This window comes from Acartia tonsa, chromosome 15 (genome assembly GCF_053477335.1).
Source record: "Acartia tonsa isolate MP-2025a chromosome 15, ASM5347733v1, whole genome shotgun sequence".
NCBI lineage: Eukaryota > Metazoa > Arthropoda > Copepoda > Calanoida > Acartiidae > Acartia > Acartia tonsa.
This window is the reverse complement of record NC_137274.1, coordinates 26,551,196-26,623,284: the sequence shown is the minus strand read 5'-3', so window position 1 is coordinate 26,623,284 and position 72,089 is coordinate 26,551,196. Positions and strand designations below refer to the sequence as shown.

The 72,089-nt window shown below is 31.5% G+C and overlaps 1 protein-coding gene and 2 long non-coding RNA genes across 3 annotated transcripts; 2 read left to right on the top strand and 1 right to left on the bottom strand.

The window, feature by feature from the left end:
• Positions 1-28,406: 28,406 nt before the first annotated feature.
• Positions 28,407-32,867, top strand: LOC145307046 (uncharacterized). The gene is made up of 7 exons (XM_080149386.1): positions 28,407-28,729; positions 29,760-29,950; positions 30,270-30,312; positions 30,566-30,597; positions 30,858-30,999; positions 32,070-32,120; positions 32,843-32,867. The coding sequence occupies exons 1-7, from the start codon at positions 28,407-28,409 to the stop codon at positions 32,865-32,867; spliced, it is 807 nt and encodes a 268-aa protein (XP_080005512.1).
• A 9,947-nt stretch (positions 32,868-42,814) lies between these two features.
• LOC145307431 (uncharacterized) lies at positions 42,815-44,841 on the top strand. Its single transcript, XR_013875465.1, has 3 exons — positions 42,815-42,883; positions 43,829-43,870; positions 44,773-44,841. It is a non-coding gene; the product is annotated as an uncharacterized LOC145307431 (long non-coding RNA).
• Positions 44,842-62,277: 17,436 nt separating this feature from the next.
• Positions 62,278-62,575, bottom strand: LOC145307318 (uncharacterized). Its single transcript, XR_013875393.1, has 2 exons — positions 62,508-62,575; positions 62,278-62,310 (listed from the first exon to the last, which is right to left on the bottom strand). It is a non-coding gene; the product is annotated as an uncharacterized LOC145307318 (long non-coding RNA).
• Between the last annotated feature and the right edge of the window lie 9,514 nt (positions 62,576-72,089).

The window sequence follows — 72,089 nt, the reverse complement described above, 5'->3', positions numbered from 1 at the left end:
TCTGGTAGAATTTTGTGCCTTAAGGTTGGTTTTCAAAAATTTATTCACTTGAAAACAACATCTTAAAGAAAGCCTGCAAGAAATACCACGCTTTAACTGCTGAAAGACTGCCACAAGTAGACCCAATACCCCAAATTTGAAGCCTTCAGCTTCTATAACAAAAAAGTTCTAGGCATTTCAAAATGACATTTTATATACTGTACTGTAGCCAATCAGAAGGCTGAATCAGCTTAGCAACCAATCACAGCTGAGCTTGTTTTAGTTTTTAACTTTGTTTCCACTATGATTTTCGTTCACAAATGCAATTTAAATCGAATTTTTTTCATAGATTTTGACTATGAAATGTGGTGTTTTTATTGTAAATATGTAATCAGTTACCGGCAATCTAAATTTCTGACAAAGATAAGGTTATAATTTTATGTCTAGGCAACGTAATTTAATATTGTTTTTTCTTTTATGAGCATTGTAAATCTTTCAAAATTTTCATTGTACATGAAATGCTATTTTGAAATGCCTAGAACTTTTTTGTTATTGAAGCTGAAGGTTTTAAATTTGGGGTATTGGGTCTACTTGTGGCAGTCTTTCAGTAGTTAAAGCGTGGTATTTCTTGCAGGCGTCCTTTAATACGGCCAATACAATTTTCTACCAATTACACTAAAATTTCATTTAAAATTCCCTCACTGAAAACAAATATTCAGTTTTTCTTTTTGTTTACTTAAGAAACATGACCTTAAAAATTGCTCATGTTCGTAAATCCCCACCCCTTATTTATTCCTATTATCCTTTAATTTGATTGACAGGTTAAGATATCAACTCATGACTTATCCATAATTTGTAATTAAATGCTTTAATAAAAAAAATTCAAACTTCAATAACTTTTTTGTCTTTAGAGATTTTTTAGTCAAATAAAAAAGAGTTTTTTTTATTTTTACTATAACCTACATTATTAAAGAAGATTCTTTTACTGCATCACAATCAAGAAATGTGAAAAAATGACAAATTGCAGTTTCTTAAAAATGCTTTTGTGAGGAGCTAAAAAGAATTTCACCTTTAAAACTCATTAAGGTACTTTTCTTATACCTTTTTCTAAATTAATATTGAAATTCTACGATTTTTTTATACATAATAGAAGAGTTATTTTAATTTTTCTTGCACAACATTTTTCACATAAAGCATTTTTGGAAACTATGTACCTATCATAGAGGCCGTATTTTTAGAGATAATGAAAAACACCTGTTATAAATTTGATGTACTTTTTTTACAGAGAATAAGGACATATAATCGTTTTTTCTGAATTCCTTCTGGTTGTGTCAGAAAAACGGAAAACGCAGTTTTTTCTGAAACACCGTGTATAATTCACTTTATATTGATACAATAAAAAAACATTACTCTGTTCAACGGAAATATTTTTTTTTCTAAAACAATTAATTTCATTGAAAAATCTAACATATACAATAAAACATATAATTCTGTAGTCTGAACCAATAACAAGTCTTCTTCCATTTCAATTCTTTACATTTTAAAAAGGAGTGTTTTCACAAAGTGACTTATTTCCAATGTAGTTAAATAATTTTTATTTAATTAAAATGAAAAGAATAAAAACCATACACATAAAAGATACATACTTTTAAAAGATATTTAAAAAAATAAGTTTGAATAATCTTATATTATATCATATTTGTATATGTGACAAAAATAAATTTGTTATATTGCATAAACATTTGTTGTCATCTTACAGCATCTTACACAATTTTAACCCTTTACAGCCAATTTTTATGTGTTTTAAATAAGTGATAGAAAACAAACATGATAATGTTAATTCATTGATATGTTGTAAAGAATTAACTTTTTAATGAATTAATTTAGATGAAATCAAAAGGCCTAATTTTACTCTATACCAGAATACAATATTTAGGAAACAAAACACTCTAAAAGCTATGAATTTTAACCAAATAAAAAAAGAACTTTTGCTCTGATCAAAAAGGACCCCAGCAACAGTAAAAATTATTTTTTAAATCCCCCCAAAAAAGTTTATTGGGGACTTAATTCAAATTTAGGCTCTGCAGTTTGATTCTACTGGTGTCATAGTATATTTTTTATACAGTATGACCCTCGAAAAAGTATTTTTTAGCATATGCATGGAGATGCGATCCTCAATTTTCAAATTCTTTGAACGTACATATAAGACTTTTACAGAAATGCTTCGCATCCACAACTATCTATCTATGCTTGATATAAAGTCAACACTTTATAGAGCAGATTATGAATATTTGATTGACGCGTGCCCTGCAATTATCTAGTAACAATCAGGGGCAAGACACAATTACTTTAGCTAGGCCCAAGGCATTATTTGTATCAATTTATGCATTCATAGGCCTATCTCTACCTATATGACACCATATATGGGTAACGCTAGCCTATTCATGGTAATCTGTATGTGATTTGCTAATAGTATATGTTTATTAAAGATATTATGTTTATTGTTAAAGTAATCATATAAATAATCAGTACAAATATGTATGCCTACAACCATGCCTGATTTACGTCACATATTAACACACAGACATTTAATTGTACAGACAAACACTAAAATCCTGGTCCAGAGCTAATGTTATAGCATGTACCTCTTAAATTTATTCAGTTATTTATTGACTCCCCTACCATCAACTTCTCTTTCTGGCTTTAAAAGGTAATGACTTAGTTGTTTGGCATGCATTGTAGTTTAAATTTAGGCCCCTTAGTACTTAGCATGAATTGAGCTTAGGCCTTGTGTTAGAACTCTAACACTTAGCACAATTCACTGCTTGGGACTTAGGGCACATTTTCTGTCCTACTCTACTTATAATTTTAACACTTATCCTGTACATATTTTCATACTTAACTTATGCACTTGTAATATAAATACACTTTATAAAAACATTTTCCTTCCTTAATTTTTAATATACTTATATAATTCTGATCGAATACCAAAACCAACCATTTATTCTTAGGTTAGAGCAACATAATACTTCGCGTGGGTCTTTTGTTGAGCTTCCACCAGCTCAACCAAATTCGTATTATACTTGTGGGAATAGAGGGTTAAGCATTCTAAACAAACGAACCGACGATGAGAATGTCTATGTGTATTGCAGTAAAAGTAGGTTTTTAGTAGTACTCATAGAAGAGCGGTCTCCATACCTAAATTTGGACAAACGCCCCATTCGCACACACAATGGTGCAACTTACCGGTTGTATCTTGAAAAAAAAAATTTTACTCCATAAATTTTTTTTTCTTTTTTTTTCCTTACCGTACCCGAACCGCCTAAGGCAGGTATTTTTACCAAAATCGAATAATTGTAGTTATGGCAAAATCGGACTTTCCAAAACCTGTGAAACTATTTGAGAGCAAGGTTAGGACTATGAGGCGTTTGAAGAGATAGGGACTGAAAGGCACGACACAAATGCAATTGAGAGCCTCGTGTACGAGCAGTTGCACTAGCTGACACTCTAGAGGCCCTAGAGAATGCTAGCATATTTGTGGCCATTGGTCGCCGCCCTATAAGGACACTCGCACTGGTTGACACTCTAGAGGCCCTAGAGAATACCAGCACACCGGCACCTCCATGTCCGCCTCTCTTTAGTAAAACGCTTGAGTTGGAATAATCTATGATCGAGCCATGTGCAAAATTTTGATTTTTGGACTTAGTCAGAATTTTGAAATCTAGGAGTTGTGCTAGGTGGCGGAGTATATATATAAATCTTCGGACTTAGTATGATTTTTACTTATTCGGAAATTCTCTAAGTGTTGAAATACTTGAATCTTTGATACTTAAACCAGAACTTATTAAGAATCAAGCATGGAGTAACTTTTCATTTATAAGCTATCAAAATACTATTTGTAAAGGACCATTTTGAACTGTCTTATTAAATGAAAACTTAGGAGCAAATCTTATAGAACACGGGAAACGCTGTTAGTTGGGATACATATTGTCTTTGGAGCCATGTTTCTGAAACAATATGCCGAAAGCAGTTAGTACTCTTGAGTCGTAGTAAAGGGCCAAAAGATTATTACAAACTTGTAGCATTTATACTCAAGTTAAACTGTACTAATACTTTGGTACCGTTAGAACCGATTTTCTGAGATTTGCACTTACTTATACATGCCTAGGCCTTATATTCCTAATGTAATTCTGATTTATATGCGGATGTATCAAAATAACTATTTCCTCCAAAATTTTGAGTTAAACAAAATATTTCAAAGTCTCAAAGATATTCTCAACATCGATCGGTTGGAATGATATAAGTGTAAACAAATTACTTTATGCAATCAGCGATAATTCCAAAGATTTCCTGATGCTCTGAGCAAAATATTCCACTTTTTGGACTTAGCACCGTTCTATTTCTTTTGTTACAGAGAGAATTTTGAATCTCTGGACTTATAGTAATTTTTATGAAATTGTGAACTTGGTTGGAAATTTACCAAAATTTGGACTTGTAATAATTGCAAATTTTCCAACTAGATTAACAAATTTCATTTTCCACACTTAAGAGATAATTTTGTTTTAGAGTAATTTTGTCTTAGCCAAAATATTCCAATTATGGACTTAGAGAGATTCTATTTCTTTTGGTGAAGGATAATTCTAACACTCTAATACTTTATGACTTTAAAATCCTTAACTTAGCGAGATTTGCACTTAATCAAAATACTCCAATAGTGGACTTAGAGTGATTCTATTTCTTTTGACTTAAGGGCAACCTCTAAAGTAGTTTTGTGAATGAACTGTTAGGAAATTTCATCTTGGACAAAATATTCCACGTCTGGACTTAGAGTGATTCTATTTCTTTTGTCCCAGGATAAATTCACTAATTTTGTACTTAGTATAATTTCATTGAAATAAAAAAAATTTTTGGACTGAGTCAAAATTCACTAATTTTGTACTTAGCATAATTTCATTGAAAAAAGAATTTTTTTTTTACTTAGTCAAAATTTACTAATTTTGCACTTAGGATAATTTCATTGAAAAGTTTTTGGACTTAGTCAAAATTCACTAATTTTGTACTTAGCATAATTTCATTGAAAACTTTTTGGACTTAGTCAAAATTCACTAATTTTGTACTTAGCATAATTTCATTGAAAAAGAATTTTTTTTGGACTTAGTCAAAACTTATTAATTTTGCACTTAAGATATTTTCATAAATTTTTCCCTTAGCCAAAATTTATTGATTTTGTACTTAGAATAATTTCATTAGAAACTTTTTGGACTTAGTCAAAATTTTCCAACTTTGGACTTAGAGTAATTCTATTTTATTTTGACTTAGAAAGTTTTTAATTCAATCTTAACTTATAAAATCTTTTTGTATGTTCCCTACAAACACATACATAAATGCAATAAACAGTTCACTCAACAATAAGTAGGACATGAAAACTAAATTTTTACTTACTTTGTTAATGCTAACATTTCTATTTCATGTACCACCAGGATTCAGCAGTGAAAGTGAAGACAAGTTAATTACTAGTGATAGTGACCATTAGTGATATAAAAGTATAGTCAACAATATAGGCCCTATATGTATTGAATAGCACGCTTTAAGAGACAAAGTTCTATAAACCAAACGCAGCAGGAGGTTGCAGCAGCCTACCTTGGGAGAGTAGGACGTCTCTAAAAGAAGTAGCAGAAGTACTACGGAAAGTACCCTACTGTCTTTAAATATCCGGAATCATAAAAATTTTTTTTACATATCGAGAAACGTATGTTTACTTAGGCTTACTAGCACATAGACTATAACCAAGTAACATAAAAGTGTGTCTACATATAGCCCAGAGTTTTTATAACCTAACAGATTACCTTTAGATAAATTAGAAAGAAGTGCACTAAAACCAGTTAGATTAGTTTTCAAAAGTATAAGTATCGTTTAATTCAAAGTTGATAGGCTCCTTTGAAGTTTGATTGACAACCTCCACATTATAGGTTGGCCACCTAGTGTAGAGTCTCACACTTCCTCAGAGTAAACTTGCACTTGAATATTGTATTACTACTAATTATAATTAGATTACATCCGGTTAGATAATTTTGAAAACAATCTTTACATATATAAATATAGGTGTATCTAAATTGTATATCTTACTACAGTTATAAGAATTGAAGTCATAAGTGAAGCCCCAATTTTGCGCAAATTACTTTATAGGATTGGAAGGAAAACCCCTAATACAACTATAAGTAAGAGGTGGCGAGATCTTTGACATTCAGGCAAAATTGTTGCAATATTATTAGAATATAGACGATCCTTTGGGAGTGAACCTTAGTAAGTTATATTCATAATAGCCTTACAGGAATAAGTAGATCGTAGGCTATAAACACATATCCTTAGAGTGAAGTAAGAATTCAACAAGGATTATAAATTGCTGTTTCTTTTTCTCGACAACCACAATTTGCTAGGAAAGTCGACTCCTGGGCAAACTAAAGTTAATTTGTGATAGTATATAAGCATACCCAAATTAGCTCCGCTGCAAACATTACTTAACTTGATAACTAATTTGAATAGCTAACTAGCTCAAATTGACTCCATAAATAAACCTATATAAAAGTTAAGTAGGGGTGTTTCTACAGTTGAGCTTAATTAAGGATAAGGGTGCATTAGCGCACATTTTAGAATATCAATCAAAGCTCACACGCAAGTATATACGACGTAGAAACAACTATAGGTGAAGTAGATACCACACCCATCTATAGCTAAGCAAATTTTAAAGCAAAGAATTGTTAATTTAAACAGATTCTTGACCGTTTTAGACTACACCCATTATTTGTACTCCTCTCGAACTTTCGCTATTTTTATCTTAAAAATAGTACAACATCTCACAGGCATTTAAAGAACTTACAAATAGTTCTAAGGCTTTATAACAACTATCATGTCATCTTCCCGCAAGCAAGGCCAGAAGGAGGATGAAGCTGATAAGGAAACCACTCCTTGTCGGGGACGCTCGACAACACCTGGTATAAAAACCCCTTCAGCTAATACAGACACTAGAGACTCTGATGCTTATGAGGAAATACAAATATCCAATCTAGAAGAACCAGAACAAATTGGTGAGAGGAATATGAGCCCTGAATTGCATGCGATATCTCTGGACTCGCTATCAACTCAAGCTAACTTACCAGACTCGTGGAAAACTGTTTCCCGTATGCGGACAAAAGTAGCAGAGCCAGCAGAAGAACTTCTACTCTCACAGAAACTGAACACAATACAACTTGGTAGACCTACCACGAGTGGTTCACTTGAAGTTGGGAGGAATCTCTGCACAAACTGTACAAAGAGTGTAGAGCACAAGAGAACCAACAACACCAACACTTCGAAATCTAAAAGAGAAAAGAGCTAACTACAGAGACAGACAAATTGCCAAAATAGAGGCCATCTCAAATTATCATAAAAGAAAATCCACTGTTAGAGAAACGGCTACAAAATCACCCAATCCCAAACCTTATCACAGGGATAACAGGGACAGGCATTTTCAAAGGAATACCAAGCGGAATTATCAGGCTTCCTATAGATTATCACCTGGACGCTACTGTGTAGCATGTGGACAATATTCTCACAACATATCTGATGGATGTAGATTATTATGTGATGATACAGGAAGGTTATACCCAACTGTATTGACATCAGCTTTCTGCACAAACTGTTATAAGATATATGGTAAAGAGTTATACCATTCTCGACACCTATGTCCTGGAAGGCCAGCCATGATGGAATTGTACCATAGTGGTAAGGTGAAACCTAGTGGTGTCTTCAGACAAACATATGAAGATTGGGCTAAAGCCAATGCTAAGGAATCATCTAAAGATTGTAACCTCAGTGGAATCAAAGCTGCTACAGCGGAAATAATTCCCAATGAGCCTAACGATCAAGTAGGAGACAACATTACACCAGCAAAGGAGGAAGAAAGGAAATTGTACCTTTATTGCTCTGGTTGTATGCCAGAAGAAATAGATTGTAAATATGACTATGACGTACGCATGACAGCCTTACTTGACTCAGCAACAGATAAAAACATCATATCAGCCAGGTACTATAGCAAGTTGTTTGGCATAGTAATGAACGATGATAAAAATCAGCTGGATGAAAGTCATGAGCTGCCAGTCACATGTGCAGATCACAAGATCCCCGAGCCCAGAGAAGTAACTCTCATGATTCGTCCCACATCATTTTCAAGCTGTCATTACCCAATTCTCTTTTCAATTGTAGCTGAAGACCATGAGGATGTCGCACCTATGATAATTGGACTGAATGGTATTAGAAGCCTACAGCTAACATGGACTCCTGTCACAGACAAGTACCGGTTAGCGCCGTGTTTGTATTCTGTACTTCACCCTGAAGGACCACTGAGCAGTATCTTCTGTTCTGAACTCGAGCTCCAGCTCTGTACAGAAGTAGTTAAAAAGATCAAAGCTAAAGAAACCCAAGTGATAGTAATGAATATCAACCACTTTTTCAACCTGGCACCTGGAACACAAGTGATCCTCAGCGACGATCATATTTCAAACGAAAACGCAGGAATTAAGATCTTACCTGGACAAACACAACTCATTATCAATGATGATGGACAACTCAGTGGCAGAGCTCTAATAATCAACAACTCCAATCACACTATCACCAACACAGTTATCACTGGTTACATAGAGTCCAGCGACCAATCTATTGTCAGAGAGGTAGTCGTTGATTTCGATTTCACAGGATCATTCATATATGGACTACCTATGCTACCAGAAATAGACGAATCTGATGACGAATTGGATCAACTTGCCATAGCCCGAAACACACCAGCTATTAATTAGATCACTCTAGTTACTAGTAACCAACCCAATAATACTCTTATACCAATCTGAAACACAAAATCAATAATCACATTGATTAACTTATCAAGCTGATAGATACACTTTAAATCATACAGCTATCAAACAGGGCACTCACATATCATGAGTGATCTTAATCTGATTATCATCTTAATGCTAATAAAATTTCTAGTCTCATCTATTCCTGAATACAGTAAATTCGTTGAAAACAGAGATGATGTTGTAGAGTTTAGGTTAAGGTGTATGGTCAAGATTGAAATCTCACACACTAATATTTCAAATCAATATACAAAAAAAAAAAAACTTGAATAGTAATAAAGCTAATGCTTTATGGTATAGTTCTAGAATCTTCATACATTCACAAGTAAACAGAAAAGTCCTGGACAATCAACTGTGCCAAAATAACTCTGGGACTTTGCCTAAAGACTGTTATTACTTGTGAAGCAAATCTTACACTAAAATCCAACCTATGACAGACAAGACAAAATTGTATAAAAAAAAATATATAGGACATGACCTAGATAGTACACTCCTCCACCCCAGGAGCCCAGTATACTTAGGGAATATCATTAAATTGATTGAACTATCTAAGACCGAAATCTGAATCGTTGAGCATACATTTTAAATATTCTGAGAAATACGCACATAAAAGAGAGAAAACTAGTTTAAGAAAATTTCACTTGCTTAGAAAAGTTGTGACTTTTCCTTGGTTCTAAGTTTACACGCCTATCACAGTATAAATTGAAAGCGAGCATAGAAGTTTTCAAGAGATATCTGGACTTACAGATTATACTGAAATAAGACTTTTTATGAGCATATTCACAACAGTATGCGTAAACGAACCAATAGCATATTCGAGCTCACTCATATTCTCAAGTTAAATAAAACTTTTGTCTCAATACTAGCACAAAGGTGAAACTTAGAGGACATTAAGAGAGTTTGGCAGCTGGACCAATTTTGGTAGATTAACTAGCATATTGACATGTAAAATAACCTGTCAAATGAAGCTGGCACCACCTCTAGCTTTTATGCAATAGTTTTATTATAAATTGCATTGCCAGAACTCACAAACCACTTTTATCACCTGATCTAATCCTTACATGATCATACAATACTATATCGTTCCTGGTGATAAGATACCAAACTTATCGTTGCATTTGCAAGCTAAGGAAAACAGTATTGGACCACCTGAATTTAAGATTTTTGTTAGCATAAAAACCCTATGAATTATAATTCTTAGGTAACCTTGCAGTTAACATTAGGTCTAAGAAACACATTTCGGATACTTAACCTATCAGCCTATAATAATGCCTGAAATATATGCCCAAAACCATATTGCGACAAAAGTATATCTAATTTGTATATAATAGTGATAAAGACAAAACTATCGATTAAGATCTGTACGAACAAAACTATACTTTTCATGCTTTTATTATGAGAACACAGCAACAGTATATATTGTGATATGCCACAATTGCACCCATCAATGATTTTATTTTAAAGATCTAGTAATTAGGCAAGAAGCCACTGCCTACCCTCAAGGAAAATTATTTCAGTCAAAATAAAATTAAGTTTTTCTTGCATATCATACTTAGACATCGTTGAAAACTTAAAAATTTTATGCGAAAATCCGTTCAGACCTCTAATAAGACTCAAACACTAATGCATCTTGGCATCGAATGAATAACAGACATATTACATTTCTAACCAAATATAATTAGTATCGATGAATATACCAAAGAATCAAGTTATTACTTGTTTAACCCTAAGACTAAAAACATCAATGTCCTTCCTAAGAAGAAAGGACAAGTATTAATTCTTAACAGAGACACATAAAAACTAGGTTAACAAGCCTGAAAATAATGCAATAACAAATACTCATCAAAACTGACGTTAAAAACACTAGTCCCAATATAAAAGCTTGAACTATTATAACAACAAACACACTGAATAAAAATGCCATAAAATATTTAAGTCGTTAACGCATATGAACTATATTATATTTCAGTCTATAAAAAAAAGAACTTTTACTATTCTTTCCTTAAGCGATATTATATGCTGTACGCAATTTCTGATAAACAGGGATATTTAAAAGTTTAAATAATAAAATTCCCCTAGCTCTACTTTAAAAGATACCAAAACATATCAAAACCTGCTTTAGTTGCTAATTAAAGATACAATTACAACTAAAACACATAAAAATATAAGGTAAACTTACAAAAGGCTCATGGAATTAATTAAAGCAATACTTTCCACATAAGACCAATCCTAAACATCACACATATCCTCTCACAGTATATAGTAAATTGCAAGTTTTCAAAATAAACATGGTTGAAAGGAGATCTGATATAAATACAGACAAGTTAAATACCCTTTCAAAATCAAAGAATTTCAAACCAATTGACTAATATTTTGACACTTTCATAGAGGATACAAAAGAGTAATTATAAAGTCTTACAATAAACTCATGGACTAAAAGATAATTAACTAAACGAATACGTTTCCGCTTATAATTCCGGCTAAAGCAAAATCTGCGACCAGAAATATGTGCACAGTCATCTCTTTATGCACAAATAAGCAGCGGAATGATTACCATTATAACAAAAATGCAAATTTAAATAATACAAAACCTATAATTCTGGACACGTACAGAATTCATATCTATAAAAACATTGAACATAAATTATAAATATCAGATTTCAAGAGATATAAGTTCATTCCAATAACAATTACTTGCATTTCCGTTTACCCTGTAAACTCGGGAACAATATAATAGTATGTTATTCTAATCTGATAACAGAGATATCATAATTTATGTAGAATTTTCCCACTCAAGGTTATATATCCAGTGGTAAAATTTACGTCTTCTCTATTGACAGGGGGAGACCAACCATATACAATACACGTCGACTAAATAAGTCGATCCCTTCAAAAATATTTATACACAAAAATATATAAAAGGAAAATTGTATATGTATAAGTTTTGAACCTGTATAGTCTAAACAGAGTCAAACGAGTAATACAAACTGTACAAATATACGCTAGTACTACATAACCAATATATACAGAATTGAGTTAAAATACCTAATATGAACCATGTAAATTACACAGACATAACAATATTATTAGACAACCTATATATATATGCCTTGAACTGAGATGAACTTGATTAGTTATTAAGCCTATAACCAATCTACATACAAAAAATATGTCAAAACTTTAATTATAGTTAGAAACCGGAAACGCCCACTCAGGATCTAGCAGTAGCGAAAGTGGGATAATAAATAGATTTTGGAAAAATAAGTTAGTTTATCATAGAACTCCAAGCAGTGAAGACCTTATTTATTAGTGTAAGTGTATCAGTCAGAAAAGTAACTTTTGATTGTGGATATAAGCATCTATTAAATAAACTTAGCTGTTTAACAATGTATCCTAAGATAATATTAATAATACTAAGTATGTACTACTATAGTACAACAGCAAACACAATGACAGACTTGATACCCACTCACTATCAAAGTGGAGAGTATATAGGCTACACAGCTGTAGCAATTCAATCCATTCAAGTTGATATATCTGTAGGCAATACAGCGCCTGAAATAGCAATCTATGATGGCCTGAAGACTCAATTAGACATTAGCTACGATGGACGCACATTCACTTCAGCTCAAACTAAACTCATAGGCAAGTTATATACCAAAAAGATTAAGGACTTGCTTATTGATGTAATGAAACTTATCCGCACAATCAAGGAAGCTATTGAAACAGTAACTCCCTTAATAAGTTCTAACCGCATTGAAGTGACTAATAACGTAAATAAACTTTCTTATAAGCTAGATCATGATAAGTTTGATTTTACACAGTTATTGCTTGCGGAGATAGTACCACAAATCGTAAGTGGTATAACTCTTCATGCCAAAGCAGCTAACTTTGTGCAAACAGCAGAATACTCTTATGTTGATAGCCTGAGCAACTTAGCCATCACAAACTTAGAAGAGCTTAAAGCAGACTTAAACTTCAGACTTACTCTAATTCAAGATCTTGCAAAGACGGATATCACAGACACTATTAAAACTTTTGTAAGGCAAGAGCTTAACCTGGACTATACCCATAATCTCGGATTGGAAGTCCAAAGCCGTTTAAGTGGTGGTACAACATCATTCACCACTATACTATCCATGGAATTAAGTTCTGAGCCAATAAAAATCTACAGATATGCACCAATTCCTTTTGATGAATGTTACATCGATTCCATTTATTATTTGGATAAAACCAAAAGAGTATACAGACAATCTTATTATAACGCTTATCTACCGGTTGAAGCTGACCAGTGCCTTAAGGGACTACTTAGCGTTAATGAAACATTGATAACCAAGCACTGTCCTTTGGCGAAACAGACTTATCCCTATGCTTATGTGCAAGATGGAATTGTCTTTACTAGCTTGAGTGAGAATACTAATCACAGTTTAGAGAATGCATCAATAACTATTACATCCACTCCTTTTATTATAACAGGAGGATCATATAATCTCACATTGGGAGATACGATCACACAATTCGCACTAGGCTATGACCGACAGACCACGGCACGAACTTTACCATTTGCATCGGAATCACTGTGCCCACCTAAACCTAAAGAACCATTGACCATTAGAACCATCTTCGCTCATATAGAAGAAATAGCTATATACGTGTCGATAACAATTATCATGGTTATAATATTGGACAGGGTCACTACATTCCTAGTCAGACTCTTGAAAAGAATGTTAAGAGTTTTTCAGAGGAGTTTGCGTATATGCGGTAGAACGCTTATCCCTCAACGACCAGATGCACATCATCATAACCTAACGGTAATCTACGGCAGGAGAGGTCACCCCGCCGCAACTACCGCTAGTTATCGACCTAGAAACTCAAATAGAATAGTCAGATAAACATACAAGTTAACCTGATTCTTATGACTTGATTTCTAATGTATCCAGATGGAAAGACTTACGGACATTCCCAATGATATAAAAGACTTTGCCAAACGGAAAATATAATACTCTCGTACTTACCTATACAATATTGTACTTATATTCTTGTACGTTCTTATAAAAATCTCTACGTTATTATTATATGATTTATCTAAAAAAGGTAGTGATAGAAACGGTAAGAAAATAAACCGCATATATAGTAACTATGATACCAAAAGAACATAGCAGGTAATGTTATTACTCATTTAATCGTTATAAAATAAGCGAATTTTAAAACTAGGCTAAACGCTTCATAAAGGTAACAATTTAATTTAATTATTATCACTACTAACGTGACAAACGAACAAGCAACGCTTATAGAGTAGCTACGTAAATGGGAATTTTACACAACATATAGTAAACCAGTAATTAACAAGTATATGTGTTACTTAAAAATCTCTATATTTATTTTAACAAAAGTAGATAATCTTTAGAAAAAGGTATAATAATTTGACAAATACTTCTCTTTGGTGAAAATTACAAAGTTAAAACGATTTCGAAAACAGAATATAAACTTTCATTTAACAAATCTTTGGAAACAAAATTGCGATAATAAGAAAGATTTCTGACAAGTTTTAACAAATTTAGTTAATATTTTTTTGGACTTAAGCTGTATACTGGCACATAGGAAAAAAAAAAAAATTCCGAGATCATTAAAAATAATTGAGCAATAAATGCAAAAACATATATATATATATAGGCACATAGCCTATCAATGACTCTACTCGAATCAGGAGAATTCTATTTGGTGGAAATAAAACTTAGATTTAGCTTTAATGACAGACCTAAGAAAATTTTACCCCGAAATTTAAGTTTTACGGCTGCTGTAGTAAGAATTAAAGGGATGTTAAGTTCAATAGTTTCGAAGAAAAGTGATATTTACCCTAAACCCTACTAATTTTAAACATTTCTTCCTTAATGAGATTACCCGATCAATGATACTACTTTATTTGCTCAAATACTAAAATTACAAATAGTTTTACATGAGATCTCTTAAAGGTACTTGAATAAGCGTATTTAAATAGCTTTGTCTAACGTCAGTCTCTCAGTCTACTTAGATATTGGTTACAAAAAAAAATATATATGCTATTTACAAGTCCTCTATATATATCACAGCACAATTAAAATTCACGATTAATGCACAGGGATGGATATATATGAAAGATTAGAGAAAAGGTACTGAGGCGCAAGTTCGACTAAATATCTCTATATACATAACCCTTAAAAGCTAACAAGAATGAATAAATTGTGATATAAGGCTGAAATTAAAGTTGTTAATATACTATTGAGAAAAGAAATTTAGTTCACTTATGAAGAAAGTAATTGAGACTACCCGAAGTTTTAAATTATGGGTAAAAGAAAATACAACCTTACATCATTATTTCCTTACTTACTAAGTTCCTTACAAGCTAACATGTATATACATAACAAAATTACAACGGTGTAAATTATTTGGTCTTGTACAGTATAAAAGTCATAACGTCTAATATTTTACTAAATAGTGATCACTATTTGACTAGTTACATAGATTAAGAATTTTGTCACACAGGTCTGAACAGTTTTTGTCTAATAAAATTACAATGTCTACGACCAAGCTAACAATCGCCACTTCAACGCGTACGCTTAGGGCCGGCAGAACCCTGTCGCCGAGGGACACCCTCAGCATCGGACTCCTCCCTGCTATTATCTGACGAACGCGCAACTGAAGTCAGGCTAGCCGTCTCTGAGGCAGTCTCTGGCGGAAGAGATGGGGTTGGGGTCTCAACTGTAAGACGCAGCCGTTCTAAACCTCCAACAATTCTCTCCGGCAATGGGAACCGAATCTCACTACCCATAGAACCGAACTGGCTGGATGGGATATCGATCTCGAAAACGTCCACCAGAGGAATTGTACTTTCCGCTTCCTAAAATAGGGAAGTAAAAATTAGTTAAACAGAAAGTCTTAACAAATATCAGGGAGAAATATAATAATGTTTACCCATATAGATAATTGAGCAATCCTGATACTTTTAGAAAAAAATTATTATATAAATCCTCCAAGGTCATAATGCTAACCATTGGAAAGGGATAAAAACTATAGTTAAAATAACTTATTGTATATAAGCATAGCTAAACTCATCAAATCCTTTACCTTAAGTCACGTAATTTTGGCGAATAATAATATTAAAAGAATTTAGCAAACCTACCGCTGAAAGGTCTGCTGCAGACGGAGAATCAATGCGACTAAGGCATAGAGATGAACTATAGCTGGATCTCTCCGCGGACCCTCCAGTACTGGGCGGGCTAAACCTTAGCATGGTTGTATAATGCTGCTCCAGGTTAACTGAATTCGTCGCCTAAAATATAATAGATTTTATTAGTTTAATCGCAACACTAAAATAGAATCCAGGAAAATCAGGAAATGAGAATGCCTAAAATCCTGTAAAGCTATATGATTAGGTAACGACTCAACCCACTTTATAATAGAATTAAAATCTTAAAACGGTTCAAAAATGCTTACGCAACCATACATTTTAAGGTTAATATTCTACCAATAAAAGAATTTTAGTTGCAAACACCTCTAGATACGTGTACAAAGATACAGCCTCTTTCTGAAAATTAATATAGAAAAACTAAAGTATCAATACTTACATGAAGACGCTCTGATTGATCAAATATCAAGGGACGGAAGCCAGGACTTCCCGACGGGGTGTCCAATCCCGCAGGCACATTACTTCCAGTAACTCGATCCTCAGTGGCAGACAGGCGGTGTACAGCAAACAGCCCAACTCTGGATCTCACCTCAGCTGGAGTTGATGGACTAGCAGAGGGAGCCTAAAACAAAAAGAAAATATTAAAGTCTTGAAATAACATTCAAAACCCCAATGAGAAGCGTGTGGCACGAGCAGATTCTCAACCTTCCCAGAGGGAAATAATATTAGTTTGCTAATTAAGATTATAGTAAATGTTAACTGGTATCTCAATTTGATTGCGGTAACCGAGCGGATTTCTCTGGTGACATAAAACGACGACAAACGGTGAGCGATACATATGGAAGAGCCGAAAGTCAACGTTGAGGAAGTGAGAATAGGACAGAACAATCCTGCAACAACATGATGCTTTACTAGACAAAACGGGTGGCTATACAAAAAAAAAAAAAAGAATACAAAACAGAAAAAATTATACAAAAGAAGAAAAGCTCACCTGTGTATCTGACAGAATATCATCCATCACAGAGGACGCGGCTTCATAGATGCCTGTATCCGACGGCTCCACAGTTGGCGACGTAACTCCAGATCTAGTCCTGTTACCGCAGTGAAGAAGCTCAATGGTCCGGACGCCTATATCACGGAGGCGCGTACATACATCTCTTATCCAGCGAGCCAGCGACCTGTCTGAGGTGTTATCTAAACGAGTTAGAGTCTCAAGCCCTACAGCGCCGAAGAAGACAACTAAGAGAGCACAAGAAAATAAGCCTAAACCCAACAACATGTTGAACAAACCATCCATGTTGAGTGCGTCCAGACTCGTCTTCTGGTCTCTCCTTGACTCGGCAGACCCAGAATCACCTCCGGCAACATCGTCACCAATGTCACCGCAGGAATTCCGCATCACCGAATTGAGGAGAGACCAGATGATTTGTATCGTTCTACTAAGCATCAATGAGAGATGCTCGTTGCCAAACATCTCCCCTTGATCCCTTTCGGACTCTACAGTATCAAAAGTACTCCCATAGTCATCAACGTCAGCAAGGCTTGGCATCCCAGACGTGTCGCTGTACACTGAACTCGAGTCGTCTAAGGAGGTTTCGAGAAGCGAGGCGTTGGCGAGAGTGGCCGCAGCCGCTCTCATCGACTCCTCGAATCTCTCCTTAATATTCTGATGCGCGTCCAGGCTGTCCGGAATATACATAATGAGCGGATGTAAATTTAAAATAGAGGACTAGTGATTCTGAAAGGCAATATAGTAAAATTAATTTTATGAAAAAGACTGTACGCACGAATATTTTTTTTCAGTATTTTAAGCAACTATGGTTGAGCTACCTAACCATTAAAACTTTGATTTATCATTTAAAAGTAAATTTACTTAAGTTAAAGAATGTGTAATTAATCTTACATAATTCAACGCTTAAAAATAGCTATCGTTAAGCTATTCAAACATTAAAACTTTGTTTTATTATTTAAAAGTAGATTCAATTAAGTTAAAGAATGTGTAATTAATTTTACATGATTCAACGTTTAAAAATAGCTATCGCTGAGCTATCAAAACATTTTCATTATGATGTAGCAAGCAACTAAAACTTATGTGCTAGCTAAATCTGAATATTTTCAATGATGTTTTAAAAGTACCTACGAAAAAGCTAGCTAAATATAATTTTTGTAAGCGACCACTTTAAAATAAATATGGTTGAGTTACTTGTAACATAAATAACCTATTAATTAAAACGTCATTATAACTGAACTAAGTAAAACGAAAATCTTATTTTAAAATCTATAGCAAAATTGTTTTAGAAGATTTAAGTCAATATTCAATAAATTTTGATTACAAAAAGGGACGCTGTAATCAAATGTTAAAACGAGTAAAAAGATGGAACATATCTATATCAATATAAGTTTTGCTTACGATGAACAAATTTAACCTTTGCAGACGGAAAACGTAAACAAAACAAGGTACGTCAATTTACCTGATGATTCAGATATGTCCTATCAAAACTACAAATATTATATAAAACAAAAATGTCGTAAATTGAAGATATACCCATATTGTTTCTAACCCACTTTTGATCAAAAACATAGCAATAAAGGCCTTATCGACGAAGAAAATGAGATTCCTGAGTCTTAAATAGAGGCTAACGAATGCAATAAGGGGCATATCAACAATCTATAACATAAAAACATTTATATAAAACAAACGAGTTACTATATTTTATCACTTTTATATAAATTCTCTTGGAATTAGCGGTAAAATTAAACACTCGAACGCAAGCTCCGCTCGCAAAGACAACTGTTGATAAAATGAGCATAATTATTGGGCCGCCAGCTTTTTATAACCTCGCTCAAATCCAACCCCTATCACTTTTGACCGCCCAAACATAAACAAAGGGTTGACAACTTATTGTTACGTAAATTTTAATTACGGACGTCGAACGAGATATTTCAAATACATTGAGTCTAAAAAGATATACTTGACAGCAATGTAACATAAGATATTAATCTTCAAATTGATTAAAATTTATTCATGTTAAAAATAAAATGAAATACAGCTAATACCAATAAGGGTATAAGCCATATGCACATATACAAAATATACAAACAAGGGTTACCAACTATTGTTAGTAAAACCTTATACTTATACATATATACGAGTAATGTAACCAAAGAAATTAATACGATATGTAAATATTAATTGTACTTATAAATTTTTATATAAAATATTGTTTAAATTCAGGAAACAGTTATATTTAACAGAAATAGAGATAACTAATCAATCCATTATAGGTCTATCTGTAACGAAAAGAATTTCTATAATATCCCAGGGATAAAATGATTAATAAAAGATTATTAAAAGTTCTTTTGTTTAGATTACCATAGCCAGGATACCCCAAGGAACCGGTTGGAGCACGCGCACTAACTCTTTTTAGGATCTACCATGGACCAGCCTGGAGATAACCTAGATGATCATGGAGTATTGGAGCCCTACCACCACCCTACCTTGGACGGATTGCGGTTGTGTTCCTGTCAACACCTTGACGCTATAGACGAGAACAACAACATTATCACCACACCAGAGTACGATGGATTCTCAGAGAACCTGTCCATCACCATCAGGAATTTCTTGTTAAATACAGCCCTGAATACCAGAGAAGAGAGTAGAGTGGAGACCGATAGTGACATTAGCTCCAGCAGCACACTATCCCTCTCTACCGATGACCTCAACCAACTCTACTATGACCTGGAAAATCACTCAATCACCTTGGACGAGAATGGCAACGAGGTAGCACAAGTGGACGCCCTTAGCTACATATCTACCTCACCCCCAACCTCAGTCTACACTTCGAAAGAGAGCATTTCACCACCTAGTTCATCATCAGAAGAAGCTGAACTATCCAGAATAACCAACGCAAAAACATTTATTGATGTGACAATGTTAGATAAAACTAAACCCCTCAAGAAAAGAATGTATTCTATTTGGGAGGTTTATCATCTTGTATACCCTGCCATGAAAATACGCAAAGCTTACTTTCTTAATGGAAAGCGTATTTAACTTAGCTTGGAATACATTTATAGTTCATTATATATGCCTATACCGGGACTACTAAACTTTTTCTTTTTCTCTTTTTTCTTTTTTAACAACTTACCCCCATTGGAGATGCGATCCTCAATTTTCAAATTCTTTGAACGTACATATAAGACTTTTACAGAAATGCTTCGCATCCACAACTATCTATCTATGCTTGATATAAAGTCAACACTTTATAGAGCAGATTATGAATATTTGATTGACGCGTGCCCTGCAATTATCTAGTAACAATCAGGGGCAAGACACAATTACTTTAGCTAGGCCCAAGGCATTATTTGTATCAATTTATGCATTCATAGGCCTATCTCTACCTATATGACACCATATATGGGTAACGCTAGCCTATTCATGGTAATCTGTATGTGATTTGCTAATAGTATATGTTTATTAAAGATATTATGTTTATTGTTAAAGTAATCATATAAATAATCAGTACAAATATGTATGCCTACAACCATGCCTGATTTACGTCACATATTAACACACAGACATTTAATTGTACAGACAAACACTAAAATCCTGGTCCAGAGCTAATGTTATAGCATGTACCTCTTAAATTTATTCAGTTATTTATTGACTCCCCTACCATCAACTTCTCTTTCTGGCTTTAAAAGGTAATGACTTAGTTGTTTGGCATGCATTGTAGTTTTAATTTAGGCCCCTTAGTACTTAGCATGAATTGAGCTTAGGCCTTGTGTTAGAACTCTAACACTTAGCACAATTCACTGCTTGGGACTTAGGGCACATTTTCTGTCCTACTCTACTTATAATTTTAACACTTATCCTGTACATATTTTCATACTTAACTTATGCACTTGTAATATAAATACACTTTATAAAAACATTTTCCTTCCTTAATTTTTAATATACTTATATAATTCTGATCGAATACCAATACCAACCATTTATTCTTAGGTTAGAGCAACATAATACTTCGCGTGGGTCTTTTGTTGAGCTTCCACCAGCTCAACCAAATTCGTATTATACTTGTGGGAATAGAGGGTTAAGCATTCTAAACAAACGAACCGACGATGAGAATGTCTATGTGTATTGCAGTAAAAGTAGGTTTTTAGTAGTACTCATAGAAGAGCGGTCTCCATACCTAAATTTGGACAAACGCCCCATTCGCACACACATGCAGCCCTTATTTCTCAATGAATCATTAAAAAATGTATATGTCCTTGTTCTCTATAGATTTCCACATAAGTAAATATACAAATTTTAATTCTACCTCCATTAACACCGGAGATTTTTATAGCCAAAGTTTTGAAAAAGTGACTGAGAAAAAGAATTTTTTTTGTTTCTCATAATTATTGGATGGTTATATTATGTTTTTCTGACAACCGAATAATGATACTCAAAGAAAAACAAGTTAACTAATTATTTCTTTTTTATTACTCCAAAAAATATCAATTTTTAATGGCAAAAAATACTACTAAATGAATTGATTATTTGCAAATTTTAGGTTATTTATTTACCCTTATTTATAAAAAGGGTTAATTATGACAGTTGCTCCGACATCTCAATCATTTATAGGGGGTTGACTAAGCTTTTAATACTAAAAAATCATTATGTTGAAATTTTATTTTCTTTATAACTTTTTTGTTATTAAAGTTAGGATTATGAAACAAAAACAATTTTCCTGCTTTATTCATAAAGATTTGCTTGTTTTTTTAATTTAAAACAATTTTGCCTAATAAGTAAGTTTTTCAAAATATCATTAAACTAAAAAGACTCAAAAAATATGTGTAAAAAATGCTTTTTTCTCAAAAACTAAATTTTTTATTTCGTTTTTGTATAAAGTTTTTGCTAGTAACAAAAATAAAAGGATTTCTACCTTAATTTTGCTAAAAAAGTCGTTTCATCTTAAAAGTTACTTTTTCCTCAGTCAATTTTTCAAAACTTTAGCTCTAAAAATCTCCGGTGTTAATGGAGGTAAAAAAATATTTTTATATCTACTTATGTGGAAATCTATAGAGAACAAGGACATATACATTTTATGATAATTCATTGAGAAATAAGGGCTGCAGATGCTAAAAAATACTTTTTCGAGGGTCATACTGTATATGTTTTAAAAATAGGTTAAAAGCAGTTTAAAGGAACTTATAACATTTTTACAAAAAAAAGCACTATTCTTTATAGTCAAAACCATTAAAAAAAATTCAGTTTAATTTGCGTTGTATTGAGAGTACTGTAGCGTTAGAATACCAGCCTCTAGGATTTCCAGCCAATCAGAAGCCTGAGTGCGCGTAAAGTCTGCTGAACAACCAATAACAGCTGAGCATCTGTATTTCTTACAAAATTTAATATTGAAATTTTCTTTTAGTACAATGAAAATCTTTCAAAATTTTCATTGTACTAAAAGAATCATTTTGAAATGTCTGTAACTTTTTTGTTATTGAAGCTGGAGGCTACAAACTTTGGGTATTGGGTCTACTCACAACTATTAATTTTGACCCCCTATCTTTGAATTTGCACCCGGTATGCCTGAGTTTAGACCCCCTATGTATTGTTTATTACCTTTTGCTTGTTTTATCCTTTCAAAATGAAAAAAAATATTTGAAATTAGTCCATAAACAAAAAAATTAGGTTTTTAGGGAGGTTGGGGGTCCCTCCCCCCCCTCCACAACTATTAATTTTGACCCCCTTTCTTTAAATTTGCACCCGGTATGCTTGAGTTTAGACCCCCTATGTATTGTTTATTACCTTTTGCTTGTTTTATCCTTTCAAAAGGAAAAAAAAATTTGAAATTAGTCCATAAACACAAAGTTAGGTTTTAAGGGTAATTGGGTGTCCCTACCCCCCATTACAACTATTAATTTTGACCCCCTATCTTTAAATTTGCACCCGGTATGCTTGAGTTTAGACCCCCTATGTATTGTTTATTACCTTTTGCTTGTTTTATCCTTTCAAAAGGAAAAAAAATATTTGAAATTAGTCCATAAACAAAAAAGTTAGGTTTTTAGGGAGGTTAGGGGTCCCTCCCCCCCCTCACAACTATTCATTTTGACCCCCAATCTTTGAATTTGCACCCAGTATGCCTGAGTTTAGACCCCCTATGGATTGTTTATTACCTTTTGCTTATTTTATCCTTTAAAAAGGAAAAAGAAATTTTGAAATTAGTCCATAATAAAGTTAGGTTTTTAGGGAGGTTGGGGGTCCCTTCCCCCCCCCCCCCCCCACCCGACCTCACAACTATTGCTTTGACCCCCTATCTTTAAGATTGTTGCATACCGGGGGGGGGGGGGTATATGTTTGACCCTTTATCTTTTTACCCCCTATCTTTAATTTTGTACCCTGTATGCTTTATATTGGACCCACTATGTATTGTTCATTACCCATTTGTCTATTTTAAGCCAAAAAAATTGGGGTGACCAAATTGATACATACAGGGTCCAAATTGATGCATACCGGGTGTCAAAATAGATGTATACCGGGGGGGAGGGGGGTATTTGTTTGACCATCTATCTTAAAGTGTTCACAAAGCTGGGAAAAAGTTGATATATGTCATTGATTAATGTTTTTTAAGAGTACTATTTTTAGAATTAAGTCTTAAATACTTTAAAATTAAAAACTTTAAAAATAAATCAAACTTTAAAAAAACGAATTGATTCCCTTGAAAACATCATTGTATTTTGAGTTTTATTATACATATCTTAAAACCTATCAAAATCGACAAATAACAATCTTTTTGTTGAAGTTTACTTGCAAATTTAGAGTAGAATAAATTCTTTTGTTACATACATATTAAACTAACCAAAAAAGTTTGTAATTTCTTTTTACGGGGAGATTAAACGATTTCTACCGATAATCGCAAAGATATTACCAAATATGGGTATAAGGTCAGCTGATTTATAGTTGTTGATTGTGAACATAGTACCCTCATCCCTTCTCAATATTTACTACTTGCTAAAAAAGCTTCATCATACTGCAGAGCTAAAAATACGATTAGGCCCCCACATAATTGGGGGATTTTAAAGTTTTTACTATATATTGAGAAAGTTTTTAGATATTATGGTTTTTTTTATTTTGGGGTAAAATTCTTGCTTAGATTATATTTGATTAATTAACTAAAATCTATAAAAGATATTTAAAAGAAACAATCTTTAAAACATGAATTAATTAAAGGTTTTTGCTATAAGCGTTTTCTGAGTACAGCCAGGTTGAATCAAATACACACACACACACACACACAAACACTCCACAGAACTTGATTGTTTAATACTTCAAAACATGGAATAAGATAAAGAGCACACAAATTATATTCTTTTAATATTAATCTGTTATTTATGGATGTACATTAATTAAAGCAAGGCTTTTATCTTAATCCTAAACACAATGTAAAGATGGTTCCTGAGGTAATAAATCAAGTCAGTTAGCAATAAACCTATACAAAAAATGAAATAAAATAACATGTTTTTTCAGTTATGGGTATAAAATTATTTACTTTTTATAGCTATTGAAATTTTCCTGTACTGGTCCAAACTTACAACTTAAAATACACTGAAGGGACTGCGACTTTTACAATATTCAGTAATGTTTGGTTTCTATACTTCAACTTAACAAAATCTGTTGGTACCATTTGTACCAACAAAAAATAAGGAAGGGGGAACGGAGAATGGAAGAGGGAAACATGAATGGCCAATGTAAGTGAGTGAGTGTGTGTGTGTGTGAGTTAGGCTGCGGGCATATGTGGGCATATAATGACAGTATTTAAATAAAATCGACACATTACAAGGATTATTTTACGATGATAAAATGCTTATTTTTATGTAAATAATATAGAAAGACTGCTATATTTTATGCTGAATATGTGCAGCAAATAATATTTGTTTATTCTATTTAAACATTTAAATTCTTAAATATCAGTCTTTCTACAGATTTAAACAACTTTTCTTTTGTCTTCATAGCAACGCTTACATATCGGAATTTAGTTAATCATTTTATAAAATGTAAGGAATTTTGGCATTAAGTTTTAAAGAAAGTTTGAAGAAAAATATTATTAGAGGTTTATTACCAAAATATAAGTATTGCTTTTTTTGTTTTTATCTGTAAGCGAAGAAATGGCTTATTTTCTTATAGTTTAATTTTTGCTCAAACTTTAACATTGATTTCATGCGGAATTGATATTGGCATTTTAAACTGATTTTTTTCTAACTTAGTTGAACTTTTAAGGCATTACTCTATGAAAGTTACTTAAAAAATAGGAAAAGATAAACCAAAATTTGCAATCACTTTAATTTTGTTGGTGTCTAATTTGATGCATACCGGGTGTCCAAATTGATGCATACGGGGTGTCAAAATTGTTGCATACCGGGGGGGGGGGGGGGGAGGGGGGGGGGGTTTATATGTTTGACCCTTTATCTTTTTACCCCCTATCTTTAATTTTGTACCCTGTATGGTTTATTTTTGACCCACTAGGTATATAACGTTTTTGTACTATTATTAGTTTTTGAGCTATCCTCTAAAGTATACTCAAGTTCTAAAAATGCAGTTTTTTCATGAATTTTAAGTTTGATACTAGTTACACAAACCTTTTTAAAATTATATTGCTTAGCAATTAGGAGTTATATAATTATTTTATAAAGGTACAGGTACATTTGTATATTTTAAGTAATTTCAATTTTAGCTTAATTAAAAATTGTCTTTGAAATGCATATAGTTTGTAGTAAGAACCAAGGAGGGAGGGCGGAGTTTATACACTTATAGGAAATGAAATGCAGTATAAAATTAGTAGAAAAAGTGGTAGAAAAATGCTACGCATACCATTGGAAAGCTCATAACCTCTAGTTTTTATAAAGGTATATAACGTTTTTGTACTACTATTAGTTTTTGAGCTATCCTCTGAAGTATACACAAGTTTTAAAAATGCAGTTTTTTCTTGAATTTTAAGTTTGATACTTCTTACACAAAACTTTTAAAAACTATATTGCTTAGCACCTAGGAGTTATATATATTATTTTATATAGGTATATTTGTATATTTTAGGTACTTTCAATTTAAGCTTTGAAATGTGTATAGTTTTTAGTAAGAACCAAGAAGAGAGGGGGGAGTTTTTACACTAGTAAATGAAATGCAGTATAAAATTTTGCCCTGGTTGTTTTTGTTATAGTTATTGACCGGATTCTTTTTGTAAAATCTTTTATATGATTAAATTCACCAGTAAAACTCTAAAATTTAATTTTGGCACTTTCCTTCTAGGGGCTAATGGGGTAAAACAGCCCCCAAGACACTGAAATTATAAGATATGAGATTATTTTCAAAAACATTAAGTTAATTTTTTTAATGTTAACATTTTTGGACATTATTAATGTCAAGCTAATTTTTTTAATGTAAATTTTTTTTGACATATTTTAGCAAAGTAGTCACAAAAGATTTCATTTTGGCACTTTCATTCTTGGGGCTCCAAAACACTAAAATTTAAAGTTATGAGCCTATTTTTAAAGATATCAAGATAATTTTTTTAACTTAAAATTTATTCTCATAATTTAAATATGTAGCCATATGTTGCACTTTCCTTCTTGGGGCTTCCTAAAACATATTAAAATTATAAGTCAGTATCAGATTTTGCCCTGGCTGTTTTGGACTTGTTGTTATAGTTATTTTTTTTAAGTTGGTTCTACGATGTGATTGGTTATAAGATATGAGATTATTTTTGAAGACATTAAGCTTATTTTTTTTAATGTAAACATTTTTCACATAATTGAACTAAGGAGTTATTACAGATTTCATTTTGGCACTTTCCTTCTAGAGTCTATTGGGGTAAAACACCTTTAACTAAAATACAAAAATTATGAGTTTTTCAAAGATTTCATGTTGAACTTTAATAAAAACTTATTTCAAATCATAGAAAAAAATAATTTAGTCCTTGAAAGAGGTGCCTAATTGAAATCTATAGTGATTATTTAGTTAAGTTATTTGAAGAAAAAAAGTTTTCATTAACAAAATCAGCCCAGTATTTTTAAAAATAAGCCCAGAACTTAAACTTTTAGTAGTTTTGGGGGAAGTTTTACCCACTAGCCACTAGAAGGAAAGTGTCAAACTTAATGTTTATTGATAAATAATTATATAAGATTACAAAAATAATCAGGTTAATAACTATACCAACTAGCCCAAACATCCAGAGCAAAATTTTATACTAAATTTCATTTCCTAAAAGTGTATAAACTCCCCCCCCCCCTTTCCTGTATTTTATAACTTAACAATTTGGGGTTGTTTTTTACCCCACTAGCCCCGAGAAAGAAAGTGTTAAAATGAAATCTTTAGTTGCAACATAGCTCAATTATGTGATAAAATTAACATTAAAAAATCAGCTTAATATCTCTAAAAAAACCTCAAGTCTTAAATTTTAGTGTTTTGGAGGATGAAATACCCCACTAGCCCCAAAAAGGAAAGTGCCAAAATGAAATCTTTAGTGGCTACCTAGCTAAATTATGCAAAAAAGGTTTACATTAAAAAAATAAGGTTTATAACTATAACAACAAGCCCAAAAACATCCAGGGCAAAATTTTATACTGCATTTCATTTCCTATAAGTGTATAAACTCTGCCCTCCCTCCTTGGTTCTTACTACAAACTATACGCATTTCAAAGACAATTTTTAATTAAGCTAAAATTGAAATTACCCAAAATATACAAATGTACCTTTATAAAATAGTTATATAACTCCTAAGTGCTAAGCAATAAAATTTTAAAAAGGTTTGTTTAACTAGTATCAAACTTAAAATTCATGAAAAAACTGCATTTTTAGAACTTGAGTATACTTTAGAGGATAGCTCAAAAACTAATAATAGTGCAAAAACGTTATATACCTTTATGAAAACTAGAGGTTATGACCTTCCAATGGTATGCCTAGCATTTTTCTACCACTTCTAGGTGCTTAGCAATGACATTTTTAAAATGTCTTTATATTTTTCGCATGCTTGCCCATGTGAATTTTAGGTTAAAAATAGCTAAACATTTTTTCCCGGATTTTCTCCCAAGAAGGAACGCTTTTGATTTCGTTTTTTGCATTTTTCATTAGTCTATATATGTATAAATCAGAATCTGTAATAATCTCAGATAGCCCCTTTCAAAAAACTGCTTTTTCCTTCCGGCGACCAGTGCAAATTAATATATACCGGGTCAAAATTGATGCATACCAGGTGTCAAAATAGATGCATACCCCCGGGGGGGTTTAATTTTTATGATACCGGGTATCTCCACTCCTAAACTAGGATGCTGCCTGATTCTTTATGTTTAACAATTTGAAAATTGTTTATATTTGTTATTTTTATAGGATTGCTATAATGATCAGCATTATAGTTTTCAGCCTTAGTTGGAGATATGGAGTTCTCATTGCAACTACTTCCATGTGCTTGATTGTGTTCATCATTCCTACACTGGCCACAATGTACAATGGTATACAATGCTGTAGTCACAAAACTTCTCTTGCTGACCATTCAACTCTGTTCATACCTGTACTATCATTTCAACCAGACGATGCTGATGAGAAAATCCAGAAGTCCAGAATGAAAAACAAAGGAATTGTGTCCATTCTCATTGTATTGATGTTGTCACTGCAATTTCTGATTACCCAAGAAGTCATTCCATTTATTCCACCAGACATGTGGTAAGATTATAACTTTTTTGCCAAATGGTCTCATTATTAGTAGAAAAGCTGCTTTATAATTCTAAATGTCTGTCTGTTAGACACAAAGTGGAGGAAAGATGAATTTCCTGGCCCCCTTGCCTAAAACCTAACCTAAACTAAATGTAAAAAATAATGTTGTTTTTAGGGGGGGGGGGGATATAAAAAATTTAAAAATCAAAACAAAATATTTCTAAGAGGATAATTGCTTTTTTTGGTCCTATTTTCAAAATTTGGCATATCCTCTAAGAAATATTTTTTTCAATTTGAAAATATTTCCCTATGTCTTTGGTTGTTTTTAGTCCAGTTTTTAAAGTTTGAGTGGGTAACACAGGGTGTTTCAAGAGAAATGTCTTTTTTAAAAACTTAATTATGCAGAGAAAAGAAAAATTGTAAAAATTGCTTTATATATTTGGAAAACCTGTTCTAGGGCACTTATGTTTTGAATAATAAAAAATGATTATTTTAATAAATTTAATGATTAAAAACTGCTTCTTTCAAAGTTCATATTTTGGAAGATTTATGGATTTAAAGTTTGTGCAAAAAAATTGCAATTCAAATTTTGCAGCTTGTCTTCACAGTAGAAAAATTATGCATACCATTAGAATCATCAAAAACTTTAATTTTTGGAAATACAAACATCATTTTTGTACTATTTGTAGTTTAGGAGTACGTTGGCAAATTTGTGAGAAAAAGTTTTTAGTAAGTTGGATCATTTAACCATGTAGCTCCTATATATAGGGCAGAATTTTTTTTCTCTTGGGAAGGTGTTGGTACCCTCTACTAAAATAGCTATAAACCTTCCTGGAACCTATGAGAAGCTACCCTGTTAAGGAGAACTTGATTGGTTCTGCAGTTAGTGAGATCCTTTGGTACAAACAGACAAACAAATAGACAAACAAACAGACAAACATACTTTTACTTTATACAAATATTAAAATATACTTTTGTTTTTAGATCCTTTTATTAAGTGTGTTGTTCTCAATTTAGAATAAATTGTTTTTGTTGTTAGGTGGAACTGTGCAGAGAGAGCCAGAAAGTTACTGTCTTTTCAGAAGATGGTATGGATGACAGTGGCCACATGTCTTGTGATATCTAGTATTGAATTTATTCAATACAAGAAGTTCAAGACATGCTGGATTAATTTCTTGTTTCTTGAAAAAAATGAGAACACCCCACAAGAACCAGTTGAAAACACTTCAGGTAAGTCAGGATAATAAGCTGCTTTTAATTAAAATCATCTGCATAGTTGGCCACAGAAACAAATTCCAGATTTTTTTCTGAAGACAATTTATTCATTGGTGGGGATGATGGGTTAAAGGTCTGGGAAAACATGGTCCTAACATTTCATTGCTACTATAGTATATAGCCATACTTACCTAACTTTACAAAGGTTGTTGTTACTTTTTACCCCTCTGTTCTTTTTCTTTTTTCTTAAAATAAACCAAAAAAATAAGGACTTCCCAAGATCCCTTATTTCTTCAAATATAAACATTCATATAATATTCACTGCTTTGTTTAGATGAAAATGTTGGTGATACTACAAGCTGTAAAAATCTGAGAAGGTAAATATTTGTTTTAACGCACATTAACACTTTATATCACAACAATATTTAAAAGAGATTATTTTGTTTAAAAACTACCCACAGAGCACACAAAAAAACATTCTGTTTTTATAAGTTTAATTGAAGAAAACATAACAATACAAGCAGTTTGACCCAGATTATGTTGCAATTTGAACTAAGTTGAAGTTATTTGCGAACATATGTTATCATTATCAAATATTATGTCTAAACTTTAAAGAATTATTTATTTTAGAATTCTTGTAAAAAGAGCAGACATTGTTACAGGTAATATTGAAATTGTTAACATCATAGAGAAAAATGCTCTGGTGACAATTGAAATAGTATTTAATTATAAATTTATGCCAGCAATCAATTGTAAGATTGTATATTATATCAGCAGCATTTGTTAAAGTGTCAGGTTGCCATTCAACTCTAGCGTAATATGGCGCAACTAGATATTGCAATAGCTTTCCAGCCTGTAGTTTTAACTTGCTTAAAGGTAGCACATATCTGGAATATTGGTATAAAACTAAATTAATATTCAGGTCTTCTACTTTTTGGTTTCATAATTTTGGTGTTTATCCTGTCTCTGCGAGCAACTAATAAAGAAACTGGATTTGTCCAAGGAAACATGAATACAACAGAAATTACCAAATTAATTCAAAACATTGAAGCATCAATTGCCAGGTAATTCAACATAAAACTTATATTACTATTATATTATTTTCTGCATTATTCACAATATTTGAGAAATTGTCAACAAAAAACTTATATTACTAGAGCTACCAAAAAATTTTCTGTATAATTTCTGTTTAAAATATTTTTTTGTGTTTATTATTTGTCCATTTCATTTATATTTGATGTCTGATTTTAAAATTCTTATAATCATAGCTTTCTCTAAAATATTTAATTTTATGTTTCACCTTTTTGCTGTGTAAAAGATGATTTTACAGCAATACTTTGAAATAAGACATCTCAAAAAGTATTAGAGCTAGAAAAATGTTAGAGACCTTGTTAGATAGCTCCAATATATGTCAATTCAACTGTAATGTCAACGAATTTGCATAATGACCATGAAAGACAAAATAACACAATAAAGGAGGTTAGGTGAAATACTCTAGAAATAAAAGTAAAATTTGATCACCAATAGTAATTTAAAAATTTTCTACTATGGGAAGGTACTAATTCAATTTAGGGAAAGCATGTTCTGAACTCACCATAAGGTCCCAGTACATCCTGCATGTGTAAACCATTTCCATATTTTTTTTCTAATCCAACAAGTATAGTAAAGTATAAAAATTTAGGCAAATCTTATTTTTATAATATTAAGATGGCTCCATTTTTAATGTGAATTTAAGGTTTAAATAGTGCAATATATCAAAAAAATAGCAAGAAACATGTTTTATTTTGCATATTTGTCATACTTTAAATTGCTTGAATCATCTGAATTTTTATTTATAAAAAAAATATATATATATTTGTCCCTCATTTTGGTTAGCAAGATAAACTATAGTTAAACATCTTTTATTGAATTTAACCAACATAAACACATATGCGCCCCACCCTGAGAGCGCTTGAGAGGTCTCCAATCTCCCATTGTTTTCACAGAAAATAACAAAGTTTTGGGTTCCAGATGTTTTTCTTTGAACATATCTTAACTTTTAAAAATTTAGGTTAAAGTCAGTCTGGCTATTTACAGGATCTTCTGGGATATACACAAAAAACACATATAAATATAAATTTAATTTATTATTTAGAAATGACAGTGTATGTAATCTTTTGGAAAACAAACCAGAGTCACTAGGAAAGTATTCTTATTTACAGCAAAAAAATATTATGTTATCAGAATGTTTCATTTGGAAACTATTCCCTGATATAAATTAAAATAGAAATTTACCACACAAAATGTTTGCATCCTTTAGGAGATTTTATGAGGCAAAATTAAAAATTATTAAATGGATTTTTTTGCCATATCATTTATAGTTTATTGTAATTTATATTATATTTATGGTGAAAACTACAAGGTGTTTTAAAAAAAAAACCTGCATTTTTCAGTTTTGGGAAACAACCAGTAGGAGTATGAAAAAAATGATTGTACAGGGTGCGCCATATATAACCAAACTTTTTCTAAATTGCAAACAAATGAACATTAAATCGTCATTTTTAAAGATTTTATTAAATTTTAAAAACTGGGAAGCAAAATAGGTATATGACTATTAGATCATTGAATAAAATCGCCTACCCGCCTCCTCAACTGCCGGCAGGCCCAGGTCAAAATTTACCTGCCCAAGCTGACAAAGTTCTCCTTGATAGTGGCAATGAGGGAGGTCTTTGTGGCATGGTGCATGCTTCAAAGTAGCCCCAGGCCCAAAAGTCCATTGAATGAAGATCAGCTGCCGGGAGGCCCCATTTCCTTAGAAACATGAGTAACCGCAGGATCAAAATTCACCCAACTTTCAAGCTACCCTTTGACACGGAGGCCTTTATTTGGACCACAGTTGGGCTAAAACGATGTTTTATACCTTTTTAGAAATGGCATGAAGATTCAGCCTTGATTTCAGTCCATAGTCTATAGTCTAAAATGAGTTTTTAAGTTCCATATGGGTCTCTTACGTTGAGAAACAAGAAATTTTCATGATTTTTGACGTTTTTGACATCTCTAAATCTGTCACGCTTCACTTTGCCAGAGTACTACAGCCAAGCCACAGATTTAAGATCAGGCATTTTAACCATACATTTACCTTTCACCACGGCCGCATTTTTAGAGATATCTAAAAAAAAATGGTATTTACATTTTTACAGAGAATATGGAGCTATAATTATTTTTTTCATGCTCCTTCTGGTTCATTTCAAAATCTGGAAAACGCAGTTTATTGAAACACCTTGTAGATTTGAGGGAAAACACCTTGTATCGATTTAAAATTTATGTGTGCAAACAGGGGAATTCCAAGATTTATACAGTTAGGGAGTTGAATCCATTTTTATAGAAGCAGAAGTATAATCTATGATTATGGTTTGGACCCTCTAAAACTGTAATCTACCCTTCCACTTTCCCCTCTCTTGGTGAAGATATCTTCAACGGCGATACGATTTTTGAAATATAAGATTCCACTTTTGTCTCTCTTGTTGAAGATATCTTCACCAAGAGAGGCAAAAGTGGAATCTTAAATTTCAAAAATCGTATCGGCGTCGAAGATATCTTCCCCAAGAGAGGGGAAAGTAGAATCTTACATTTCAAAAATCGTATCGGCGTTGAAGATATCTTCACCAAGAGAAGGGAAAGTGGAAAGGTAGATTACAGTTTTAGAGGGTCCAAACCATAATCATAGATTATATTTCTGCTTCTATAAAAATGGATTCAACTCCCTAACTGTTATATATTTGACTAGCTGCTCTGTATGATATCCTAAAATATAAATCTATCTTGACTTTGTAAACTAACATTAGCCAAATATAAAGCTTGGAAATGTAAAATTTTATTACAAAAAAGCTTTTCCATTTTACGTCTACAAAAATACTCATATTATTAGTTGTATCTACTCTCCATGAAATTATCATCAGTGCCAGCACCAATTTTAGGAAACCAGATAACAAATTTGAATGGGCAGAGAAAATTATTTCAAGATGTAGACCAAAACACAAAATGTGGACAAAAACAGGGCAAGTTTATATTTTTTATTGGCAAAACTACTCAATCTTTCATTTTGTCCATCTGAATTTTCTAAACTCCCATTTAATGTATAAAGCTTAAATGTTTAATGATGTTTCCTTTGAAATGAACATCCAATTTAATCATTATTTGTTCCATTTGTTTGTCGGTAAAGAAAGGAGAGTCATTTTACAGGGAAAATATGAAAATATGATTTACACAGCTACTTCTATGTATTAAAACAAGGCTATCAGTTATTGTAAAGGAAATAAATTAAAAATTACAAAAAAACTTTAAATCATTATAAAATTATTTAGGAATGATGTGAAAATTTTGACAGCTTTTCATACAACAATTGATGTGTGCAGATCACTTAGAAATTGTAATCATATAAATTCTTATTTTCGAGGTAATAGTTGATTTAAACTTGCTACATTGTGGATTTGTTACCTAGATGCTTCCCTCATAGTTAATGGGAAGTCCAACTCCTATAAATATAGAATCGATCTTAAAGCCCAGTTCTACCTTTTTTTCCACATGTCAACCTAAACATGTACAATAACAAGTACATTTATAAAATTGGTTGACCTCAAGCTTCTAAAGATCACCAAAGTCTTTTGTGAAATAGGTATTTGAGATTTTATCTAAACATTTATCTAAAATTTCTCAAATTCGCCCCATAGTGATGTAATTAATTGTTCTTGTATACAAGAAAATAGCTTAAAATCACTACAGGACCAATAAGTAAAGTCAATGTAGAGTAGAACCCACTCAGCTCAGTGGTTACCAAGATACCAAGCTTCTGATTAACAGCTATTGTTCTATTATGTATTATAGAATATTAGATGCGCTTTTAGATTCTATGCAGGAAATGGCTTAAAACACTCCCATGAATTAACTCTAAAACCATCACAACTGTGATTTGTTTTTGAGCAGATATAGCCTTTTGATTAACTGAATTCTAACAGAAGTAAGAGCGGTGTATTTCTTGCAGCCTCACTTTAAGTAACATTCATTAGACAATAAACCCTCAACTAATTATTAATGTCATTCAGTTGACAAATCAGCGGTATGTACCATTTTCATGTATCTTTATAACCCCTTTTACTCATCCAGGATAAGATTAGGTTACCAGTGCATCACAATGTAGAAAACTTTCTTTAATTAATCAATAGAAAAATCGCCCTTAGAACTTTGTCATCCCTTCCCCTATAGTATTATCTGCCACCTAGATTCAAGTTAACAGATTAGGGTCCTTATATTGTTTATTACATAAATATCACAGTAGAGTTTCAATACATGAAATGATATTTTCTTGGAAAAAATATTTTTAGAACCAGCCATAATAATTTTATTAGACATAAATAATTTTGTCTGCTAGAAATTGTGTTTATTATTTTTATAGATTTTTGTCTGCTAGGATCATAACAATTTCGGTATTAAATGCAAAAGTATTCAAAGTCTCCAAAATCTTGCTAAATCTTTCATGATCACTTTCAACTGGCCCCTTTATTTGATCCATTGTAGCCGCCCTTACTACCTGGAAAAATGCACTAATAAATATAGGAAGGTTGGCCAACCAAATGATGCAGATTACAACATTTAAGCATGCTTAACCCTTACAGATCGGGCCCCAATTTCCACCTTAATAGATCAGGGGGGGGGGTCATATTTACCCCCCCCTCTATCTCGGCTTTTGTTACAGATAGAGACGTAAATTTTTTTTTCTGGTGGTTCATGTGTATTTTTAGAGAAAATTACTTTTTCTAGTCATAACGGTCAGGTCGCTCCTTAGCCGCCAGCTGCTAAATTTTAGAACAGCTGTACATTTTGTAGCTAGGATGACCAAATTTTAGGACGAACTTTAATTTTTCATAACAAAAAAATTACTTTTTCTGATCATCGCCGAAAAATGGCAAATAACGGAAACCGACATTTTCGGCGGTTACGGCAGTAAAACGGTGGTTGACGGCGCCAATTAATATTTTATCTGTTTATTGTTGCTTAAGGATTTACCAAAAAAATTTATAGGTCTCTAGCTGTAATAGAAGCCACGATATTCATGATATATGTCTGTAGGAAAAGCCGGACAAAAATCGGTCATAAAGTCGGTCAGGGTGTGGTCAAATGGTCATAACACCACTTTTCTCATTAGATCATTGATATCTCAGTATTCACCAAAAAAAAATTTAGGTTTCTACCTTATTCACAAAAGTCATAATGTATAAATCAAGATTTATTTAGAATTTTTTAAAATTTTGGTGCTACCCAACTGACTTTGACCGGACACCACGGCCAACACAGACCAGATATCCTAATAAAAACAACTCTTGCCAACGTATAATTACTAAACTTAAAAAGTCATGAAGTCACAACTCTCTATCTTAACTACAAAAAAAAATGACATTGAAAAAACTAGAGGAGGGGGGGGTCAATATTACCCCCCCCCCCCTCCCCGATCTGTAAGGGTTAAAATGTAAAAACTATAAAATTTTCTATAATATATTTCAGATGATTGTAGAAAGTATCTTTCCCAATGTATCAACTTATTTGATACTGTGGTAATGGTTTACAAAGAAGATATAAACATACAAGATGAAGAAGGTGAAATTTATTAATACAATAAATGATTTTATATACATTTTAAATTTGTTAAAAATCACAAGATTCATTATTAAAATAAAATGTTTATAATCAGGAAGAACACCTCTTGTAAAGGCTGGTGGTGATCCTCATTTTGTGTTGAAAATTAAACAGGATGGTGGTGATTTTGGACAAAGTCAATGTGGAGGTATAACTATTTTTATAAAAATATTTTATTTGTGTTAGTTTTAAAGCACACACATACACTGCGTTTTCCAGTTTTGGGAATCACCGAAGGAGCATGAAAAAAATAATTATAGGTCCATATTCTGTGTAAAAATGTACATAACTTTTACCTTAGGTTTTTTTTCGATATCTCTAAAAATGCGGCTGTGCTGATAGGTACATGTAGGGTAAAAATGCCTGATGATAAAACTATGATAACAATTATAATCAAATAACACATTTATTTTGCAACAAATCGGTTGTAAATTACAATATCAAAGAAATAAAAGGTTAAATCAATGTCCCCATTTTAGGTTTTTTACATATTTCTTTTTTTGCTACATGCAGAGAGCTTTTTAGGTTCTTCAGAATTTAGTTTTTCTATTTCTCTATGGCAAAGTCATTTTTAGTAGGGAATCTCTTACAATACTGTGCGCATTGAAGAATAAAACAAAAAACTTTTTATTTCATATCAATATCTTTAAAAATAACTAAGTTATCTTGATTCAAAATTGTCGTTAAAAGGCTTTTTCTTTAATTACTCGTTATGTGAGTTAATATGTCATACATCAATCAAAGGGGATTAAGAGATTAAAGGGGGAGGAGTGAGGAACGAACATGGGTTTTATTTTAATACTAGCAAATTGAATCATAATTAAAGCAAGAATAAAGTTAATAATTTGTTCTGTAAAAATAAGCATTTTTAAATTAAATTTTAAATGTAATTATTAGAATATTTCGTTGAGCATGCTATAATATGGTTTTCAAGTCAAAAGAAGAATTTAGTTGAACGTTATAGCCCTAAGTTCTACAAGAATAAAGTAACACATATACATTTTGAATTCTTTAAGCTCTAAAAAAAGTGTTATTGTTTTAAGAGATATTAAAAAACACCTTTTATTAAATTAATCCATACTTTTATAGAGAATAAGAATATATAATTATTTTTTCATACTCCTACTGGTTATTTCCCAAAACCGGAAAACGCAGTTTTATTTGAACCACCATTTTGAAGCAAAATGAAATAATTAATTATTTATTTTTTAGCATCTGAAGTAAGCTACAAGACAGGAGGTAAATGTACAATAATACAACTTTAATAAATAAGTTTTTTCTAAAACAAATTTGGACTGAAAATAAAAATGAACCAGGATACAACAAATGAACATTGGCATATTTCAAGTAACAATGCAATTAACAATCAACAATATCTAGAATTCTAAACAAGTAAATCTGTTCCAATTCCTCTTTCAATTATAAGATTCTATTGCACTAAAGTCTGATGAAACTTTAAAGAAATCATTCCTTATTACAGCCTGGCTATTAATATAATACTTTTTTTACAGCTTTGTTTGCAGCAGCTAAACTTGGAGACAATATAGAAGTAAAGAATATATTGAATAATGGTCATTCTTCTGTTGATGAAACTTACTCTGATGGTAATATTTATTAGACAGAGTAAAGAAATTGCAGTTCCAGAAGCTGTTACATTAAGATTAGTTAAAATCATATTCATTATCTATTAAATAATGTGACAATTTAAATTTGTTTATCTATCTAGCTATACAACTATACATCTACCTTTCAAATTATCTATCTATCTAGAGTGTGTGCAAAAAAAGCGGACATTTTGAAAAATAAAATTGCGCAGCTTGTGATAATAGTTTAAGCATACCGTTAGAACAGCTATGACCTCTATTTTTGGAAATAGATTGTTTCCTGTGCTATGCATTGTTAGGGAGCTACGTGGTAAAATGTCCCAACAGACATAAAAACTTGACTTGCAAGTATATTAGAAAATATTATTGAAAAATAAAATTGCGCAACTTGTGTTAATAGTATAAAAATTTTACGCATCTATCTATCTATCTATCTTTCTATCTATCTATCTATCTATCTATCTATCTATCTATCTATCTATCTATCTATCTATCTATCTATCTATCTATCTATATATCTATCTATATATCTATTTATCTATCTATCTATCTATATATCCATCTATCTATCTATCTATATATCCATCTATTTATCTATTTATATATTAGGGTGGGTCGATTTTGGACATTTTTTTTCTGAGGCCAAAGCGGGGATCTGCACTCAATTTATATAGATATAATACACCTCTGGATGATTTAAAATTTATCCTAAGTCTTAAAACCGCTGACGACCAGACATTCAATTGTATAGCTATTTGTAAATGGGAGTCAAAAATTTATTGACTCAGAACTATGGCTTCATGGTGCTCCCTGGAAATGCCTTGAGGAGCTGAGTCAGGAACTTTTGTCCGTTTCAAAAAATCTCGTTCCTAGCCTGAGAAAATCTAAAAAACCTCTACAAATTGGACAATTCTCAATAAACCTTAAAAATTTTTGTTTTTTTAGTGATTTCTAAGGCTAGGAACGAGATATTTTGAAATGGACAAAAGTTCCTGATTCAGCTCCTCAAGGCCTTTCCAGGGAGCACCATGAAGCCATAGTTCTGATTCAAAAAAAAATTTGAATGTCGTCTTTGCATACTAATAAGTAATGAATTATATTTTTAAGTGGTCGTGTTCTAAAACTCATTTTTTTAAAATTCTTTTTCGGTCAGAAATGTTTTTAAGGTTAATTTTATCTGTTGCATATCCCCGCTTTGTCTAATTCCGATATGAACCCACCCTATTATATATATCTAACTATTTACCTATATTATGAACATGAGTATTAGCTAGGGGCCAAACTAATGGCAGTACAGACTTTCAATGCACAAAAATATAATTGACATTAGAAGGCAAACTAAAAATTTCCATTATTCAAGGATCTGAGGTTTCCTTAAGTAAGCATTATAGTAAAAATAAGCATAGTACTGGTCTTTTTTGTTTTTTGTTTATGTATAGCTTGCTCCAAATGCACATAAAAACCTTATCAATATCAGATTTTTGGTGGCCTACAATACCAGTTTTTAAAGTGTCTGGAGTAAATATCTATCTGTACCTATCTATCTATATTTATATCTATATATCTAATTATCTTTCTGTCTATCTTACTATCTTTCTATCTATCTATATCTATCTATCCATATACCTCTTTCTGTATATCTATAACTGTACTCTAAACTAAAGAATATATAATGTAACTAATATATTTATACCTAGGAATGACAAGTCTTATGTGGGCAGCAGAGAATGGATACACAGATACAGTCAGACTACTTCTAGAACATGGATCTGATGTCAACTATAAAGATAAATGGGGTTAGTTACATAATATTATTTTACTATAATCATATAATGTATCTTTAGTATATTCTATCTATGTACACCTCTTTCTGTATATCTATAACTGTACTCTGAACTAAAGAATATATAATATAACTAATATATTTATATCTAGGAAAGACAAGTCTCATGCATGCAGTAGTGTATGGAAACACAGAAGTAGTCAGAATACTTCTAGAATATGGAGCCAATGTCAACATTAAAGATAATGATGGTTAGTTACATGATATTATTATACTATATAGTATATCTTTAGTTTATTCTATCTATCTATCTATATATATATTTATCTATCTCTTTACACCGCTCTCTGTATATCTATAACTGTACTCTAAACTAAAGAATATATAATGTAACTAATATATTTATACCTAGGAATGACAAGTCTTATGTGGGCAGCAGAGAATGGATACACAGATACAGTCAGACTACTTCTAGAACATGGATCTGATGTCAACTATAAAGATAAATGGGGTTAGTTACATAATATTATTTTACTATAATCATATAATGTATCTTTAGTATATTCTATCTATGTACACCTCTTTCTGTATATCTATAACTGTACTCTGAACTAAAGAATATATAATATAACTAATATATTTATATCTAGGAAAGACAAGTCTCATGCATGCAGTAGTGTATGGAAACACAGAAGTAGTCAGAATACTTCTAGAATATGGAGCCAATGTCAACATTAAAGATAATGATGGTTAGTTACATGATATTATTATACTATATAGTATATCTTTAGTTTATTCTATCTATCTATCTATATATATATTTATCTATCTCTTTACACCGCTCTCTGTATATCTATAACTGTACTCTAAACTAAAGAATATATAATGTAACTAATATATTTATACCTAGGAATGACAAGTCTTATGTGGGCAGCAGAGAATGGATACACAGATACAGTCAGACTACTTCTAGAACATGGATCTGATGTCAACTATAAAGATAAATGGGGTTAGTTACATAATATTATTTTACTATAATCATATAATGTATCTTTAGTATATTCTATCTATGTACACCTCTTTCTGTATATCTATAACTGTACTCTGAACTAAAGAATATATAATATAACTAATATATTTATATCTAGGAAAGACAAGTCTCATGCATGCAGTAGTGTATGGAAACACAGAAGTAGTCAGAATACTTCTAGAATATGGAGCCAATGTCAACATTAAAGATAATGAGGGTTAGTTACATGATATTATTATACTATATAGTATATCTTTAGTTTATTCTATCTATCTATCTATATATATATTTATCTATCTCTTTACACCGCTCTCTGTATATCTATAACTGTACTCTGAACTAAAGAATATATAATGTAACTAATGCATTTATATCTAGGAATGACAAGTCTTATGTATGCAGCACTGTATAGAAACAAAGAAGTAGTCAGAATACTTCTAGAACATGGAGCTCATGTGAACAATAAAGATAATAGAGGTTAGCTACATAATATTATTTACTAAGTATATTTGCGATTACTTTTATTTAATGAAATCTTCCAATTTTTAACATGTACAAAACGGCCTGCTTAATTGCTTCAAGATCCATGTCAGATCTATATAGGAAATAAATGTCTATAAACGAGCTCAAGTTTTCCAAGGAATATATGATTAAAACTCATAGTGCTCCAATGATCCATAATAAACTCTCATTGCCCAGAACGATAAGACCCATTATTTTACTTTATTAAAAATAAATTCATTTTTTTCATTTCATGTTGCTATTTACCTTATATTGATGTATTTAATTTCTAATAATAAAAAAGAAAATTTAAATTTATAATATGATAAATTTAAGAAAACTATGTTTTAAAAGAATTCGATTGTGGCGACATTTTGTGTGTTCAAATATTAAACTAAAATTGTAATCATCATCATTAACCCTTTGGTGATGGTAATGTAAAGAAAAAAATATAATTTTAAAAAATCTTTTAAAAATCATTTAAATTATTAAATATTTACTTTCTTTTAGATAGTAATGCCGGGTGAGGAAAATAGATTTATTGAGAAATAGATATGCATATAGAAAACTAGCCAATAGGGAGATAATTATATCGAGCCAACTCTAGTTATACTATATGTGAACTATAAAAATAATTGGGGTTAGTTACATAATATTATTATACCATATCTTGTATTGTATTGACGTTGCAATAAGTATTATCTTCTTATCTATTGACTAATAGTTCTAATTGCTATTTAACTGTTTAATTATCTATCCATTTATCTTATTATCTTTCTGTATATTATATCTTTCTATCCATTTATCTTTCTTTATAATGAACTAGCAGCTTCGCCCCTAGCCTCTAGGGGCTGGCCACAAGAGATAATTTTAAAAAAAGCAAAAAAGTTGTGGTGCAGCACCAATGCCTTTTTTACATGCATCAGGGAAAGATGGAAGGGGAATTTTTTTGTTTTTTGGGGGGTTGGGGATGTCCTGGCAACACTCAAGAAAATAGCCTGAAACCATCACAGGACCATCAATCTATCTCTCTCTTTCTCTTTCTCTCTCTCTCTCTCCCTCTTTCTCCTTCTCTCTCTCTCTCTCTCTCTATCTCTCTCTCTCTCTCTCTCTCTCTCTCTCTCTCTCTCTCTCTCTCTCTTTCTCTCTCTCTCTCTCTCTAAAACTATGTAATATTATGACATATCAACAATATTAGAAATATTCTAATGACATTATGACTGTACGCACATGTGATAAACAAAGTTTGACAGGGTAATCATCTATACATTAAATAATAATAAATATCATAGGTTGGACAGCTCTAGATTGGGCTCACTCTAATAGACATGAAGAAATAGCAGAAATACTTAGAGAACATGGTAAGCTTAATTAATAACTCTATATTTATAAGTATAGCTATCCTAACCTTTAATTTGGCTTTTAATGAATTCTTTCTATTAGTCAATCATATTAAGGAGATCTTTGGATGAACTGCCAGAACAATATAAAAACTATTATATTAAAGTTTATATATATACTATAGTCTTTAGCTTTATTCTTGTATTAAAGTCTGTTATTTTTTTAAATGTTTGATTAGAACATTACTTGAATTTGCCTATAACTCTGTCAAAAATACAAAAAGACCTTTTTTTACCTAAGCTGCTAGACGGTTTCTTTACAACCTCAAATTTATGCAGATACTGATATTCAATTAGGTGTAAGTTTTATATGGAAACCATAAAATTGATAGAAAAATATCTGTTTTAGAACTTCTTTCTCACTTTTAAAGTTTGATTCTTTTTAATTAACTGTTTAAAAGGGATTTATGCATTGATTATTATATAATATAATATTATGTAGATATTAATGGTATTTCAAAATTGATTACTTAAGTTTGTAAAGAAATTGTTTGAGAAAAAGGCCTTTTTTTCAAGCATTTTTTACAGAGTTATATAAATTAACAGACATTGTACATAAAAAAACATCTAATACCCTTTAGTAATATATTTTTTGTATAAATGAAAATGAAAATCATTGTTTTCATAGACTTTTTTCTTCCAATTATCATGTAAAGTTGTTATGTTTTTTTATTTGTCCTTTAAGATCCATTTAACTGCTCAATAAGTTTAGTTACAAAATTTAGGAAAACTTAACATTAGGATGGTTTTAGGCTATTATAGCTCATCATTTAAGTTTCTCAATGATTTTAGGATATTTTTTTTGTCCCCTCCCATTCAGAAACAAATCCCTGTTATGCATAATTAAACATAAAGCTGGCAATTCTATGAAAAAATTTAAATGGTTTTATAATTGTTTTTTTTCAGGAGGAAAGTGTAACCAAAATTGTTAGTTTTACTTTTAACAAGGTAAAACAATTAAATAAATCATAAAGATAATAAGAATAAAGAACAAAAAAGTCCTAAGAGCAGAGATCTTTCCTCCCCTTATTTTTGAAATAGATAAAAGATAAGGAGTCTTTAAATTTTTATACCAACGTACCTTTATATATAGCTATTTACTTATCTGTATATATGTACATTAAGATATATAAGATGGAAAGAATTTTAAAGTTAGAGGGAGATTTGAAATCTACATCAAATTTTAAGGATTTTTAATAAAATCCGCTTTTTGTATAATTCTTTATCTAAAAGCGGAAATACAATTTAAGTTAATTAATTTTAACATCTGTAATTGGTGGATTTAAAAAATCTGCGCTCTGATTGGAGAAGCTTAAGTGTTGTACATTTTTCAAATAATTAGAGCTCAGGTAGTTTTCAATACACCTATCACGGATGTCAAAATTAATTAACTTAAACTGTCTCTCCGCTTTTAGATAAAGAATTATACTAAAAACGAATTTTATAAAAATCCTTATAATTTAATGCAGATTTCTCTAACATTAAAATTCTTTCCAACTTATATATCTTAATGTACATCTAGTAATTGCTATTTGTATACTTAGCTTATTATCTTAGAACTATACAGAATATAATCCTTAATTCTAAACCTATAACTATTTAAATTTATAAGGCAGGAGATGTTTACCTTTATATCTAAATATATTTTTATTTATCTAAACATATATATATATATATTTGCCTATCTCAAATTATCTAATCTGAAAGTTATAATGAACAGACAAACAACTCTTTCTAATCTCTAGTTTCTCTATATCTATCTATTAATATTTCCAGTTTATCTGTTTATATCTTATATCTGTTATTGATTCCAATATAATTTTGATTAATTAATATAACAATTATTTTAGAACAGAACAGCTTTGGGTGAACAGAATGATTACCTACAATGATTTATAGTCATCATTAAATACTGTGCCTTTTTTTTATAAAAATTGATTATTGTATGATTCATGATTTTCAAAATAAGAATATTTAGATTTTTTCAGTTTTTTTAATTATCATTTTAATTTTGTTTACTAGGCAACTTTTAATTTACTTTGTCTGTAAGTTACAAGACTGAAAGACCTATTTTAACTTAAGTCTTAAGTCTTTAAAAGATGCTTTATATGTTCTTAAAGGTTTTAAGGATATTATCAATCCTTGCCTCTTAATATATTTTGTTAGATGTTGGTTATTATATTTAGTGTTGCTACTCTAATGATGAATTGCCATTTCTATCCTATTATAACTAAGATGACAATATCCATAAAAGCAAAGCTCTAAAGATAGAGGTTATTTCATATTTCATATGGACATAAACTTTTCTAGAGGGTCAGAACTTAATTAGCAGAATATCAATTTTTATGCCTAAAAAATTTTATTAAATGAGATAAAAAAATATTAAATACAGATTCATATACTGTTTAGCGACATTTTTAGGACTTGATTATGAAGATGCTTAGCTTTAAATATTATATCTTGTTGTTGAAGGATGAATAGGATAAAGATATCATACAAAAAAAGTTGTCAACAAGTTAGAAAATCTGCATGGTTTCATTGGACTTTCTGGTAATAATTATAGAGTTGCTATCCTTTATAAATCCTACCTTACTCATACTGTTACATCCTGCAAAGTTTGAAGTTGATAAGAACTAACCCTTAGGTACAACTCAATAGTAGGTTATAATACACACTCTAATTATAAAAAAGCTAACCTGTTAAAAGGTAGTAAAGTTTTTTGTGTGACTATTAAGATCTCAGTAGCTGAACTAATTATGAGTTTTGGATAATATACCTTAAGGATGTTTTATTTTAGTATTTTATTTTCTAGATGGTTTTAGGCTATTTTCTGCCACCTTTCTCTTCCATAGAATAGAGATACCATTGATGTTTTAAGTGTTTATATTGATTTGATTATAAGAATCAATGAAGGTATTCAAATAATTTTGGTAGTTCATACTCTATTATTGGAATATATCAATTTAAAAGATATGAAAATTATAAAATACTCAATCAATTTATCAATCATTTATCTGCTGCCAACCTAAAACTGGAATTTTTAAAATTCATATTAACAGATTTTTCTTTATTCACTTCATGTATTTTTTTCATATTAAATTTTAAAATCTTTCCAAATAACAAAAATTTCTAGATAATCCTTATAATAAAGTAACAGGATATCTGTCTGTGTGAGTGTATGTTGGTCATTAAGTTCATTAAGTTGAGTGTTCAAACGTTTGAACCACAAATTGGAATCTAAAGAAGGATGCATTTTGTATATGATAATTGGGGATGTATATTAATTTATTAGCCATTGTCTTATCCCTTTACATCCCTGTTTGAGTGGTTTCAATTGTAAGCGCTTTTCATATAGATCTAATAAAAAAATTGTCGATAAAATAAGATTACTATGATGGCAAATTAAGAAAATTATCAATTATGTGGGTTTAAATTAATGGTTGAAAAGTTTATACTATGCTAGTTTGTACAAACAAATCAAGTCCCAAAAAGTTGTTTAATCAAACAAAAGTGTCAAAAAATTTTGGGACCAGTATAATTTACCATTCAATGTCTTCCCCATCGCTAGCTGTAATTCTAGAATTGCTTGCAGTTTATTTGCCTGACAATTTGTTGAGATTCGCTTTTATGGATGTTGTCATCCTTGTTTATTAAATATTTTACCTTAGTTGATGCTTATAACATTTTTATTTTTCAGGTGCCAATAAAAACTAAAATTTAATTCTTAAAATTCACGGATTTCTAATTTAAATTTGACGGATTTTTCCATTACTTGAAATATCTTCATCAAATTTAAAGTTTAGGTAGAACAAGAATGAAAACATCCATAAAAGCGAAGCTCTGAAATGGTAGGACAAGTAAACATTAACACTTGTAGAGGGTCAGAACTGAATAATCAGAATATAAATGTATAAAGGCATATCTAAATATTAGGTAAATTTGTTGAAAAACTGCTTAAATACAGGATAATGTTTAAGGACATGCTTACATTTTTAGGACTTGATTGTAGAGCTGCTCTGCTTATAACGTTGTTATTTGTTGTCATAGGAATCAGTATTCCTAAAATTAGATCAATCAAATAATTTTATCACATAAAAATTTGCTGTTAAAAATGTTAAAAATCAACATGTTTAAAATAGACTTACAGACATTCTGGTAACGATTATAGAGTTGCTATGCTTTGTACTACTACAGGAATCACAATTCAAAGTCTGAAATTGATAAGACAATTCTAACATGCTTAAATTATGAAAAAGGCTAACCGAATGGACTGACAGACGGACCTTAATTATAGAAAAGCTTCGCTTTTAAAAACAAGGATGAAAACATCCATAAAAGCGAAGCAAAGCAATCCAAACATACACTTATACTAATAGATTGTCAGCATTGTATGTGTTCTAAGACACTTATACCATCAGTGAAATAATTTTTTTTTTAAATCACGAAACCTATTCGTAATTTCAGCTGTCGTTGGGGGTCAACACATAGTAGAATTGACCACCTCTACATCTACCCCCCAAACATTATTTTACATTTATTTCGCTTGTTGGTTATACCTTATTCCTGATTCTATGACTTTAATACAGGAGTAGAACATTAAAATTTTGCATGGCTTTGCTTTAAGGGGGTACAACGTGAATTTGAGATGAAATTTGGGGAATAGTCCCTTTCGTGGCAGTGCCCCTTAAGGGGCGATTCGTTGTATTTATAAAATGTATTTTTATAGGTTAGGTTATATTGGGTTATGTGATTGCCCCACAGAGTTAGGCAATTGGCCACGCAGGGTTACAGCCGCCCGCTGGGGCTAGAAATAGGAGAATAGCTACTGTGAAAATACGAAGCATCGCCCCTTAAGGTGCGTTGCCGGGACTATACCCGAAATTTGTTATTTTTTCCCCGTCAATTTAGACAATTCTGAATCAATTAACACAAGTTACGTTAGGTTAAGAAATGAATATATACAATTAGGGTTAGGCATTTCGATTGTTCGAAAATGGCCGCTGTATAAGGGGTTAAATTTTTTTTTATTTACATATTTTTAAAAATGTTGCTAGACTCCGCAATCCACGGATTAATCCGATATTTTCGGCGGAATTTTGTAAGAATCCAACCAAAAAATTGGGCGGTTTGCCACCACTACTTAGGAAAATGATATACAAATAAGCTCCCCACCTAGTCGGGTAAGGTATATTAACATTTGATGAGGCATTTCTATTCAGGTTAGGTTAGGTTAAGTAATGGACATTCCAAAAAAACTCCCTACTAGTTTTATTTCTAACTAGTGGCTGTGACCCTAGCATCTAGGGGCTCTGTATTAGGATTTCAAAAAAAAATCCTAAAACCGTCACAATACTTAAATTTAAAAATAGTATGACATAAAACCATGAAGCTGGGGGCGCAGACGCTAGTTACAGCATTGAAACAAGTAGAAACAAAATTGTAAGTTAATTTGTTGCAAAACTGCATGAATTCAATATTTTGTTTATGGACATACTTACTTTTTTAGGACTTGATTTTAAAATTTAAAGAAAAACTAATTAGAATTACGAATGAAAACTGGTATTAATTAATTTTGTATCTTATTATTCTTAGAAAATTGTCTGTAGTTCGATGCTTTACATTAATTTTGAATAAACGTTTCTTATGATAAAAGAATTTAAAAATTAAATACAACAAGAATCCACAAAGTAAATAAAGTAAAATCTATTAATTTAAATTTTGTTTTGGCATATTATGTAATATTGTATACGTTTTTTTTTGTGTGTGAGTAGTTTATGATCTTGGTAACCACTGAGGTTCTCTTTTACATAACAAGGATGACAACATCCATAAAAGCGCAGCTCTGAAACATTAGGACAAACGAACATTAAAACTTGTATAGTGTAATAACTGAATATAAATGTTTAAAATTCGAAACAAATTGAAAGTAAATTTGTTTAAAAAAATGCTTAAACATAATAGGATAGTGTTTAAGGATATACTTACATTTTTAGGACTTGATTATAGAGATGATTCACTTAAAACAATGTAGTTTGTACTTTGTATTCCAAAAATCAGATCAATCGGATAATTTTTGCACATAAAAATTTGTTGTTAAAAAAAGTTTAAAATCAACTTAAAATATACGTACGGCCATTCTGGTAACAATTGTAGAGTTGCTATGCTTTCTAAATTCTACCAAACTACTACAGGAATCACCATGCAAAGTTTGAAATCGATAAGGCAATTCTAACATGCCTAAATTAACGAAAAGAGCTAACTGACCCTAATTATAGAAAATCTTTGCTGTTTAAAAAAGGTTAGAAGACATACCAACTTAAAAATATCTTCTTTACAGTGAAGCTTCTTATAGAGAGGCGACATTAGTTACAATACAAATATTGTCCCAAAAACTATATTGGTCCCAGATAAACTAATGCACATCTCCAATGATGATACACAAATTGCCCCGAACTATTAGTGGTGGATTTGTTTGCACACTCAACTAAATGATCCAAATTAAAATTTACTAAAAGTCCTCAAAATTAATGAGCCAACTAATAAGGTAACGTTATTATAAAACTTTGGGGACTAGTGTAATATACAGCCTAATGTCCCTTCCCTCCTGAACGCCACAACTTATAATGTTTACTTAAAACGGGTTAGGATACAGAAAGCCCGACTCAGAAAGCCAGTAATAAACTTTTTGTTTCAAATTTCAGAAATCCCATAAATCTCAAGGCAAATTATTGAGGTTGAAATTTACACTTTAAAAGGATTTTAAGGGTTGGGGAGGGGGTATATGAGGTAAAGGAAATTGATTTAGAATTGATAAAGATAGTGTACTAAATAATGCCATATCTCCCGGACATACGCCGTCATGCGTCAGGTTGGAAGGATGACGCAAATTTCAGATCCCAGATTTCGCGATTTGAAAAAAATATCTTTATATTATAGCGAATTAAATAATCTTGCAAGCATCGTTGTTATCTTACAGAGAAAAATAGTAAATCAAATAGCAAAAACTGAGATCTGAAATTTGTGTCACCCTTCCAATATGACGCATGACCGTAACGACCGCGAGACGTGGCATTACTATATTATCGAGGAAGATGGGGGGGGGGGAGGAAAGAGGTAATAAATGTGTCATAAACCCAACTAAGGTCACCGGGCTATATGATAAATAAACTGCAGGGATTTAAGGGGATAAGACAATGGCCTATAAATTAATATACATTCACAATGATGATACATATAATTACCCCTCCTGTAGATTACAATTAGTACTTTAACCGTTTTAACACTCAACTTACTGATATAACCATTAAAAATTCACTTTGTCCCTCAAAGTTGTTGAGCTAACGAATAAGAAAACATTATTACAAAACTTTAGGTACCAGCATAATAAACAGCCCAATGTCCTTCTCTCCCTGATAAACTGTTTAAGATGGGGAGGAGTTGTATTATAATTCATAACAACCTCACAAAAAGGAGGGAAATTCTAACTGAAGATTATATTGTTTCTGCAGTGCCACTACTATATAAATAGGAATGGTAAAATATTGCAATTACAAGTGAAATAAGACAAAGTGGTTCTTTGAAACTTTATATAGAATTTGGAAAAAAATTTGCATTAGCAAGCTATGTTTATAATGGCGAAAATATGATTAAGTATTACATTTGTAATACATAGAATAATCCCTCCCGTTTTATAATTCCCAATTTAAGAAATAAACAACAAGGAGGACAATATCTATAAGTAGCAATAATATCCATAAAAAGGCAGAAACATAGCCCAAAAGATAGAAGAAATAGTGAAGGAAAAGTCAGCAGAATAAAACAAGGATGACAACATCCATAAAAGCAAAGCACTGAAACAGTAGGACAAACAAACATGAACACTTGTATAGTGTCAGAACTGAATAATCACTATATAAATGTATAAGAGTCATCAAATCTGTAAATAAACTTGTTGAAAAACAGATACAAAAAAAACTTAATACAGGATAATGTTTATGGACATACTTACATTTTTAGGACTTGATTATAGAGTTGCATCGCTTATTACATTATACTTTTTTGTCCCAGGAATCAATATATCCAAAATCAGATCAATCCGATGATTAGATCACATAAAACTTTGTTGTTAAAAAGTAAAAAAATCAACATGTTTAAAATGGACTTACGGACATTTTGGTAATGATTATAGAGTTGCTACGCTTTCTAAATCGTACCTAACTACTAAAGGAAACACCATGCAAAATTTGAAATCGATAGTACAATTCCAACATTCCTAAATTAACGAAAAAAAGCTATCGTTACGGACGGACGTACGGATGGACCAACCCTAATTATAGAAAGGCTTCGCTTTTAAAAATACGAAACACAGCATAACATATAGACTGACGGATATAGTGAGCTGAAAAGAAGCTCTGTAATATTATGAGCGGTGAAAATTTTTCTTTGTTCATTTCCTGTGAAAATTTGGTTTATTTCAGAGCAATACAAACTGACCGACAAATTAAAAACTTTTTTGGAGTAGATTTGCAATGGATGCTCATCTCGGTAAAGATAATATTCAGTCAAAAATTAGCCGTCTATCATGAATAGCAGTAAAGAAATTTCCCCATACTGTTTCAATGGACAAAAAGACAGACAGACAAATGGAAAGATGGAAGGAGATTCTGTAACAGAAAGCAGCTTCGCTATTAAAACAAAGCCTTCATTTCATCTATTATTATCTTTTAACCATGCATAATATTAATATTACAGCTTTTACAACGTTATTGATCAATTAGTAACTTCTGTAACATAGAGCAGCTTTCCTATTAAATCAATGCCTTTATTTCATATTTTATAATCTTTAAACCATGCATAACATTAATATTGCAGTTTTTACAACAACTGATTTATTAGCGAAGCCACTCTGTAATAAGTCTTTAATAATAAGCAAATTTACTCTATGATCGTTTCATTTATAGCAACAGTTTTTAAGTGATAAAATAACATTATTTATATGATTATTAGAATACTGATTCCTACCGTTTCAGAGTTTCGCTTTTATGGATGTTGTCATTCTTGTTTTATTTATAGATGTATTAAAACATTTCAATTACTAGCTTAGAAGTTGAAAATATTTTTCTCTTCCTAAAATGCTAGTTTTATGTAGTGGGGAAAATGGATACAATATTGCTAGCTTGCTGATACCCTTGAGGCCTCTAGGAGCACTTGCACTTGCACTTAGAGAGGGTGGTACCCTCCCCTTAAATTGTAATAAACCTATGAGAAGCTTCACTATAAAAGAGAACCATAGTTAGCGAGATCCTTCACTTCACACACCATGCAAAGCCACTCATTAATTATAAATTTTTATTCTTTGATTTTCTTGGCTGCTATGCAAGAGCTACGAATGGAATTTTTTTTGTAGAGATTTTCTATACCAATTGGCATCCAATATTTAATTTACTTTATCATTAAAGCCTTCCCTTTTTATGTAATGCATTCAAATTATTCAAAATTAAGATAGTGGACACAAGGATCTTAAGGGATAATATAATGATCAATAAATTGAAGGAATCTCCAAAATACGAGAAAAGTTAGTTAGCACATCGTATTATAGACAGCTTTCCGCTGATATTAAAGAGAAATATCATAAGATTAAAACCAAATTTGTTATTCCCGAGGGGCCAAAGGTCTCGGCTAACAAAACTTGTATTTATTCTATGATTTTAAAAACGAAGCTTTTCTATAATAAGCGTCGGTCCGTCCATCCGTTACGTTTACCTCTTTTCGTTAAATTAGACATATTAGAATTGACTTCATATTAAACTTTATATGATGATACAACTGTTAGGTATGATCTTGTAGCAAATCTATAATTATTACCAGAAAGTCCGCATGTCTATAAAATATGCTGATTTTTTGACAAAAACATCTTATTCATATACATTTAATATTTTGAATAATGAATCCTAGTACAATATTATGAGCAATGCGTCTCTATAATCAAATTCTAATAATGAAAGTTCTGATTTTACTGTACCCTGTATTTACACCATTTTGCAACAATTTTCTGTACAATTTTTTGGGGCTTATAAATTATTGCGTTGCTTAATAAGTGCTGACACTCTACAGGAGTTATTGTTCGTTTGTCCTTCCTTCTGATTTTAGAAAATTACTTTTATGGATGTTGTCATCCTTGTTTAATCTGTAAGTTAAAGGTGTGAAAAGGATTTATGGAAGCCAAGTGTCACTAATTAGTAGTACTCTCTACCCAATAAAAGGAAAGAGTTTGAGAGGAGGGGGGGTTTATTAAACAAGGTCAAAATAGTCCAAAATGTACTATAAATAAAATAAGAATGAGATGTAGAATTAGAGACGGAGAAAGAAGACATTTTCACCAATGGCATCAAGTAGAACTAAAGAATCCATTTAAGAGGTAGAAAGGAGAAAAGAAAGGAATGAGGTCATTATGAGGGATGCTACTCATGAAATATGTTGATTTTTTATGTTAAACAAGTTGTATATGTGCACTTTTGTTTGATATAGTTTTTGATATGCAATTTACAAATTATGAATTTTGATTCATCTTAAGTAATAAACTACAGCAAGAAAGAAAGACAAAGTGTATGAGGGAAGAAGGGACTTATAGAGATACTACATATCTAAAAAACATATACTGGTGGGGGGGACAAATTTAGAAATGTGATACTTCCTATTTCTTTGAAGATTGTGTGATGAACGGGAATGAGGGGGGGGGGAGACATTAGGAAAGGATTATAAGGAATGGATAAATTCTCATAAGGAGGGTGGGGTAAATATCCCTTATGCTTTAGTTCTATAATAAATTGACTATTTTAGTATTTTTTTAATGAACATTTTTGAGTACTTTAATTTATTTTTTTAACACTCAACATATTTTTTTATAAAATATTTGTATTTTTTGGGCACAAAACAACATAACACATTTTGTACAAATTCTATCCATAATGCTTATGAGCGCTATTCCGGTTGTTCAACCCCAATAATTAGCCTTGAGACCTTCAAAATGAGGTGTGAAATTTAAAATCCCCTATTGCTGGGTAACTCAGGCCCGGGGTATCTGATACCTCGTCCACTTAAAACATAAGGCAACATTTTAACACAAAAAAAGTCAATTTATAAGCAAAATTAATAAATGCATATTTTATTTTAACAAGTACAATTATGGACTTAGTCAGAGAGAGAGAGAGAGAGAGAGAGGGGGGACAATGGGCTGTTTTTTGCACTAGTCCCCAATGTTTTCTTATTAACAAATTTAGGTCCTTTAGTGAATGTAGATTTGTTGGACCATTTAGTTGAGTGTTCAACCTTTTTAACCACTTAATTTAATCTACAGAAGGGGTAATTTTTATGACCATTGGGGATGTACAAGTACATCAATTTATCAGCCATTATCTTATCCCTTTAGATCCCTGACTTCTAATGTAATTGGTGATTTGACAACAAATGAACACAAATTATAAGCAAAGCTAAAAAAAAATATTTTATTTTACCAAGTACAATTATACTTATCTCCGAAGCCGATTAATTTCCACTGGATTAAAACCGGCTCTGATCCATACTAAAAAACAATATATCGTTTCGTATTACAGACAAATTTCTCCAAGATTCTAGGCTACAATTAGACAGACATTTTATTTTTTAAAAGCGAAGCTTTCCTATAATTAGGGTGGGTCCGTCTGTCTGTTAATTTCATACAGGTTAGCATTGTACTATCAGTTTTAAACATTGCATATAACAGTTAGGTACGATTTAGGAAGCGTAGCAACTCTTGGTCACTTTTATTGAAAGCAAGAGTTATGATTTAATAACCAAAAAAAAATAAGGATTTCAACATCCATAAGTAGCAAAGTACAAAAATAATAATAGATAGGACTACGGGAAAGGAGATTTAAAAAGAGTATTTTTTTTCAAATCAAGAAGTAACAGGATGTGTGTTTGTATATTTGTCTGTTTGTTTGTACCGATGGATCTCGCTAACCGCTGAACCGAGCGGGTTCTCCTTAACAGGGTAGCTTCTCATAACTATAACTATTTTGGGGGAGGGTACCACCACCCTCCCAAGAGAAATCACCAAACTGTTTCAGACATCACCAAGCAAGCAAAATTGATTTTAATATGACAAAAATATTAACATTCGGAGGGGGAGGGGTCTCTACATCCAGTCACCTTCTTACGCATTTCCCCTTTCTTGTATTAATTGACAGGGAATATTTGTCGTTAATTTAGGTTGATAATATGGTCCACATCTATTGGTCCGTTTGTTCATCCAGTAGTGGGTTTAAGGGGGTTGATGTGGGGGTATGGTTATTTTAGCCAGCTGTGAGTATAACTTTATTAGAGTACATGCAAATTTGGTGCAACATCCAAGTAATAATATATCGATTAGTTCAAATAATTGCAGACATATAATTGTAATATTGTTTACTTTTAGTAGTGAAGCTACTCTATTTACCCAGCTGATGTTAGAGATATATTGCTGATTTTCTATTGGGTTATCAACTTTTAATAATTCTGATTTACTCAGCAGCTATAAAAGATAAACAACTGAATTTTGTTATCAATTCTAAAATACCACATCTTATTTAGAAATCACTTGGTAAGTCGGTCTGTCCTTTCTTTATGTATAGACTTTCCTGTATGGGTTAAAAACCGATTAATATCCACAGGAATAGAACAGGTTCTCTGTAATAAAAAATTATGTATCTTATTATATTATAGAAAATTTTTCAAGAATATTAAAAAAAAATTAATAACAGTTTGTTAGGCCGCGCCCTCGGCCCCTCGGGGCTAACAAAGCTGGTTTTAATTTTATAATTTTTATGTTGATATTTATGTAAAATTGTCTATAATATGATGCGATAAATAAATATTACAGTATTGCTTCAAAACTAATTCATAGCATTATGCTTCATATCATATCATAGACAATTTTCCACGAATATTAAAATAAAGATCATAATATCATTATCAGTTTTGTTGGCCACAAGTGGCCTGTATAATATAAAGTTTTTATTTGTATGCTTGGCAACTGAAAAGTAATGGATGATGTCATCCTTGTTACAATATAATCTCTTCCGAGACGGGTTTTTAAAAGCTCTTTTATATATTTTTGTTTCTGTTTTAAGATGAGAAATGCCGCGACAATAAACATTTTCGCGGCATTTTCACATTCAAAGTTGCCAACTTAGAATCAATATAAGTACACTTTTCTTTCAAAAATGCCAATTAAGAATCATCAAAATAATCCCTTTCATGGCAACGCCTATAAGGGGCGATTGGTCGTTTTTTAACAGTAGCTTTTCTCCTATTTCTAGCCCCTCTGGGGGGGCTCTAACCCTGTGGGGCCAATTGCCTGATCCTGCAGGGCAATCACCTAGCCCAACTTAACATAGTTGCAAATCAAGAATCATCAAAATAAGTACATTTTTCTTTTAAAGTTGCCAACTTAGAATCTAAATGAGTACATTTTTCTTTCCAAGTTGCCAATTAAGAATCATCAAAATAAGTACATTTTTCTTTAAAGTTCTTTTGAAAACCCGTCGCTGGTGTTATCTATCTAAGGTAAGTTATTATTTCCGCATACTATAACATGTAGCACAGCTAGCTTTATGTCAAAGTAACAGGATGTCGGTGTGTGTGTGTGTGTGTGTGTATGTGTTTTTTTATGTATGTTTTTGTGTATGTGTATGTGTGTATATGTAGGTATGCTTGTGTATGTGTGTGTGTATGTGTATATGTATGTATGCTTGTGTATGTGTGTGTCTGTTTCTACCAAGTGATCAAACTTAAACTGAAATTTAATAAGGGGGGGGGGGAGGGCTTTCGAATTTCTCCTCTCCACCATTAGTGCGCCTAGAGGCCTCTAATGGGCGTAGCCGCTAGTCATTGTATAAATTAAAATGTTTGGGGGGGGGGGGGTTAATTTTTTAGTATTTATTTTTCTTAGAAAGGTGAATATACCACCCACCAAAACAGTTTTCAACCTTATCAGTGGTTAGCAAGATTCATTGGTATGCAAGATTGTTGCTTTTATATAAGGATTATCATTACAGTCCCTTTCGTGGCAAGTCTTCTTAAGGAGCGTTCCGTCGTATTTTTACAGAAGATTTTGATAGGTTATTTTAGGTTAGGTTAAGCTGGGTTAGGTGATTGCCCCGCAGGGTTAGGGCTAAAAATAGGAAAAAGGTAAGATTAAAATACGACGAAACGCCCTTTAAGAGGCGTTGCCACGAAAGGGACTATACCCCGATTATCCTGTTCTATTGAGAATTGATATGATACTTGTGAAAAATTGATGACTCACTCTCCATACACTATTCAGGAATCTAAAGGGATAAGACAATAGCCGATGAAATGATCTATATCACCAATGATGATGATTAGTTGTTGAAACTTGAACCATCCAATCAAAAATCAACAAAAATCTCCAATATTATTAAACCAACAAATAAGAAAGCATTAATATATAACTTCGGGGACTAGTGTAATAAACATCCCAATGTCCCCTCCCTCCCTCTATAAACTATTCAGGGATTAAGGAAAGGTCAATGAAAGATACTTTTACCTCAATTCCAAAAATTAAAAGCTATAAATATAACATTTGTATTACTAGCGGCTAAAGGCCTTTAGTGGCGCTTAATTAAGTAATGGAAGGGGGGATAGACAAAAAAAAGGGGGGGGCTGTAATTTTTTTGGGGAGATTAAGATATAAACCTTCCCAGGACATATTAAAAGCTTTACTGAAAAGAAAAACAATATCTATGCAGTGGTTAGCGAGATCCTTTGCTACACACACACACACAAAGACAGATAAACATCTTGTTACTTTTATATAAGGATGTATTTTTTTTTATTATGATCTCATCCCTACAAGTATTGTTTAATTTTAATGTTTCAGGGATCTAAAGGGATAAGACAATGTCTGCTAAATTAATATACATTTCCAATGATGATAAACAACATTACCCCTTGTGAAGCGTAAACTAGGTGGTTCAAATGCTTGAACACTCAACCTAATAAACCAACTAATCACTATTCACTAAAGTCCCCAAAGGTGTTAAGCCAAAAAATAAATAAACCTTATCATAAAACTTTGGGGACTAGTGCAATAAACAGCCCATTGTCCCCTCTCTGTCTGGTAATGTTTACCTTTAGAGATAAGCAGAAAAATATAACACAAAAAACTTAAATTTTAAGGCAAAACTAAAAATGCATATTTAAACGTGAACGATTGTGTCCATAAGCAGGCATCTAAAGGGATAAGACAGTGGTTGATTAATTGAATGATGATATACAAAATTACCCCGTATGTAGATGAATATTAATGGTTGAAACGTTTAAACACAAAACTTAATGAATCAACCAATAAAATTCCAAGAAAGTCCCCAAAATTGTTAAGAAAACGTAATTAAAAAACTTTGGGGATTATTGTAATAAACAGCCCATTGTCCCCTCTCTCTCGATGATTAGGACAGTAAGCTATTAATGAATGAGCAGGTGGCAGTGGCTAACGATGGCAGTTTATTCCGGCTGCGGCAACAAAATTGGTATTATATTTGATTATATTTGTACATTCCTTATGATGATATATAAAATTACCACCTCTATTGACCTAAAATTATTTTGTAGATTAGAATTATTGGTTAAAAAGTTTGAACAGTATCAGAAATCAGATTAGAATTAACTAATCAAAATTCATTAAAAGTACCCAAAGTTTTTAAGCCAAGGAATAAGGCTATAAAATTTTGGGTACCGGTATAATTTATAGTTCAATATCCACTCCCTCGACATAAGGTTACCTCCATAATAAGCAATTGTTTAAAATTCTTTAAGAACTTACGGAGAGAAAAACTAATTAAACTATAGAGTAGCAACAAATTAAGACAATCAAATATTAACACTTGTAGAGTGTCAGTGCTTAGAAAATAGAAAAATATTTCTAGTATTACTCAACCAACTGTGGAGGCCACTAGGGGTGTAGGGCTGCAATATTATTACTTGGATGTTGCACCAGATTTTCATGTTCTCTGATAAAGTAAAAATCTTAGCTGTCTAAAACAACGATACTCCCCATCCACTCCCATTACCACATCCCCTCCCCTCCTACTGGATGAACGAACTAAAAAATATATTATTTAATTAATTGGCGACAATTTTTCACCTTTCAATATATCCATGTATATCTTAAATCCATTGCTATATTAGCTTCTACAAAACTGCAATATAGCTTAGGAAAGTTGCAGCTGTGGCTTAAAGCTGTTGCTAGAAAAAAGTGCCGCTGATGTTTTAGGCTTCTGTAAGCTGCACGGCTGAGGAGGGCTTCTAAATCAATCAAAATTCACTAAAGTCAATAAATAAGAAAACGTTATTTTAAAACTTTGGGGACTTGAGTAATAATCATTCCCTTGTCCCCACTTTCTCTGATTTTTCAAGAGCAGAATTTTACTTTAGAACTCACTGTAAATAGTATAAACCTTCTCTGAATCTATTAGAAGTATACATTGTAAAAGTGAACCATATCGGTTCAGCGGTTAGCGAGATTCTTCAGTTCAAACAGATACAAAGACAGACTCATAGACATCTTGTTACTTTTATATAAGGATATTTTTTTAATTAGAATATTTTTTTTTAAATCGTCTAAACGTTTTTTGAAAAATCTTTGAATTTTATTTAAATTTTTTTTGTTGATATCTTTAAATATAGAATGTTATTTTGTTATAAAATGTGTCGCTTCGTGGAATAACTTATTAACTCTATCTTGGGTATCTTTGTTTTCTTTTCATACAGGTAAAATAATAATTGGTGCATTTTTTTTAAAGTGATTAGTCGAGCATTCAAAATCTGGTTTTTATTATTTGTTTGTTAATTACTTTTGGTGAGGTTATATTAGCTACTTATCTAGTAGCTCTGCAAGGTTAAAGCATAGGTATAGTTACTGCAGGGATAGGGCCCTGCTATACCATAATAGGCACATCATATTCAATGATATTAAACACAACTATAGGCAAAGCTTAAGATGCTATTTTTTTAACTGTCCATTTGGTCAATTTGGAGCAAAATTAGAGAGATTTATATGAAGATACATGTAATTTACTTTAAAATAACTAATTTTATATCAACTTTTTGATGTGTAAAAGATGATTTTACAGCAATACTTTGAAATAAGATATCTCAAAAAGTATTAGAGCTAGAAAAATGTTAGAGACCTTTTTAGAAAGCTGCAATATCTGTCATTTCAACTGTAATGTGAGCGAATTTGCATGATAAACGTGAAAGACAAAATATGACAATAAAGCAGGTCAGGTGAAGGTGGTCTAAAAATAATAGTAAAATTTGATCACCAAAAGTATTGTAGTATAATTAAGTTTAAGTTTTTGGCTTAAAAGGAGAAACATAATCATTTACTCTCAATTACTCTGGAAAAAGTTAAGAGAACATTTATTAGATTTAGTTGTAATTGAGAGTCCATTTACAGAACATTCTGGTTTGGAGTCGAGCCTTCTTTAGGCCAATTCAGCTACAGAAAGACATCCTACTATTTCAACGAGTTTAGTACAGACAAATATTCCAGCTCTTCAACGCCTTCAAAGTTATACAGCTAATAAATACTTTTGTATTAATTAGACAGACAGTCATCCTGCTGCTTTGGTGTTTCTACACACAAACAAACATCCTATTACTTCAGAAGCATTTCTACATATTTAATCAATAGTTTGAATTATTTGAATCTAATTATATTTGCTAATAAAGTATTCATATTTAATCATAAATATAGTAATATATTTAATCAAAACTGCATTTAATCTTAGTTAAATAAATACTTAGAAAGATAGATTTTATATTTGAATTAAGTACCCGAATCTACTCTATCATTTAATTTGTGTCTGTTGGTTTACATTTCATTTGGCGCAGTCTAAACGCTTAGTGTTATTTAGACCAGCTGCCGGGTTAAAGGTGGGGGAAGTGGTGTTTAATTTGAATTTTTAATCACTTTTTTAGGTTATTTATCTGAGATTTTTCACAGTTTTGTTTATATATTTATATGTAACATTTTTCTACTATTAACACAAGCCGCGCAATTTGATTTTTAAAAATGTACGCATTTTTGCATACTCATTAAATTAGTCATGATCCAAAACTCTTCCAAATATAAGTACTTTGGAAAAACCGGTTTTAAGGCAGAGTTTGTTGAAAATCGCCAATTTTTTTTTCTCATACAAAATGTCTAACATCAATGAAGAAATTAAGATATAGATTATTAATTTCTGTCAATGGTAAGTGGGTTAAATTAAGCAATACTTTTAACTTATTAAAAAAAAACACCCTGTATAATTATATAGAATTTAAACTTATCCACCTGTCTATCTTGAATAGGAGCTGAAAAAATCACCTTTCTCCCACATAGCGTTAGGATCTGCTGGACGGACGGACGGACAGACAGACAGAGTAAATTATAGAGTAGCTTTGCTACTAAAAAGAGGGGTTAGGTATAAACGCATAATGGTTTTTATTTGTGACGCCAATTATAACAATCTTCCATAATACATTTTAAAACATTTTAAATTTTTTTTATAAGCGAAGCTTTTCTATAATTTGGGTTGGTCCATCCGTACGTCTGTCCGGAACTGATAGCTTTTTAGGTTAATTTAGGCATGTTAGAATTGTCCTGTTGATTTTAAACTTTGCATGATGATTCCTCTAGTAGTTGGGTACAATTTAGAAAGTATAGAAACTCTATAATCTTTACCAGAATATCCGTACCTCCATTTTAGACATGTCAATTTCAAGGAACAAATTTATATGTGATACAAGGATGACAACATCCACAAAAGCAAAGTTCTGAAATCAAACAGTAGAACAAACGAACATGAACACTTGTAAAGTGTCATAACTCTTAAATAGCAGATGGTTGATTGAAATATATAAAAAAAATTATTTTAACTTCTTTGAGAAATTGCTTAAAAACATGATTCTGTTTAAGGATATACTTACATTTTTAGGACTTGATTATAGAAACGCTTAACTTTAAATATATTACCTGGTTATCCTAGGAATCATTGTTAAAAAAATCAGATGAATAGGATAATTATATCATGAAAAATCAGCATGTTTCAAATGGACGCACGGACGTAATAATTATGTGTAACGTTTTCTATATCATACCTAAATACTAAAGAAATCACCATGCAAAGTCTGAGTTTAATAGGAAAATTCTAACTTGCCTTAATTAACGAAAAGAGTTAACTGTTACGGACGGTATATTCATAAAAAGGACGCGCACCAACTATTCTATTCCCCAACAAGGAAAAAAATCAACACATCAGGCACCGAAATTTTTCGTTTATTGGCATAAACATCATCAGGGTCTAAAAAAATATTAAATTTTTTTCACAAAAAAAGTATAAGAAATGGTTATATACACAACAACATAACAAATCATTTTAGCAAAATGGTCAAAATTTTAAGAAACAAGGACAATTATATCAACAAAAAGCGTAGTAACAACAGGACTATGTAAATTTAAAATATGTAATAAAAAATTCTATAAAATAAAACAACTTACATGGTTATTTATATACATTTTTTCACATAAAATTTAGCAGTATCTTCGTGCATTGTCAAGAATAGAATGAGTTTTTTTGGGGGAAATTAGTTTGATAACAATACAGGCGGTCAAAATGGTCAAAATTTGGGTGGTTGTTGAAAATCATCTGTTTAAAGGGTTAAATAACTATTACAAAAATGTTATATATAATAAAGACAAAAAAAGGAGGTACAAGAAAAAAAATTTAAGGTTGCAACTGGCAATTAATAATTTCTGTTTAATCCAAAGATTACAGTATTTTTTTCTAAAATCCAATATTTTTCACGAACATCTAATAAAGTTTTATCTTTTTTATTTAATTTTTCAAAAGGTGTAAAAATCATATCTGAATGAGAGTGGTTTCTACTGTTAAAATGCTTTGGTACAGGTTTCTCATTCTTTTTATTTATGATATCCCATGAGTGGCTGTTAAAGCGTCTACACACAGGTGTCGTAGTTTGGCCTACATATTGCATATCACATTTTTTACATTGAATTGAATAAATAATATAACTATCAGAGCATTTAATTTTAGATTACGGACGGACTGTCCAGTCGGACCCAAATAATAGAAAAGTTTCGCTATTTTTTTTCAAAGTAGAAATTTATTATTTTTCAACAAAAAACTTCCAAACTTTTTTAGAAAAATCTTTGAATTTATTTTGAAATATTTTTGGTATTTTTCTAAGAATTACACTTTTATAATGTTTAATAATTTTATAATTTATTAGATCTTTATTGGGTACCTTGGTTTTCCATTGTTTTTCATACAGGTAAAATATTATAATAACTAGCGACTACGCCCCTAGAGGCCTCTAGTGGCACTTTATATATTTTTTTATTTTTAAATATCCAATTTCAGAAATAATTATTCATGTTTAACACTTGTGTCGCCCTGGATAATTCATTTTTTTTGTATTTTTTTGGCGATTTTTCTTTGGAGGGTGGTCGTACCCTGCCTCAAAATAGTTATAAACCTTCCCAGATGAGAATCTACCCTGTAAAGGAGAACCATAGCAGGTCAGCGGTTAGCAAGATCCTTCAGTACAGACACACGGACAAATAGACATTCCCCTTAATCCTTATTATAAAGTAAATGGATCTCTATGTGTCTGTGTTTCTGATGGAAGGATCTCGCTGACCACTGAACCGATATGGTTTTCCGTTACAGGATAGCTTCTCATAGGTCATAGGAACTAAAACTAAAATTGTAAGGGCCCTAGATGCCTCTAGGGGCAAAGCCGCTAGTATAAATATAAATTGAAAATAGAAAGAAATAGTTTTTGGTTTGTTTGTTAATTACTTTAGGTCAGGTTAGATTAGGTTAGATTATATATTATTATCCTCAAAAAGATGTAGATATATAAGCATAGTGTCACCTGAACTTATAAAAACTTGCTGGGCCAAATATCTTGCTGGACTAAAAAACATTCTCTATCATATCAATATCTTTATATATTTATGTCGAATCAATAAGTAAATTTGTTGAAAAACTGCTTGAATACTTTATACTGTTATAGGACATACTTTTTAGGATTGATTATAGAGATGCTTCGCTTATAACATTATACTTTGTTGTCCTAGGAATTGGTATCCCAAAAATAGATCAATTGGATAATTTTAACACATAAAATTTTGTTGTTAAAAAAGTTAAAAATCAACATGTTTAAAACGGACGTACGGACATTTTGGTAACGATTATAGAGTTGCTACGCTTTCTAAATCATACCTAAATACTAAAGGAATCATCTTGAAAAGTTTGAAATCAATATGACAATTATAACCTGCCTAAATTAACGAAAAAAGTTATCCGTTCCGGACGGACCGATCCTAATTAAAGAAAAGCTTTGCTTTTAAAAATGTAGTTTTTCAGTTAGAGATAAAATATATAATCTATTCTTCAAAATTAGACAATGTTTTGTAAGCAATTTGCACGTAGCAATTACCGACCCCAATATTTTGAAATAAATTGAAAAGATCTTTGGTCTTGTGATGGTAGTTTCTCTTTTGTTTGGTTATTTTTTTGGGTCAGGTTTCCGTTGGGTTTAGCATAGGCGAAAAAAATACTCCTCTTCTGTTACATTAAAAAAAATATTGGGGGGATGGGGGGGGGGGAGTCATTGGTTGGTAGACACATTGAGGAAAAGCATCCTATTTTCAGTTTAATGCCAATACCATTTAATTTATATACATAATCTTTGACTCGATAATTTCAAATGGCAACCAGTTTGAAATATTTTAAAAAAAACTCCCTATAAAATAACACTTAAAAACAAGGATGACAACACCCATAAAAGCGAAGCATTGAAACGGTAGGACATGAACACTTGTATAGTGTCAGAACTGAATAATTAGTATATTTTTTGAAAACTGCTTGATACAGAATAATATTTATGGACCTACTTACAGTTTTAGGACTTGATTATAGAGTTGCTTTGCTTATGAAACGTGTACTTTGTTGTCCCAGGAATCAATATACCAGATTTTAGATCAATCGGAAAATTAGATCAGATAAAAATTAGTTGTTAAAAAAGTAAAAAAATCATCTTGTTTAAAAGGACGTACCGACTTTCCTGTAATGACTATATAGTGGCTGCGCTTTTTAAATCGTACCTAACTATTACAGGAATCATCATGCAAAGTTTAAAATCGATAGGACAATTATAACCTTCAAAAATTAACAAAAAGAACTAACCATTCGGGACAGACGGACTGACCCTAATTATAGAAAAGCTTCGCCTTTGAAAATATTGATATGTCTTGCTGTTGGCAGTTGGATATGGTAGTTGCGCGGCTGGGCTGCAGTTCCTTCTTAGCTGAACATAATAATTCAGGTGGCTCATTTTTAATTGCAGCAGCTGCCATTCTCTTTTTCAAAATTAAACATCAGGGATAGGCCAATGGCCGTTTATTTAATGTACATCCCCAATAATTATACACAAAATTACCATTTATACATATATTATAATAAGTGGTTAAAATGTTTTAACACTTAACTTAATGATTCAAACAATCAAAAGTCCCAAAAGTTATTAAGCCAACGAAAAGAAAATGTTATTATAAAACTTTGGGGACTAGTGTAATAAACATTCCATTGTCCCCTCTCTCTCTGCTTTATACTACTGAAATGAAAGTAGACATACAAGCATTTATAAGTTAGGAGTAGCTTTACTTATGGTAATTATTGACTAATAAACAGTTTTATTAAAAAACTACTTTATTTCCCAAAAAAACATCACATAATAAAAAATACAATAATTTAAAGTATATAATTATAATCATGATAATTATTACAATTATGTCAATAAAAAACAGACAAAGCCATTATTGTTTCAAAAATGACCTATGTGACATAATAAAATGAGAGAGATGAGAGGAGAAGTTGGAAAGAAAACCCCTAAAAAAGAGATGGATAATCCCTCATTTTTATTACGTCACATGGATCTTTTTTGACACAATTTGGGCTTTGTCTAAAAAGCAAAGTTTGAAAGCTTTTAGATTTATGGAAAGGCATTGTCAATTAATCAAAATTTTAAAAATCATAGTTTTTGCTAAAATTTTCTTTACATTTTGAACCTAGTAAAAGTGTCTGACTCTGATTATGACTTAAAAAAATTGCCAATGAGAGGTCACTACCATTGGTCAATTACAGTGTATACTGGAATCTCATTGACTAATTTTTTTTACGTCATAATCAGAGTCAAACACTTTTACTTGGTTCTTACATTATATATGTTACATTGTAAAATTGTTTGAAAATAAAAAGTTTTGTATAGGTATTTGCTAATAAAATGCATATATAAATACTAATACCAAGTCGTATTTCAATAATTACTAGCGACTACGCCCCTTTCTTATTTCTTATTTTAGATTTTAAAAGAAACAGCAAGAAAAATATTTGGATTCCCCCCCCCCCCATTATTTTTAATTTTAGTGAAAAAAATTAAATAAAAGAATACTTTTTTTTTCTAGTGGCGATTTAATTTGGGAGGGTGGTGGTACCCTCCCTCCAAAATAGTTATAAACCTTCCCGGGACCTATGAGAAGCTACTCTGTTAAGAAGAACCCGATAGGTTCAGTGGTTAGCAAGATCCTTCAATACAAACAAGCAGATAAACATTCATCCTTTTACTTTATTAAATACTAGCGGCTTCGCCCATAGCCTCTAGGGGCTGTGCCCCAAGAGGTTTGATCAACCCATTTTTTGGTATTTTAGAATTAAAAGAAAAATATAAATAATTTTTTTTTTAGGGGGGGGGGTATTTTTCATTTTTTTGGGGGGTTGGGGGTGTCCCACCCCCCAAGAAAATAGTAATAAACCTTCCCGGGACCTATGCAAAGCTACCCTTCAAAGGAGAACCTGATCGTTTCAGCGGTTAGCGAGATCCTTTGCTACAAACAGACAAACAAACAGACAGACATCGTTCTACTTTGTGTTATATATAAGGATTTCAAAGTTTTGTAGGTTTTTTTAGTTTTTCTTGGTAACAAAAAGCTTCTTTTTTCAACGGACATTGATCCTGAAAAATATTAAATAATTTTAGATATTTTAGAAATTTATTTTGTTGTAGAGAATATTTGTAGAGTTGCTCGTTTATTCACCCAGAGCTGGATCTTTAAATCATTTCAATGGTGCGCCAAATCGGGATGAGCCAACTTTCCACCAATGAGAGCACAGCATTTTACGAAATACTGCACTGTGATTGGCTGAAATTCGGCGCACCCCGATTTGGCGCACCATTGAAATGACATCTAAACAGTGAGCAAAATGTCAGATGTCATTACGCCCCCCCCCCCTTAGTGCAAATATTAAAAAAACAAGGATATGAGTCTAAACAAAATTGTAATAAAACTTTTTGCAAACTGCTTATCTATAGGATATTGTTTTGGGACTTAGAGATGCTTGCCTTTTAACATTAAACATTGAAGTAATAGGAATCATTATTCCATAAATCAGATAAATAGAATTATTTTAACACAAAAAAAATGTTTTAAAAAGGATAAAAATCAATATGTTTAATATGGACGTACGGAACTTCTGGTAACAATTATAGAGTTGCTACGATTCATTAATCCTACCTATCTGTTGAAGGAATCAAAATGCAAAGTTTGAAAAAAATAGGACAATTCTAACATGTATAAATTAACGAAAAGAGCTATTTTATGAGATGTTATTTGCCCTACCTTAAAGATTGAATTATCATAGTGTTGTCAACATTGAAATATCTAGTGATCATCATTTTCTTCTTCATCCTAAATTAGAAAAATAAATTATAATAGTTATTTATTATATACATTATGTATTACAGACAACTTTCTCTGGATATTTAAATTAATTTTGTTAGCCCTGAAGGGCCGAAGGCTATGGCTGAAAATAAGTTCTAGTCCAGTGAATATCAATATTTAGCGCACTCTAGACAGCTTTCTGCAGATATTTTAAGTAAGAATAATAAATAAGATTAAAAGAAGTTTTGTTAGCCCTAAGGGGCAGAAGACTATACATGATTTTTCAGCATGACTGAAAACTTGGCTTATAAGCGAATATCAATCAGTTTCCAAGCCATACTGAAATAGTAGTTTATTGCATTGTATTATAGACAGCAAGGGTTCGAAGGTCCGGGCTAACAAAACTGGTTTTGATTTTATAATTTTTATTTTCAAATTTTTGAAAAATTGTCTGTAATACAATGATATTTTTTCAGTATGGCTGAAAAACTGTTTCTAATCCAACGGATATCAAAGGAAATATCCTTAAAATTAAATTTAAATTAAAAAAATTTAGGTCTTTTTTATAATCCATTGTCTTAGGAATCTTAAACCTGAAAATCAACTTATTGCGTTATAACAGGGATCTAAAGAGATAAGACAATGGCCGAAAAATTGATGTACATCTTTAAAATTACACCTTCTGTAGATTACATTTAGTGGTTGCAACGTATTGACACTCAACAAAACAAACCTTCCAATCAAAATTCATTAATAGTCCCCATAATTGTTAAGCCGACGAATAAGAAAATGTTATAATAAGACTTTGGAGACAGCCTAATGTCCTCTCCCTCCCTGAGTAGACATAGTAATTATTACAGTGTATAGCTGGAATTTCAGTACTATACCTAATTGTTACAGAAATACCCAGGAATAGAGTTTAAAATTATATAATTAAAATTAGAATTATTGATTGCTTGTGATATTTTATTATAAATTTACTCAACTATACTTTGTATTATTACTTTTATTTGTCCCTGAATATTAAAAGAAAAAGGATGCTTTTACACAATGTACCTTGTTGAGCACTGATAACCCCCCACCCCTATCTTTTTAATAAATTAAAACTTACACTAGTCGCCGGAAGGAAAAAGCAGTTTTTTGAAACAGGCTCTCTGAGATTATTACAGATTCTGATATATACATATATAGACTAATGAAAAATGCAAAGAACGAAATCAAAAGCGTTCCTTCTTGGGAGAAAATCCGGGAAAAAGATTTTAGCTTTTTTTAACCTAAAATTCACATTGGCAAGCCTGCAAAAAATATACAGACATTTCAAACATTTCATTGCTCAGCACCTAGAAGTGGTAGAAAAATGCTACACATACCATTGGAAAGCTTATAACCTCTATTTTTAGTAGCGAAGCTACTCTATAATTCGCTTTGTTAGTAGCGAAGCTACTCTATAATTCGCTTTGTCCATCCGTCTGTCAGTCCGTCCGTCAGTCCGTCCGTCAGTCCGTCCGTCAGTCCGTCCGTCAGTCCGTAACACTATGGGGGAAATGGGATTTACTCAGCCCCTATAAAAAAAGATAGAAAGCTGAAATTTTTTGACAACATTCCCATCATTAAGGAGCACAATTAACTATAAAACATCAATGGCGGTCGGACGGCTTTTTAGCAGGTTTTAGGCTATTTTTTTATTTTTCACATTTTTCCTCATATCTTTGGTGTTTATGGTCCGATTTTCAAAATTTTTTCAGTTAGATATATCAAAATTAAATTTTCCGTCGTTTAGAGACCCAACAATGACGGTCAGACTGCCTTTTTGCAGGTTTTTGGCTATTTTATATTTTTTACATTTTCCCCCATATCTTTGGTGTTTATGGTCCGATTTTCAAACTTTTTTCAGTTAAAGATATCAAAATTAAATTTCCCATCGTTTGAAGAAAACAACAATGACGGTCAGACTGCCTTTTTGCAGGTTTTTGGCTATTTTTATATTTTTTACATTTTCCCCCATATCTTTGGTGTTTATGGACCGATTTTCAAAATTTTTTCAGTTAAAGATATAAAAATTAAATTTCCGGTCATTTGAAGAAATCAACAATGACGGTCAGACTGCCTTTTTGCAGGTTTTTGGCTATTTTTATATTTTTTACATTTTCCCCCATATCTTTGGTGTTTATTAATCGATTTTCAAAATTTTTTCAGTTAAAGATAACAAAATTAAATATCCCGTCATTTGAAAAAAACAACAATGACCGTCAGTCCCATTCACGAAAGTTTGTGCTTCGCTACTTATGGATGTTGTCATCCTTGTTTTGTACTATTATTAGTTTTTGAGCTATCCTCTGAATTATGCACAAGTTTTGAAAATGCATTTTTTTCTTGAATTTTAAGTTTGATACTTGTTACACAAACCTTAAATCTTATTGCTTAGCACCTAGAGTTATATAATTATCTTATATAGATACTAGCGGCTTCCCCCCTAGCCTCTAGGGGCTTTGGCCTATAAGGTAATTTTTAAAAAAATTATTTATGGGCAGCACCAGGAATTTTTCCCACCCCCCAAGAAAATAGCTTAAAACCACCACAGGACCAATAGGTATGGTATATACCCTGAAGAGTAGAATCCGATCAGTTCAGTGGTTACGACAGACAGACAGACGGACAGACAGACAGATGGACAAACAGACGGACAGACAGACGGACAGACAGACGGACACACAGACGGACAGACAGACGGACACACAGACGGACAGACAGACAGACGGACAGACATACGGACGGACAGACAGACAGACGGACAGACAAACGGACAGACAGACGGACAGACAGACGGATAGACAGACGGACAGACAGACGGACATACAGACGGACAGACATCAAGCTACTTTGTATTATAAATATTTGTATATTTTAGGTACTTTGGGTACTTTCAATTTTAGCTTAATTAAAAATTGTCTTCGAAATGTGTATAGTTTGTAGCTTGGGGGGGGGGGGAAATTTATACACTTATAGGCAATGAAATTTAGTATAAAATTTTGCCTTGTATGTTTTTGGGTTTGTTGTCATTAACCTGATACTTGTTGTAAAATCTCTTATATGATATAATCTGCCAGCTAATCTTTGAAAATTGAATTTTGGCACTTTCCTTCTTTGGGCTAGTGGGGTAAAACAGCTTCAAAAAACATTAAAATCTAAAGTCTGAGCTTATTTTTAGAGATATCAAGCTGATTTTTTAATTTAAACTTTTTTTTACATGATTAAGCTAAGGAGTCACTGAAGATTTCATTTGGTACTTTCCTCCTTGGTGCTACTGGGTTATAACACCCCTCAAAACACTAAAACTAAAAGTTATGAGCCTATATTTAAAGATGTCAAGATGATTTTTTTTAATTTAAGTTTTATTTCATTTTGGCACTTTCCTTCTTGGGGCTAGTGGGGTAAAACACTCCCTAAAACATTAAAATCATAAGTCAGTAGCAGATTTTGCCCTGGCTGTTTGGACTTGCTTGTTGTTATAGTTATCTAATTATTCTTTTTTAAAATTTTCTTGTATGAATAGATCTACCTGTAAAGCTTTAAAAATTGAATTTGGGCACTTTCCTTCTAGGGGCTTGTGGGGTAAAAAAGCCTCTAAAACACTAAAATTATAGGCTATGAGATCAAACTATTTTTTTTAATATAAACATATTTTATATAATTGAATTAGTAGCTATTACAGATTTCCTTATGACACTTTCCTTCTTGAGTCTAGTGGGGTAAAACACATCCAAATACAAAAATTATGAGTTCTGAGCTTATTTTCAAAGATATCATGTTGAACTTTGATGTAAACATATTTCACATAATTGAAAAAAAATTATATAGTCCTTGAAAGAAAGTGCCTAAATGAAATCTAATGATTATTTAGTTCAGTTATTTGAAAAAAAGTTTTCATTAACAAAATTAGCCCAATATTTTTGAAAATAAGCTCAGAACCTAAAGTTTTAGTAGTTTTGGGGTCCGTTTTACCCCACTAACCCCTTGAAGGAAAGTGCCAAAACTTAAGACTTTCTGGTCTATTTAAAAACTAGCGGTTATGCCCCTAGAGGACTCTAGAGGACCTTGTGGTGAAGGTGACCTCTCTAATTTCTAAAAGTATATAAACTACCCCCCCCCCCCCTTGGATCTTATAACTTAATTCCTAATTCCTAGAAAGAAAGTGATAAAATGAAATCTTTAATTGCTACTTAGCTCAATTATGTGAAAAAGTTTACATTAAAAAATCATCTTGATATCTCTATAAATAAGCTCAAGTCTTAAAGGCATAAATTTTAGTGTTTTGGGAGTGTTCTACCCCACTAA

Coding starts and splice junctions, on each gene's coding strand:
- LOC145307046 (XM_080149386.1), top strand. CDS start 28,407: ATGATCAGCATTATAGTTTTCAGCCTTAGTTGGAGATATGGAGTTCTC. Junction 29,951..30,269: donor ACCAGTTGAAAACACTTCAG/GTAAGTCAGGAT, acceptor TGCTTTGTTTAG/ATGAAAATGTTGGTGATACT. Junction 32,121..32,842: donor AAACCAGAGTCACTAGGAAA/GTATTCTTATTT, acceptor ATACCTTTTTAG/AAATGGCATGAAGATTCAGC.